Source organism: Hevea brasiliensis, chromosome 8, assembly GCF_030052815.1.
Source record: "Hevea brasiliensis isolate MT/VB/25A 57/8 chromosome 8, ASM3005281v1, whole genome shotgun sequence".
NCBI classification, from domain to species: domain Eukaryota; kingdom Viridiplantae; phylum Streptophyta; class Magnoliopsida; order Malpighiales; family Euphorbiaceae; genus Hevea; species Hevea brasiliensis.
Window position 1 is genome coordinate 94,496,720 of NC_079500.1, and position 60,948 is coordinate 94,557,667.

At 32.7% G+C, this 60,948-nt stretch overlaps 4 protein-coding genes and 1 pseudogene across 6 annotated transcripts; all 5 read right to left on the reverse strand.

Annotated features, from left to right (window-relative positions):
* Window positions 1-8,184: 8,184 nt before the first annotated feature.
* On the reverse strand, window positions 8,185-11,055 carry LOC110651440 (protein RDM16-like; annotated as a pseudogene).
* Window positions 11,056-33,306: 22,251 nt separating this feature from the next.
* Window positions 33,307-37,273, reverse strand: LOC110651421 (putative protein FAR1-RELATED SEQUENCE 10). Of its 3 annotated transcripts, none has more exons than XR_009150692.1 (4): window positions 35,629-36,937; window positions 35,094-35,537; window positions 34,263-35,006; window positions 33,307-33,802 (listed from the first exon to the last, which is right to left on the reverse strand). XR_009150692.1 is itself a non-coding variant. In XM_058151666.1 (3 exons), exons 1-3 carry the CDS (start codon window positions 36,646-36,648, stop codon window positions 34,395-34,397), a joined length of 2,076 nt encoding a protein of 691 aa, XP_058007649.1. In that variant the 5' UTR covers window positions 36,649-37,273; the 3' UTR covers window positions 34,081-34,394. The 3 variants fall into 3 exon arrangements, 1 of the variants encoding a protein (XP_058007649.1); XR_009150693.1 differs by lacking the exon at window positions 33,307-33,802 and adding an exon at window positions 33,804-33,991; XM_058151666.1 differs by lacking the exon at window positions 33,307-33,802 and having other exon boundaries at window positions 34,081-35,006; window positions 35,629-37,273.
* An 820-nt stretch (window positions 37,274-38,093) lies between these two features.
* On the reverse strand, window positions 38,094-41,681 carry LOC110651393 (probable receptor-like protein kinase At5g59700). Its single transcript, XM_058151667.1, has one exon. The coding sequence runs from the start codon at window positions 40,908-40,910 to the stop codon at window positions 38,439-38,441; it is 2,472 nt and encodes an 823-aa protein (XP_058007650.1). The 5' UTR covers window positions 40,911-41,681; the 3' UTR covers window positions 38,094-38,438.
* Window positions 41,682-47,324: 5,643 nt separating this feature from the next.
* LOC110651414 (probable LRR receptor-like serine/threonine-protein kinase MEE39) lies at window positions 47,325-50,485 on the reverse strand. Its single transcript, XM_021806759.2, has 3 exons — window positions 50,005-50,485; window positions 49,294-49,831; window positions 47,325-47,932 (listed from the first exon to the last, which is right to left on the reverse strand). Exons 1-3 carry the CDS (start codon window positions 50,072-50,074, stop codon window positions 47,347-47,349), a joined length of 1,194 nt encoding a protein of 397 aa, XP_021662451.2. The 5' UTR covers window positions 50,075-50,485; the 3' UTR covers window positions 47,325-47,346.
* Window positions 50,486-50,625: 140 nt separating this feature from the next.
* Window positions 50,626-53,879, reverse strand: LOC110651405 (chalcone--flavanone isomerase 2). Its single transcript, XM_021806745.2, has 8 exons — window positions 53,612-53,879; window positions 53,366-53,524; window positions 52,933-53,156; window positions 52,606-52,797; window positions 52,342-52,459; window positions 52,079-52,237; window positions 51,271-51,494; window positions 50,626-51,028 (listed from the first exon to the last, which is right to left on the reverse strand). The coding sequence occupies exons 1-8, from the start codon at window positions 53,718-53,720 to the stop codon at window positions 50,867-50,869; spliced, it is 1,347 nt and encodes a 448-aa protein (XP_021662437.2). The 5' UTR covers window positions 53,721-53,879; the 3' UTR covers window positions 50,626-50,866.
* Between the last annotated feature and the right edge of the window lie 7,069 nt (window positions 53,880-60,948).

A 60,948-nucleotide genomic window follows, 5' to 3' on the forward strand; every position in this document is an offset into this window, starting at 1 on the left:
GAACCAACTTCAACTACCGAAGTCTTGGACTTCGGCTGCAAAAATCTTGAATATCGACTGCCCTTTTCAGGCAATAGCTACTGTGATTGCCGAAGTCTTAAGCCTTAAAAATCCTTTTAGTCCAATAGTGACTATGGCTGCCAAAATCTTGGACTTCGACTACCAAACCTATAAATTTTTTAGATTTTTTGGAGAAATTGCATGACTTCGGCTGTCAAAATAATAGCTTTCGACAGTTGAACCTAAGAATTTCTAGAATTCTCAAATCAAAAACCTGTCTAATCTAACTCCCAAACACACCAACACTTAAGCCAGTGTTATCAAGGAGAAAGGCAACACTAAGGCGATAAGGGACCTTACGACCTTAGGCGAGAGGCGAGAGGCGAGACGAGGCCTTTTTGAAGCAAGGCGCCATAGTCTAAATTGTCTAAATTATAATAAAAATGTGTAGTTGTAACATAAAAATTTATACTTTTAACTAGTTTGATATGTAAAAAAATGCATATTAAAAAGGGAAAAAAAAAACTTATTATTTACATTATGTCTATATGTAAGATAAGAGAAATTGAAAATTATGTGTACCTGTATTTCCAGCTTGAATAAAAGATAAAAGTGAGGCTATAAAATTAAAACTCATAGCATAAATAATAATACAAATAATAATAAGAGATGTTAATATGAAAGAAAAAGAAATTGTACACACCTACATTTTCAATTTAAGTGCAAGATAAAAGTTGAGACTATAAAATTGAAATTCATAGCCTAAGTAACAATACTAATAATAATAATAAAAGTTGTTAAATCATTAAATAGAACATGCAAATGCTAGAAGTTCAAACTTTAATAAATAGAAATAAGTCATAAGTTATAACAATTCAAATACAACAAGTATATTAAAAAAAAATTTATAGCTAAAACTACTCATCATCAAGATTTCCAAAATCATCTTCATTTTCAACAGCCTCCATCACAAATTCTTCCTCCTCTTCATCATCATCAACTTGCAAAGAGGATGCACCTCTCATTGAACGAGACCCTCAAAATGGTGGAGTTTCAACTGGTGTTGATCTTGCAACCAATCTCGATTCATGATGAGATTTAGAAACTCCAATCGCCCTACCAACATCACCCCAGGTTAACACATCATCCATAAAAACAAGGGTATCATCATCATCATCATATCCATCTCCCTTTTCTAATTCACCAAGCAACCACTCATTATTTTCATCAATATTTGCCAAATCAATTGGCATGGTGATATCCCCAAAGGTGTATCTGCAGAGCAACGCTCTATTATACTTCACATAAAATCAATTTGTCCAAGCATTCTTGAAACAGCTTATTTCTTTTCTTACTATGAAGCTGTCATTAATTTTATAGTAATAAATAAGTTAAACTTCAAATTGAAAAGATTCAAGATAAAATAACAAAGAATATTATATTTAATAATTTTTTTTACTTACATGCTCAAATGCACTCTAATTTCTCTCACAACCACTTACACTACAGGTGAGACTCAAAACCTTTATAGCAAAGTTTTGTAGGTTTGGAGTTGAAGAACCATATGCTTTCCACCAAGTAGCTATTAAAATATAGAATCAATGATTGTCAAACTCAAATTCATAATATAATTTAATAAATGAGTAAGATAAAAATTAATAAGAATATAAATTAATAACCTGGAGTTTTGGTTGTTCTTCCTCTAATAGCAGAAGAATAATTGAAAGTCCCTGTAGTTGCCTTGTACTTCTCAATTTCATCAATAATCATGTCAACTTTTGCTAAATCTTGTTCCATTTTATGAATGCACGAAAGCAAGCCTGAATTCACTTCTTCATCACACTCAATTCTCATCTTGTTTGGATAAAAAAATTCAGGATTCAAGAAGTATCTAGTAGTATGCAAAGGACGATGCAATTAAACTAACAATCTTGCATCAATAATCTCAAAAATATTCTTATATTTCTCTTCATTGCCATTGAATGAGTTGGCAATGATTTCTTTAGTCCTATCCATAGCTTCATAAATATATCCCATGGCTTGTTTTTTTCATTATCAACCAATCCAAGCACATGAACAAGAGGACCAGAAACCTTAAGAGCATATGCAACATGATTCCAGAAGGCAAGACTCAAAACAGTTCTTTTACATCTTTTGCCTTTCACTTCTTTAGCTCATTTACTAGTTGTCCAGTTCTCTGAAGTAAACATTTTTCTAATATTGGCCTTCTGCAGATGAATCCTTCCCAATGTAATGAAAGCAATAGCAAATCTAGTTTGCCCTAGCCTTAGCAATTCTACTCCTTTAGTGAAACTCCGCAACATATTCCAAACTCCTGAAGAGCTGTATATGAAACTAGCAAGCTCAATAGCTTTGCGGAATGTTTCTTTGAAAACCCTTATCTTAAAAATATCTTCCAACATCAAATATATACAATGGGCTGCACGTGGAGTCCCGTATAGGTGAGGAAAATTTGCTTTCAATATTCTTCCTGCCATAAACAAATAGATAATTCGTTTCATTAATAATAAAAATAAATAAACAAATAGATTTTTCTTTTAATAGATAATATTAAATAAAAACTTTACCTGTATCATGACCCGATCCCACGAGCCTGATCGGCACTAAGACTTAGGTCAGTATAAGGCCCCCAAAACTTGTAGTAAGCCTAAACTATTTCTTAGCCCAAACTAAAAGCCCATATTTGAGCCCATTTCAAGAAACTAGCCGGATAAAATCTGGCCACAACCTGGACCATCCAATGGGGAGCCATTAACTCACCCAACCTGTAATATCAAAACCAATCCATTTGGGAAGCTCAGCTCACCCACACAATCATCCACATAATTATACATACATATAATTTATTAATTACCCCCAAACTCATAAATCTTACAATCCAGCTAAATATTATAGTCCTACACATGCGGAGGTCTAGAATTTCAAATTTAACATTACAAAATATGAAAATAATAACAAGTAGACATGCGAAGAAGAAGGCAAGTTAAACATAAGAAAAGCTATCCTGTAACTTAAAAAAATAAGGTAAATAGGAGTAAGATATTGATTTTATATACAATTTCTATAACTATCTAATTCTAATGCATCCTTAGAAATGAGATGCATCATATTCATACAAGCCATACAAATCAGGTCAAATCACATCAAAGAATCTGAAGCACTCACGCATCAGTATCAAATCCATACTCACACATATATATATGGGGAGTTGATCCCCCTACATAGCTCTCTTGGTTCCAACCTCTGCCAGCGAGATCAACTCAAAGCCGAACTTTCTCTTATTATCCAAATGCGGGAGCCAGCGAGATCAACTCCAAGCCGTGCCTACCTTGACTTATCCATAATAAGAATCGGGTCCTAACGAGTCAAGCTCCAATCGCGTCAACCTGTCCCACCCATATCCATGAACACCACATACACAGCAACTCACACACACAGCTCTAGATTGTCATAACACAACAACCAAGGCAATATCAACAAATATAAATGCAAAACAAGGCATGCTTAATATTTAACTACATACATATATGTATAAGTGATGCATGAGCATGCTTAAAATATATTAATATTGAAATTGTAAATAAGATCAATATCTACTCACAAATTTATAAGAGGTCATTGCGGCGGCTGGGCAGAGGAGGAAGATTGACCTGGCTCACCTAAACATTATATTAAATATTTTATCAATATTTATTCAAACAAAAACTTTAAAAAGTCAAAGGACAAATCCTAAGTTTTATCGAAAATCTGACAAAGTTTTCCCTATACCTAGGACCTACCCAACCTGCAAAATGATCCAAATAACACTTCTAATATACAAATCTCACAACCACATCTCATCAACATCATATGGCCCCTCCTAAGCCCTCCAACTAGTTAAAACTCACATACTACACATAAAATAATTATTTAAAAAATTCAGGGTGTTACAACCTGTTGCAACGTTACTTGATGCATTATCTGTAACAACTTGAACCACTTTTTCATGACCAAGTTTCACCAATTCTTTCTCAATCAAACTAGTTAGCAGCACTATTGTCTGTGATTCATCACTAGCATCAACTGATTTAATAAACATGCTTCCTTTTGAGCTATTAACTAAGAAATTAATCAAGATTCTCTCTTTTCTATCCATCAATCTATCACACAATAATAAACATCCATAATTTGCCCGTTCTTCTTTATGAGACTGAAGAAGTTTATTTATGGTTTGTACTTCCTTGTTAAGTAACCTAACTCTAATCTCATGATAACTTAGAGGTTTCATTTCCCTTTCATAATTTCCTATGGCTCAAATCATTTCCCCAAAACTATCATAATTCACAGCATTAAAAGCTATTCCTACATCATACATCCATTGTTCTATGGCAACACAAGCACGCTCCCTTAACTCCTTTTTAGCTAGACTATTTTTATCAATAGTAGTTTACCTCATATTTTTTCCCATACAGCTAGTTTTGGGGAAAAATAAGCATTAATAAGCCCTCTATTACTTTGTAGTTGTAGAATTTTTACTCTTTTTAAAGCACTAGTACCACTATCATGAATTATTCCCCTTTGTTTTCCACTACCAATTTCTTGCACCACATCATCCTCTTCCTCATTTTCATCAATTCCTAGTGTTTCAATATCTTCAAATTTAGGTGGTCTTTCCATATTCATGATTGATTTTTGCTCTCTTTTTTTTACTAATAAAGTCTTGCATTTGACTCCTTACATCTTCTAGACATTTTGGACATGGAACCACATTTTTATAACCTCCAGCAAGGTGTTTCTTGATTTTATTAACTCCCACTTTATAAACTTTGATATAGTAAATGCACTGAAGATCATTTGTATTATTTTCATTAACTTGAATCACATGTGTCCATCTTGGATCCATTCTTTTACTGCTAGTAGAAGATTCAGTTATATTACACTTATCACTCATCTATAATCTAACAAAAAATAAAAAATAAAAAGTAACATAATTAAAAAGCACCAAAAAAAGCACTATATGTGTTATCTCAATTCAATAATAGCAACAAAAGCAACAAATATAAGAACATAAGAAATTAAAGCAACAACTATCAATTCAAGCAAACAAAAAATTAAAATATTAAACATTTGATTTTTTGGAATAATTTGCATAATTATACATCATGCTATATTGGTATATTTAAAAAGTATTTATAATACTAACAATAATGCAACATAGAGAAGAAAATTGCAAATTAATTAATTAAAGCAATAATTCTCAATAATTCCCTAAACTATCAATTCAAGTAAATAAGAAATTAAAATATTAAACATTTGATTTTTTTTCTATAATTTGCATAATAAGAAATTGCAATTTACACATAAGAGCATTAATACCTATTTAATAAAAATATATCACATAATCACAATCACAAATTCACAATACCCATTTAATTAGCATATCACATAATACCCATTTAATAATAAAATGACATCACATTAAATTTTTAATAAATTTTAAAAAAAAATTGTTGGAACCTGAAATAAATCCAGCAGCATGCCTACATGAGATGGGAACAGTGCAGAAAAAAGAAGAAAAAAAATAAAAAGAAAAAAGAAATTGATCACAGTAGTGAGAGGAGAAGAGCAGATGAGAGGGAGAGGAGCAGAGAAGAGCAGATGAGAGTGAGGGGAAAGCATGTGAAGATGAGAGAGAGAGAGAGAGAGAGAGAGAGAGAGAGAGGAATACGATGACATACCTAGTTGGTTGCTGGTTCTGCTCTGGCTCAGTCTTGATGGCACGCTTTATTCTTGGCTTCCTCAAAAGGTGAAGGATTGAAGGTAAGTCATGATAGATTTTTAGGGTTTCTTTTTTTTTTTGGCTATTAAGAAAAAAAAAAAATCAAAACTTCCCATTACTTTCACAAGGCGATGCCTCGTCACCTTGTCACCTGTTGCCTCTCAGGTCCAGGGCAGCCGCCTTGCTTCATTTGCCTCGCCTTGGCCTGGGGAGTTGCAGGAGCATCGCCTCACTTCGCCTCGCCTCTCAACTCGCCTGGTGCCTCTTCTTGCCTTTTACAATACTGACTCAAGCCCAAGCTTTACAACACAATCCAACTAACCAAAAACATAAATAGGACCTTTATTAACATATAAACTCTAGAAAACATACATGCATCCAAATTGGTGAAGGAAAATTAAGGTTTTCTCAACTTCCTTTAAAACATCAAAGCACCATTTATCCAAAAGAACTTAAAAAGCAAAATCTTCTTCTAAAACTAACTAAAACATGCTTATAGGCTTCTCAGACCTATCAAGAATAAGCTTAAGACATATCCTTGCGATCCACATTACAAACCTTCTACATGCAACCATTTTCCCCAAAAACAAAAACTTAAATACTAAATAAAAAAATACATGCAATTCGAGCTTTATTCTCCTAATCATGAGCACACACTAAAAACATGTAGAAAATTCAATTTAAGAGAGGAAAATATCACCTTTGTCCTTTGGAAACAAGGTAGAGAGAGATGGGGGAAAATTCTCAAGATCATTTGATTTTTTGAGCTCTCCACCCAATCCAAGACTTCTAGTTTTCAAAAGATCAAATCAAAAGAATTCCAAGGAGGAAAAATTCCTTTGCATGCAATAGAGGTTGAGAGAGAGAAAAAATCACTTTTCTTTTAAATTTAAATTGAAATGGACTATTTATACCCCTGCTGTCGAGAGGACTTTGAACTTCCAAAAGCTGCCGGAGCCTGTTCTGTCCAAATGGGCATTTAGTAAAAAGGACTTCGGCTACCAAAAGTTTATCCTTCGACTACTGAAGTTCCTTCTGCACAAAACACACTTAAAAACTTTTCTTGGTCAAAACTATTAAAATATTTTCATTCTTAAATACGCTTTTAACACATAATTCACCAGAATATTTCATCAACGATAGAAATTTCAACATCGAAAAATGATGATACAAGCACTCAAATGGCCATGCATATATCTGAGCAAATCAACAAAGCCTTTCCCTTAAAGCCCACTAAACCTATAACAGAGACTTCCTCCTACCCATTCCATAGTAGTGCTCGAATGGACATGCAGAAGGCCAAATTAAAGCATATCTTCACCACATCCCCCTTAAGAATCATTGGATCTGCAACACAACACTAAACCCAACAAAATGAACATAGGAAAACAGAAGAAAAAAAAATGGAAAACCTGACACCATGGAAGCCTGAAATATCCCTTACCCATTTCATGAACTGCTACCCAATCACAAAACTTATCTACAGCCCTACTTACCGGTAAGGAGGGAGACCTACTTACTAGAAAGGGGAGGGCAACCTCCCTCTGTCAGCAAGGACAAAAAAAAATGGCCACACATAGCAAACGCAAAGGCTGAACCATAGGAGGGGAAATAAAAAATGAGAAAAAATGGGCTACTCACCCAAACACTTATTTTGCCATGGGCAATGTGTAGTTTACAGTGAAAAATTAGAAATAGCTTACAAATAAATTGAATATAACATAAACATTTTTGTATTTTATCTAATTTATATATTTAAAAACACATAAATATCTTACATTAATTTTGCGGTTTCCATCCCATTGAGTTTGTACCGGTTGTCGTCTTCGTCCTCGATTTTTTTTCTTTCTTTAATTATCTCATAATTTGAGTAGAGGTTTTTATATTTGTTTCTGTTTAATTGTAGTTTTGTTCATGCCTTGCTCCATTTTGCTACCCCAGAAAAAAACAAATGAAATTTTTATCCTACAAAATTTATCTTTATCTTGTTAAAGACATTTTTCATTGTAATATCAAGTGGCTTTACTGGGAGAGAAACTTCTCGTTGGAAAGTTAATTCCTCAACGCATGATGAAGCATCTATCTCTACTCTTCCTTGTGTGCCTTGCTAAGTCGAGATGGGAGAGGGCAGCAGAGGAAAGCCAAGATCGGCTTCTGTTTTCTGGGTCAACGGCCTATCTAGCTCGATTTAGGGTCTTTTGTTTGGGCCTCTGGGCTCTTTTATTTTTGGGTTGGGTAGATGGGTCCGTGGTCTGTTCTTTTCTTAGACCTCAAAAGCCTTGGCCTTGTAATGGTTAGAACACCAACGAAGTTAACATCTTTGACCCCAAAAAAATAACTCTTTTTTGGATCTGCAAAGATGGAACTCTTGCAATACAATGCCTAGAGCAACAGCGCACAAGATAGATCAAAATAGGTGAGAACTGAACTTCAAAATAGGTGTGAACCTTTATGATCCTAGCCTGCTCAACAGATTCCAACAAGGCTAGGCCTTAATGAGCCATGCAATTGCAAAATAGGGCATTAGCTTTTGAACTTGCATGGTTCTTTGATGCTTTTTCTGCCTAAGCCCATCCATACCATGACTCAGATATATATTACAGAAATCCTAAATCAATAAATCACTAATGGAAATCAATTGAAAAGTTGCATCAACGTAATTTCATGACTCTTACTGCCAAAACACTTAAGAGAGGCTCAACCTTAACGAAAAATCACTAATTACAAGGAAATTTTCAGTTAAGGAAGCCAATAACACTAGATCATCAGAAAAGTTGACAGCAAGATCCCAATAGTGGCCAACACCAGCATCAGCAAACACTTTCCGAGCAGCAGCTTCTATTACACACTCGTATACAGAAAACTTATTGAAGCTTGATTTGGCAACACTGCTTTGCCACACCAACATGCATTTGTTCACAGGTTTCTCCTCATTGTCATCTCCATCATCTTCTTCATCTTCTATATAGCCTCAGCCCAGTTTATGCTCCTAAGCATTAGCTTCCTATACCTCTTAATGAATTTGTTTTCTCCTTCAACAACCACGACATTAACTCCTTCAGAAATCACAGCACAACCAGTCAAACGGTTCTCTTGAGCATTGACATCAACTTTAAAGCAGGTTTTCTCATGTGACAGTTCATTTATTTTATAGACAGAAACAATAGTTTCAATATTATTCAGGTCATCAAAGAGCTTCTTCTCCTTCTTCTCACGGCGCTCAGCAGAAGTGAGCTTACGTGCGATATACCTGTCAATATAAGCTTGCTCCTGCTCAGCAGCTGCACTACATATTTCCTTCTCAAGTTTTGTGGGATCTTATGTAGCTTCAGAGCCAAGAACTTTCATTAAATTACTCATTTTCACTTTAGGCCTTGGGGGTTCAATCAAACCTTGCCTATTCATCTCCTGTCTATCTATTCCCCAAGCCAAATGGTGTTGAGTATGGAGCTTCTTCTACTCTTTCTTTGTTAGTTTCAAAGGCTGAGGTGGTGGAAGAGCTTACCCAGTAGGGGGCTTAATGGGACGTGGGTGTTCTACATAGATTGTGATCTTCTCCATCTTCAACTTATCACTTATGATACCATCATCAATTTCACTATAGGTACCACTAGATAGAAGAGGCACATCCCTGAAATTTAGCAACCATAACCAGATTAAAATCTTACCAAAAATAAACATGTGAGGTAAGGGGCTAAAAAGAGACAAAGAAAAAAGCAAGTAAAATAAAACATTGAAAAGCAACACTGTTCAATAATTGATTGAGTTTCAATAAGAAATGGGTCAAATGACCACAAAATGACAAACACAATGGACTCTAAAATTAGTCCTTATCCTCTAAGAATATCAACTCAGGAGGAATAATGTAAGGAATAGTATTATCCTAAACCAAAAAGGACTCAACACTAGGCTTACAAGTAAAAATAAGGACTCCCAAAGACACACAGCCAACCTATTCCAGCAATGCTGGATATGAGAATACCAGTACATTAAAATACTAATTATAATTCTAAGGTTCTTGAGTGCTTCAACTTGTCTCAAGTTTGTACCTTGTCTGCATTTTAAGGCCATCATAAAGTACAAGAGCCCAATTATAAGCGAGTTGAAGTAATTCATATAGTTGAACAATTATAGTCAACACAACTACAATGAAAAGCATGAATCAATTAAAGATTAAGTGGCGAGTTATCATGTCAATTGCATTCCTAAGAAACTAAAAATCTCAACTTACCACCACTCAATTTCAGGAATTGGCTCCTTAGTCTTTTCTTTAATTATAACTCTCTCTGATACCTTTTTCAAATTGGGATTTATATCAGGAGCTGTTTTTGCCTTTGCATGTAGTGCTTGCCTTGCCTTCATATCTTTTGCCCTTTCTTCTCCAAATTGACACTGTAAGTAGCACATGATAAAACAACAAAAACAGGTAAGCAATGGACGAAGAGATAATGAAAGTGTAAAGGCATAATAAGCAGCACCTTCAATTTAATCATTTTAGCTTCCTTTGACCATTTTCCTTCCTTTACAAACTGGAAACTCATCCGCTTGGGCCTCAAAAGCTTATTCTTATTTATGCCCATTCTTTGATCAAAGTGAGGATTTGATTCAAGATCCACTTCCAATTCAGGCTTAAGAATCTGAAATGCATCCTTTTTCTGCTTGTTCATATTAACCTGTAAAGTTTATGGCAATAATGGCATGTGAAATGGATACCAAATAATACAGCATTGACCAATATAAACCTAATCACCATTAATTAATATCAAAAATTTAAAAATAAAACAAACTTTTAGGGTGCTAGGGTTGCTTGGCTTAGTCACATTCACTACATTTCCATGTTCATCTATTTCCTGACCAAGTGCATCTATACGGAGAATAAGGGCCTTGGTAGGCTTTTAAGGTATAGAAACTTCTGGTGGCATCTGGCCAGGGAACAAGTTTATAAGAAGAGCAAACTCAAGATCCTGCCGGAATCCCATTTTAACAGCAAGCTCTTGAGCACATTTAACAGCTTCAATATTAGGTGTAGTGGCAAGCCCAGTAAGACCTTCCATGCCACTTGCCCGTGGATTCCCAGCAGCCAATGCACTTGACTTTGTCCCCGCTTAAACAATAGTAGTGAATGTGGCTGGAGTTACCCCCTGTACTCCAATACCATAAGACTATACTTTTAGTTCCTCCTTTAATATGGGTGGTGTATTATTATTTGAAGGGTGGTGTATTATTATTTGAACTTGCGCTAGCACCCTTGCTCAACTACATAAACAGATTTAACAAAGGTTATAGAGGAACTGGGGAATAAAGAAATGAAAATGTTATGGAAAGTCAATCACTATATTATTTCTCTGTATATTCTGTATTTCTATTTATGATTTATTATTTAGGATTTCTTCCTAATTAGTAGAACACAATTATAGGAATCAATTGTATATATATACCCATGTACAGATTAATTGATATTAAGGAGAATCATCTCTTCCTACATGGTATCAGAGCAGGTCATCTATCTAGGGTGACTATTTGTTCTCACCACCCAACTCAGGAGAGACCTTAGCCGCCGACCGGCCGTTTCGACTCAGATCAACATCGCCAGCGTCACCTCAACCCTCCTCATTCCACCACTGTGTGTTGTTGCCTGATCCAGTACACCATTAAAGGACTTCTGAGGTTTGGCTCTCAGATCCTATTTTGGTATTTGCTTGATTTGTGATTTTGGGTTATTTTGCTGCTGTAAGCACTTTGGATTAGCGTTTTGGTTAGTTTTCTTTGTCTCAACAAATGGCAGACAATAAGAATGTTATTTCTGATGTAATTCCGGTGATGACTAAGATCACGGAACACAAACTTAATGGTTCGAATTGCCTGGAGTGGAGTAAGACTATGAGGGTCTATTTGCGTAACATTGATAAGGATGATCACCTTACTAAAGATCCACCTACGGATGATACACGACAAACTTGGCTAAGGGAGGATGCTCGGTTGTTTTTGCAGCTTCGGAACTCGATTCACAGTGAGGTAATTAGTTTAATTAATCACTGTGAATTTGTTAAGGAATTGATGGATTACTTAGATTTTTTGTATTCTGGTAAAGGGAATATCTCCCATATTTATGATTTTTGTAAGGCATTCTACCGTGCTGAGAAAGAGGATAAGTCTCTCACGGCTTATTTTATGGATTTTAAACGGGTATATGAGGAACTTAATGTATTGTTGCCTTTTAATCTTGATGTGAAAGTTCAGCAGGCCCAACGGGAGCAACTGGCTGTTATGAGTTTTCTTGCAGGCCTTTCTTCAGAGTATGAGACTGCTAAATCTCAGATTCTCTCCAGTTCTGAGATTTCCTCTTTGCATGAAACGTTTACACGGGTCCTTCGTACAAAGAGTACCCAATCTTCACAGCCTGCCAGTAGTGCTCTTATTAGCCGTAATCCAAATGGACAACAGGGTAATAGAAGAGGAAGTAGAGGAGGAATTACAGGCAACAGAAGTAATCAGCGTAATGGAGAGGCTAGTTCTAATTAGGACTCAAGAGGAGTCATTTGTTATTATTGCCATGAGCCTGGCCATACAAAATATAATTGTCCGCAACTTCAAAGGAAAAATTAGCGATTACAGATGGCAAATATGGCAGCAGAGGATTCTACAATATCTTCCTCTGAGAAAACTATTTTGGTATCTGCAGAGGATTTTACACAGTTTTCTCAGTATCAGACATCTCTAAAGCCTACCAGTTCCCCTGTCACTGCAATCGCTGAGTCAGGTAAATCCACTACATGTCTTGTGTCTTCCTCATCCAAATGGGTTATTGATTCTGGTGCGACAGATCACATGACAGGTAATTCTAGTCTTCTATCTGCTTTTCAGTCTAATCTCAATTCCTCGACTGTTACTTTAGCTGATGGTTCTACTTCTTGTGTCATGGGTTCTGGAACTGCGAACCCGACTTCGTCAATTTCTTTGTCATCTGTTTTGTGTCTATCAAAATTCTGTTTTAATCTACTTTCTGTTAGTAAACTTACTCGTACCTTAAATTGTTCTGTTTCCTTTTTTCCTTACCAGTGTTTGTTTCAGGATCTTACGACGAAGTAGATTATTGGTAGAGGACGTGAGTCAGGTGGTCTCTACATTCTTGAAAATCATGTACCGCGGTCGCTTGTTTGCTCCAGTACCTTAACACCTCTTGAAGCTCATTGTAGATTGGGTCATCCTTCTTTGTCTACCATGAAGAAGCTATGTCCTCAGTTTCAGTCTTTATCAGTACTAAAATGTGAGTCGTGTCAGTTTGCAAAACATCATCATTTGCCTTCTGTGTCTAGAGTCAATAAACGGGCTTCATCCCCTCTTGAGTTAGTTCATTCTGATGTTTGGGGTCCTTGTTCTGTTACATCTAAAACTGGATTTCGTTATTTTGTTACTTTTGTTGATGATTACTCTCGTGTTACCTGGTTATATTTAATGAAGAATCGTTCTGAGTTGTTTTCTATCTTTTGTGCCTTTTGTAATGAAATCAAAACTCAATTTAATATTTCTGTGCGCATATTAAGAAGTGACAATGCCAAAGAATACTTTTCAGCACAATTTCAGCCTTATATGACACAAAATGGCATTCTTCATCAGTCTTCCTGTGTGGATACCCCATCCCAAAATGGCGTGGCCGAAAGAAAAAATCGTCATCTTCTTGAGGTAACTCGTGCTCTTCTTTTTCAGATGAAAGTACCTAAACACTTTTGGGCGGATGCAGTTTCTACGGCATGTTTTTTGATCAATCGTATGCCGTCTTCTGTCCTTAATGGGGATATTCCTTATACTACTTTGTTTCCTACAAAATCTTTGTTCCCTATTGAACCCCGTATTTTTGGTTGTACCTGTTTTGTGCGTGATGTTCGTCCATAGGTTACTAAATTGGATCCAAAATCTCTCAAATGTGTCTTTCTTGGGTACTCCCGGCTTCAAAAAGGGTATGGTTGTTTCTCTCCTACTCTTAATCGTTATCTTGTTTTTGCAGATGTCACATTTTTTGAGTCCACTCCATTTTTTTCTCCATCATCTGTGTATGAGAGTCAGGGAAAAGAAGATGATCTCTTAATATATACTGTCCAACCAATGTCTAGTCCTCTCCCACAGCCTGTTCCTTCTGTCTCTAGACCTACTCGACCTCCCATTGTTCATGTTTATTCCAGGAGATTGGAGATTCCTGACTCAGATCCTCCACCAGCTACTTCGTTGGGAGATCCTGTACCTCATACTAATCATGATTCTGATCTAGACTTACCCATTGCTCTTCGTAAAGATAAATGTTCATGTACTTACCCTATCTCTTCTTTTGTTTCTTATAATCAATTGTCTTCTTGTACTCGGTGTTTTGTTACTTCTTTAGACTCTGTTCCTATCCCTAATACTGTTGGTGAGGCACTGTCTCATCCTGACTGGTGTGATGCTATGAAAGAGGAAATGGAGGCTTTAGATGCTAATAGTACCTGGGAATTATTGCCTTTGCCCACTGGTAAGAAAGCTATTGGTTGCAAATGGGTATATACAGTAAAGGTAAATCCTGATGGTTCTGTGGCTAGGTTAAAAGCACGCCTTGTAGCAAAAGGATATGCTCAGAAATATGGGGTTGATTACTCTGATACTTTTTCTCCTGTAGCTAAACTTACTTCTATTCGCTTGTTTATCTCTTTAGCAGCTACATATGATTGGCCCCTGCATCAATTGGATATCAAGAATGCTTTCCTTCATGGTGATCTTCAGGAGGAGGTGTATATGGAGCAACCACCTGGGTTTGTTGCTCAGAGGGAGTTGGGTAAAGTTTGTAGGCTTCGGAAGTCTCTTTATGGCTTGAAACAAAGTCCTAGGGCATGGTTTGAGAGATTCAGTGAAGCAGTACAGGAATTTGATATGCAAAAGAGTAAGTGTGATCACTCAGTATTTTATAGGCAATTTGAGGCTGGTCTAATTCTCTTGGTAGTCTATGTGGATGACATTGTCATTACTGGGAGTGACTCTGCAGGTATTTCATCTCTTAAAACCTTCCTCCAAACTCAGTTTGCACTAAAGACTTGGGATTGTTAAAGTATTTCTTGGGTATCGAAGTTATGAGAAGTAAGAAGGGTATTTTCTTGTCTCAAAGAAAATATGTCCTCGATCTATTGACAGAGACAGGAAAATTAGGTGCTAAGCCTTGTAGCGCACCAATGACTCAAACTTTACAATTGTTAGCAGGGGATAGTGAATTGTTTGAAGATCCAGAGAGATACAGGAGATTGGTAGGAAAATTGAACTACCTTACAGTCACTCGTCCTGACATTGCTTATGCCGTTAGTGTGGTAAGTCAGTTTATGTCTTCCCCAACTGTTGCTCATTGGGAAGCCTTGGAACAAATGTTGTGTTATCTGAAGGGCGCTCCAGGAAGAGGTTTGCTATATGGTAATCATGGGCATTTGAATGTTGAATGTTTTTCAGATGCCGACTGGGCTGGATCTAAGGTTGACAGGAGGTCAACTACTGGATATTGCATTTTTATTGGAGGAAATTTGGTGTCTTGGAGAAGCAAGAAGCAGAGTGTAGTTTCTCGATCTAGTGCTGAATCCGAATACAGAGCCATGGCACAATCAGTATGTGAGATAATGTGGATACTTCAATTACTAGATGAGATAGGTTTTAAGACCTCCCTGCCTGTGAAATTGTGGTGTGATAATCAAGCTGCTCTTCATATTGCTTCTAATCCGGTGTTTCATGAGCGGACCAAACATATTGAGATTGATTGTCACTTTATTTGTGAAAAGATTCAACAACAGATCATCTCAACAGGACACATCAAAACTGGAGAGCAGTTAGGAGATATTTTCACAAAAGCTCTGAATGGAGCTAGGATTGACTACATTTGTAACAAGTTGGGCATGATTAACATCTATGCTCCAACTTGAGGGGGAGTGTTATGGAAAGTCAATCACTATGTTATGGAAAGTCAATCACTATATTATTTCTCTGTATATTTTGTATTCTGTATTCCTATTTAGGATTTCTTATTTAGGATTTCTTCCTAATTAGTAGAACACAATTATAGGAATCAATTGTATATATATATACCCATGTACAGATTAATTGATATAAATGAGAATCATCTCTTTCTACAGTAATAAAGGCATTGCAGTGGTTATTGTGTAGTTTCTAATTGTATAATAGTTAAATTTTGGTTTATTATCACAATAAGATATTAAACTTGTTTAAAACATGTTTTCTAGGTCTGTATGATGCTACAATTTGTTTAGTCATTTTAAAGATAGGTTCTTATGTCATTGGCTATAGTTATGATGGAGTTTTTCATGTTATTTGTTCCTTTGGTTAATGGAACTCCAATGGACATGGGAGTCCTGCATTTTGCATCATGTAGAATGTCACTTTCAATTGTTTTTGATCCTGTTTTCTTATTCACTCATATAGTTTATAATATTTGTGATGCAGTCAGGGAAGATTAAATTTTGGTTTATTTTGATTTAGTTCTTAATCTTTAAAATTTCTATTTAGGTTTTCTCATTGTATTTTTGTATTTAGAAAGTTTGCTTCCTTTTAAGTATTGGTTTATAATCTTTCTGTACGGTATTTAGTTCCTGTTTTACTTGTTATTTCTTTGTTTTATATAATGGATTTTGAGTTTGATGTGTTGAATTTTTTTTTTATGATTATGAGTTTTTTCTTATAAGCTTAATAGCTTATTGATTTCTATTTCAGTTTTCTTTTGTGATGTATTCTTCCCTTTCCTGCTTATTTGTAATGATCTTCATTCACTTACTCTCATTTTGACACTCTGGTGGGCTTATGTGTTCACACTCTAGTTTAATTTTCCGTCCTTTTAGGGTGCAACCTAGGAATCTTTTACTAAGACATCAACCATTGTGCCTAAGAACTCTATGGGGCATTTTCATCGTCTTCCTGCCAAGGTATCTTCAATTTCAAACACAAATGAAAATAAGGGAGTCAGTATTAGCAGATCTCATGAGGTTCTAGGAAAATCTAGTACAGATGGGACATCTTCAGTTGCTAGGAAAAGCGGAAGTCTATCCCTTGATGCCTTAGCAAGAGCTAAAAAAGCTTTACTAATGCAAAAGGAAACTAATGCAAAAGGAACTGGCAGAGAAGTTGAAAAAGATAGCACTAGTAAGTTCCCATCTATTGTATATTTGTGCAACATTCAAGTGTTGTTATTTGTGGAATGATCTCTCTTACTCCCTCTGAAATTGCACGAATTGTTTTCTGTAGAAAGAGATGATTCTCCTTAATATTAATTAATCTGTACATGGGTATATATATACAATTGATTCTTATAATTGTGTTCTACTAATTAGGAAGAAATCCTAAATAATAAATCCTAAATAGGAATACAGAATACAGAATATACAGAGAAATAATATAGTGATTGACTTTCCATAACACTCCCCCTCAAGTTGGAGCATAGATGTTAATCATGCCCAACTTGTTACAAATGTAGTCAATCCTAGCTCTATTCAGAGCTTTTGTGAAAATATCTCCTAACTGCTCTCCAGTTTTGATGTGTCCTGTTGAGATGATCTGTTGTTGAATCTTTTCACGAATAAAGTGACAATTAATCTCAATATGTTTGGTCCGCTCATGAAACACCGGATTAGAAGCAATATGGAGAGCAGCTTGATTATCACACCACAATTTCGCAGGCAGGGAGGTCTTAAAACCTGTCTCATCTAGTAATTGAAGTATCCACATTACCTCACATATTGATTGTGCCATGGCTCTGTATTCGGATTCAGCACTAGATCGAGAAACTACACTCTGCTTCTAGCTTCTCCAAGACATCAAATTTCCTCCAACAAAAACGCAATATCCAATAGTTGACCTCCTGTCAACCTTAGATCCAGCCCAGTCAGCATCTGAAAAACATTCAATATTCAAATGCCCATGATTACCATATAGCAAACATCTTCCTGGAGCGCCCTTCAGATAACATAAGATTTGTTCCAAGGCTTCCCAATGAGCAACAGCTGGGGAAGACATAAACTGACTTACCACACTAACGGCATAAGCAATGTCAGGACGAGTGACTGTAAGGTAGTTCAATTTTCCTACCAATCTCCTGTATCTCTCTGGATCTTCAAACAACTCACTATCCCCTGCTAACAGTTGTAAAGTTGGAGTCATTGGTGCACTACAAGGCTTAGCACCTAATTTTCCTGTCTCTGTCAATATATCGAGGACATATTTTCTTTGAGACAAGAAAATACCATTCTTACTTCTCTTAACTTCGATACCCAAGAAATACTTTAACAATCCCAAGTCTTTGGTCTGAAACTGGGTTTGGATGAAGGTTTTAAGAGATGAAATACCTGCAGAGTCACTCCCAGTGATGACAATGTCATCCACATAGACTACCAGGAGAATTAGACCAGCCTCAGATTGCCTATAAAATACTGAGTGATCACACTTACTCTTTCGCATACCAAATTCCTGTACTACTTCACTGAATCTCCCAAACCATGCCCTAGGACTTTGTTTCAAGCCATAAAGAGACTTCCGAAGCCTACAAACTTTACCCAACTCCCCCTGAGCAACAAACCCAAGAGGTTGCTCCATATACACCTCCTCTTGAAGATCACCATGAAGGAAAGCATTCTTGATATCCAATTGATGCAGGGGCCAATTATATGTAGCTGCTAAAGAGATAAACAAGCGAATAGAAGTAAGTTTAGCTACAGGAGAAAAAGTGTCAGAGTAATCAATCCCATATGTTTGAGCATATCCTTTTGCTACAAGGCGTGCTTTTAACCTAGCCACAGAACCATCAGGATTTACCTTTACTGTAAATACCCATTTGCAACCAATAGCTTTCTTACCAGTGGGCAAAGGCAATAGTTCCCATGTATCATTAGCATCTAAAGCCTCCATTTCCTCTTTCATGGCATTACACCAGCCAGGATGAGACAGTGCCTCACCAACAGTATTAGGGATAGGAACAGAGTCTAAAGAAGTAACAAAACACCGAGAACAAGAAGACAATTGATTATAAGAAATAAAAGAAGAGATAGGGTAAGTACATGAATGTTTACCTTTACGAAGAGCAATAGGTAAGTCTATATCAGAATCATGATCAATATAAGGTACAGGATCTCCCAACGAAGTAGCTGGTGGAGGATCTGAGTCAGGAATCTCCAATCTCCTGGAATAAACATGAACAACGGGAGGTCGAGTAGGTCTAGAGACAGAAGAAAAAGGCTGTGAAAGAGGACTAGACATTGGTTGGACAGTATATATTAAGAGATCATCCTCCTCCCCCTGACTCTCATACACAGATGATAGAGGAAAAAATGGAGTGGACTCAAAAAATGTGACATCTGCAGAAACAAGATAACGATTAAGAGTAGGAGAGAAACAACGGTACCCTTTTTGCAGCCGAGAGTACCCAAGGAAGACACATTTGAGAGACTTTGGATCCAATTTAGTAACCTGTGGATGAACATCATGCACAAAGCAGGTACAACAAAAAATGCGGGGTTCAACAGGAACAAAGATTTTGTAGGAAACAAAGCAGTATAAGGAATATCCCCATTAAGGACAGAAGACGGCATACGATTGATCAAAAAACATGCCGTAGAAACTGCATCCGCCCAAAAGTGTTTAGGAACTTTCATCTGAAAAAGAAGAGCACGAGTTACCTCAAGAAGATGCCGATTTTTTCTTTCGGCCACGCCATTTTGGGATGGGGTATCCACACAGGAAGACTGATGAAGAATGCCATTTTGTGTCATATAAGACTGAAATTGTGCTGAAAAGTATTCTTTGGCATTGTCACTTCTTAATATGCGCACAGAAATATTAAATTGAGTTTTGATTTCATTACAAAAGGCACAAAAGATAGAAAACAACTCAGAACGATTCTTCATTAAATATAACCAGGTAACACGAGAGTAATCATCAACAAAAGTAACAAAATAACGAAATCCAGTTTTAGATGTAACAGAACAAGGACCCCAAACATCAGAATGAACTAACTCAAAAGGAGATGAAGCCCGTTTATTGACTCTAGACACAGAAGGCAAACGATGATGTTTTGCAAACTGACACGACTCACATTCTAGTACTGATAAATACTGAAATTGAGGACACAGCTTCTTCATGGTAGACAAAGAAGGATGACCCAATCTACAATGAGCTTCAAGAGGTGTTAAGGTACTGGAGCAAACAAGTGACCGTGGTACATGATTTTCCAGAATGTAGAAACCACCTGACTCGCGTCCTCTACCAATAATCTGCTTCGTCGTAAGATCCTGAAATAAACACTGGTCAAGAAAAAAGGAAACAGAATAATTTAAGGTACGAGTAAGTTTACTAACAGAAAGTAGATTAAAAGAGAATTTTGGTAGACACAAAACAGAAGACAAAGAAATTGACGAAGTTGGGTTCGCAGTTCCAGAACCCATGACACAAGAAGTAGAACCATCACTAAAGTAATGTGAGAGGAAGTGAGATTAGACTAAAGCGGATAGAAGACTAGAATTACTGTCATGTGATCTGTCGCACTAATCAATAACCCATTTGGATGAAGAAGACACAAGGCATGTAGTGGATTTACGACTCGATGATCGCGATGTGGGAACTGGTAGGCTTTAGAGATGCCTGATACTGGGAAAATTGTGCAAAATCCTCTGCATATACCAAAATAGTTTTCTCAGAGGAAGATACTATAGAATTTTCTGCTGCCATATTTGCCATCTGTGATCGCTGATTTTTTCTCTGAAGTTGCGGACAATTATATTTTGTATGGCCAGGCTCATGGCAATAATAACAAATGACTCCTCTTGAGTCCTGATTAGAACTAGCCTCTCCATTACGCTGATTACTTCTGTTGCCTGTAATTCCTCCTCTACTTCCTCTTCTATTACCCTGTTGTCCATTTGGATTACGACTAATAAAAGCACTACTAGCAGGCTGTGAAGATTGAGTACTCTCTGTACGAAGGACCCGTGTGAACATTTCATGCAAAGAGGAAATCTCAGAACTGGAGAGAATCTGAGATTTAGCAGTCTCATACTCTGAAGGAAGGCCTGCAAGAAAACTCATAATGACCAGATTGCTCCGTTGGGCTCTGAACTTTCACATCAGGACTAAAAGGTAACAATACATTAAGTTCCTCATATACCCGTTTAAAATCCATAAAATAAGCCGTGAGAGACTTATCCTCTTTCTCAGCACGGTAGAATGCCTTACAAACATCATAAATACGGGAGATATTCCCTTTACCAGAATACAGAAAATCTAAGTAATCCATCAATTCCTTAACAAATTCACAGTGATTAATTAAACTAATTACCTCACTATGAATCGAGTTCCGAAGCTGCAAAAACAACCGAGCATCCTCCCTTAGCCAAGTTTGTCGTGTATCATCAGTGGGTAGATCTTTAGTAAGGTGATCATCCTTATCAATGCTACGCAAATAGACCCTAACAGTTTTACTCCACTCCAGGTAATTCGAACCATTAAGTTTGTGTTCCGTGATCTTAGTCATCACCGGAATCACATCAGAAATAACATTCTTATTGTCTGCCATTTGTTGAGACAAAGAAAACTAACCGAAACGCTAATCCAAAGTGCTTATAGCAGCAAAATAACCCAAAATCACAAATCAAGCAAATACCGAAATAGGATCTGAGAGCCAAACCTCAGAAGTCCTTTAATGGTTATACTGGATCAGGCAACAGCACACAGTGGTGGAATGAGAGGGTTGAGATGATGCCGGCGATGTTGATCGGGGTTGAAACGGCTGGTCGGCGGCCAAGGTCTCTCCTGAGCTGGGTAGTGAGAACAAATAGTCACCCTAGATTGATGACCTGCTCTGATACCATGTAGAAAGAGATGATTCTCATTTATATCAATTAATCTGTACATGGGTATATATATATACAATTGATTCCTATAATTGTGTTCTACTAATTAGGAAGAAATTCTAAATAAGAAATCCTAAATAGGAATACAGAATACAAAATATACAGAGAAATAATATAGTGATTGACTTTCCATAACATAGTGATTGACTTTCCATAACAATTACCATATTACCTACAGTCACATACATGAATAATAAGAAATGTAAACACAAGATATATAATTAACTTCAAGCTGTAACATACACAGATAATCCCTTTCAAACAGATACAAGCCCTTTGTAAAATAAATGAAGCATCCGCCCACATAACCCATTATCCACAACATCAAATAAATCAATAGAAAAACTACAAAACACGATAAATTTTCTGCCTGTGTAATAATCAAAAGCCCAAAGGAAATGAAATGAAGTCACCAACCTGACATGCCCAACATATAGTCCTTGTTATTCTACCACATCTAGTCCAAGCACACTACCATAAACTAGTTCAAAAATACACAAAAAGAAAGAAGGAAGAGAGAGAGATGGGCGTTAAAAATGTAACTCAATCTCGGTCTACTAAACCAAAACAAAAACATTAAATAGAAATAATCTAAAAAGTTAAAACTTAAAGCGCAACCAAATCAATCATGAACTAGTAGCAAACTCGGAGAGTGAACATTCGCATTCTCAGTTACAAGGCCTCCATTGGCGGTACTACCACCAGCTGGCTCATCATTCACTTGTTCTTTCACCAACTTACTTGATTCCACTCTCTTTGCATTTTCAATACTATTATTGTCATTCTTATCAATACCATCCTCTTCTTTTACTTTATCCTCAAATCTCCTCCTCTCTCTCCTCTCTTTTGAAACCCTAGCCCTCTTTTCCTTCTCAACAACTCTATCCTCGCTATCGCCTCTTTCTTTCCTCTTCCTTCTAGCTTCATACTCCAAGTCCACAATTTCATAAGACAACTCTCACTTCGTTTCCCTTTGGCGTCCATCACTGCTCCCTTCTCTCACCTCTCTCAGATTGTAGGACCCCCCGCGAGACCACGCACGGCCCTCGGGCGTTCGCTCACGCCGATCCCCAGCGAACCTAATCATCAAAATTAAATCAGTCAGATTACTTTATTTTAGAAATTAAAGCGTGCTAAAATAAATAAAAAATTGAATTGAATTAAATGATTTTATTTTAATTTAATTCAATTCAAATCAATCGATATTTAAATTTTAATAAATTTTTTAATTCAAATTTAATTTTAAAATTATTTAGTCTTATTTTGATTTTACTTTAAACCTAATAATAATTAATAAATGAAGTTAAACAATTTATATATATATAATTACATATAATTCATAAATTTCTTATAAAAAATAAATTAATTTAAAAATTAATAAAGTAATTTAATTTAATTTAATCGATTTTTTTTCTCTTCAAAACCTAATCAAATCGAAATAATCAAAATTCTTAAATTATAAAATCGAATCGCACAAAATTATCATAAAAATAGAACCAAATGATTGAATTAAGGAAGTTCATTTCTGTTTATTCAATTCAAACTGAATAGTGCTCACCCCTAATCCTTGCTCTCCTCCCTATCCTTTCTCAGGTCATATGATTGTTCGGACTTAGATTCAGAGTCTTGAGAGCTCTCTCAATCCTCAAGCCTTGATAACTTATGATGGTCACGATGGCTTTCCCGGTTCAATCGATGGTGGCAGTGGTGAGAATCCGACTCTCAATACTTATTATCTCGTTTCTTGTCTCGGGATTAGTGTTTGTGGTCCCATTCATGATGGTCTTTAGCACAGTGGCGGTCGGGGTATTCTAGAGAGCACTTAGAGGATTTATCCTTATCCAATGACCGATCCATAGTTGGGGTTTCTTTCAGTGAAATCTTTCACACACACACACACACACACTCTCTCTCTCTCTCTCTCTCTCTCTTTCTCTCTCTCTCTCTCTCTTATCTAAGGCTATGTACAGTTTTTGGAGAATTCAAACCAAACTAAAATGAACCAAATTAAAACCAAAAAAGAATAATTACTATAGAAATTGAACCGAGCCGAAGTTACTTTATTGTTTTGGTTCGGTTCTAATTCTTCATCAAGAATCGAACTAGAATCAAACAAGAACTGGATCGAAATCGAACCGAACCGAAGAACCGATTTTATACTTATGTATTATTTATATATTTTAGATATATTACATGGTTTCAATAAAATTATATATATTATATACAATTAAGATGGTTATATATGTAATTTAATTTGTTATTAATTATAAGTATATATAAGTAATCCAATATTAACTTTTATTATATTTAATTATAAATACATTAAATCACTTTATAATCATTAATTATCTTATTAAATTACCTTTTCATCATGTAGTATTCTTTCTTATTAAAAATCATATAATTGAAAAATATGTATAAGATAGTATAATATATTTATTAAGGTATATGTTATGAAATGGCTTAATTTATATATGTGTTATTTCATGGAATTAAATTATGACCCCTTCAAATGTCAATGGTGCGATCCAAATAAAATATTTTGTGAGATATATGGATATAGTTAAAAAGTATGAGCCAAAACAATATTTAAGAGTTAGCGTTAATAATTGAATTCACTAAATTTAATATTATATTAGTTACCTTATTTTTAATTTGAAAAAGTTTTAATAATAATTTACAAAATTTTGATAAACAACATTTACTATATTAAAATTAAATTTATTTTAATACTTATTATTCTGGATTAAAATTTAAAATAGTAAAATTATATATTATCTAACAAAATTTTAACTTTAAATAGTTAAATGAAAATATAATAAAAAATTCCTTTAAAGCAAAAAATTACGTAGTTTTGTGCTCTTGGTTTAGGTTATATTAATTTTAACTCATATTATATTCATTGATTTGCTGTTATTTTATAATTTGGATGGAAATATTATATGACTTATTATGTGTAGGATCGAGCGCTTACCACCATACCAAAAGTTTAAACTTTTAGCAGAAGTGTAACTCTAACCTCTTATAATCTAGCAGCACAAGCGCCATGAGCCGAAGGAATCTGAGCAGAATGCTAGCCCACTAAACTATCCCCACTCAATACCAACAATTCACCCTCAGCACTTACTAGGGATTCAAACCCATTACCTTGGTTGTGATACTAATTGTAGAATCGAGCACCTATCACGGTGCCAAAAGCTTAAATTTTTAGCAAAGGAAGAACTCTAACATCTTATAGTGTAACAGCATAAGCGCCATGGATCAAAAAGACCAGAGCAGGATGCTAGCCTACTGAGCTATCCCCATTCATTGCCAATAATATAGATATTTAGTGTTATTTTATATTTTTATATGAGAATTGTTAGTTTAATTTTAATATTTCTCTTGAACAAGTTATTATATTTATGTTACTTTATTGATATTTTATTTTGACATTAATTTTATTGTTTTAATATTGCTGTTATTATTTTTATTGATATTTTGATGTTAGAAATATATAATTATTTTTGTTCTTTTAAAAAGATTATAATAATACTATAATTTTTAGCATAGTGTTATAACAAGCACGCAAATCTAAGACACACACACAAATCGCACAATCACACAGTATTGAAAAGAGAAGCAGAATAATAAGGATTTAACGTGGTTCAATCGTAAGGTCTACATCAACTGGCAAGACAAGAGAAAAAGTTTCACAATGATGAAAAGAGCAAGATACAATCAATTAGAACTCTCAAATCCTAACCTCAGTGTGTTTTCCAAATATCTCGCAACTCTATCGCAAAGGGTAGAATATTACAATATTTATACCAGTCCATACCGCCCCGAGCCTATCGGCCCGTGCCCTCCGCTACCACCACAGATCTCATTTTTTATCCCAATCGGGTCGCAACGCAAAACTTTCAGATTGGGCCACAATTCGGGCCCATGAAAAACATATCCAAAATTTCAAGCCACAAAAAATAACAATTCTTCTCCTTGGCTTGAATTCTCTCAATCATCAATAAAATAACTACAAACATTTTGTCTTGCCATATGCCCTTGCAAGGGCACTACTGAGCACTATAAATACCAACCAAGTCTAGGCAATGCCTAAACTTGCTGACTGGGACTCCTTTGGTCATCATATCTGCTGGATTATCATGTGTAGAGACTTTCTGCATAACTACAGTCCCCTGAGATACATGTTAGTAGTATGCCCTAGAGCATATCATTTAGTATGTATCTTGTACATATTTTATTAATTAAAAGGCATTTTCACTTTTCCGTTTACATAATATATTTATGTGTAATAGAAAAGGTCCATTAATATTTTGTTAGAAATTCTATTCTTAAGTTGTTAAGAATATGAGTGACAGTATTTCTAGCACAAAGTATCATAAATTGGTTCACAATCGAGGATACTTCACACAAGACATGACTTATCCAGAAAGATTATATTCATATTTATTTCCAATGTATTTATATGAGATATAAATAAGATAGAATGGTGAGTCTCATGCCATATAACAAACATGATAGGTACTTATGCATGATAAGTAGGCCGAACCAGTGACATTTATGACAAGCACATGGAGTTTACTCTTGTCAATGCATTGTCATAAATCATATCAGTGCATATAATCTTTAGACCTGAGATAGCATAGTTATCTTGTATATAGGTGGTTTGAGTTTGATACTGCTTTCATACTTGTACTGTATATGGGTATATGGGCATGTGTTGGCTCCTACTAGTTATATATGGAGGTAGATGTTGATCAAGATGGAATCTATTACCCTAAGTAAATAGGGATAAAATCCTATGTTCATTTAATTATTCTTGATGTTTCAAGTTTCTGGCCAAGACAGATAGATTTAATCAGAAAAGAGTTTCTGATGAGAAAATCTTTTTAATCAAGAACTGAAATTAAAAGAGAACATAATATTCATAGCAAATAGGGTTTGATATAAACCATGACTCCAGCTCGAATTGGGATTTTGTAACAGAGAGATTTTAGTGCATGGTAATATATGATTATAGGTTCATTTAAGGTAAACCTTATTACTGATTGAGTGGCTATGGCATGCTATGCTAGATGTTAACCATAGTCTATGAGCTGCCTAAAATGATTTAGAGAAATCATTTATGGTAAGAAAGAGTTCTGATGATATTAAGAGTTGATATCATATCTCATTGCCAATTAGTGATGAGCCTAGTGAGTCACACATATACACAAGTAATCACCAAGTTAAATGTGATTTAATTAATTAGTTAAAGAGTTTAATTGATTAATTAAATAGGTTTGGTTTGCAATTAGATTGCAAAGTTCCTAGCATGGCTTGAAACCAAATCTAGGTTATTGGATATATAGTATAAGTTAAATTTATATTTAAAGTGTTTAAATATGAATTTAATTATGAGAAATTAATTAATAGAGATTAATTAATTAATTTATATTTGATATAAATTGATTAGAAGAAGAGAAATAATTATTTTGGGTTGAGAACTCAAAATTAAGACACAAGGGTATTTTGGTCATTTCACAGGGTGACGTGTGGCACCATGAGATGGTGATACATGGCACTACACATAAGCTTGTCATTAATCTTTTAATAATGTAAGATGATCAAAGTCAATATTAAATCTAAGTTTGACACTTGGCACAATGTGATTGGGTCAATTAAACTAAGAGCCAATCAGAAGGTGACATGTGGCAAGAGTTTTAAGTGATGACCTAGCTATATAAGGGAAAGGATGAAAGAACAAAAATATAATCTGCCATTCTTTCATATGTGCCGCCACCCTTGGAGACCTCTCCCTCTCTTCTTCTTCATCTTTCATCAATTCAAAGAGAATTGCCAATATTCTCTTGAATTAAAATTGCTAGAAATCATTTCTAGTGTCCTGTATGCATCTATAACATCTCTAAAGGCAAAACCTTAATTTTTAATTAATTGGAAAGGCTTGAGAAGCTGTTCAAGGGGCTGCCAATGGTGATCTTGGTGTGGACAAGCTAGAGGGACAACATCTGGTGTCCTAAGTGCTTCACAAAGGTACCAAACACAACTACAGTGTATCAAAAGGTTAGTGCACTTGTTCTTGATTTAATCTAGGGTTCTAATAAATTAATCTGTTAATTCTAAAATCTTAAACGGCAAATGTAGATCCAAAACATATTAAAAGTGTTTTAATATGCTGATTATCATTGAAATCAAATAGATAAATAATGAATCTTGCATGATGCATGAGACCCTAGAAGAAAAATTTTTGAATTTAATGATCTAAACTTATGATTTTCATGCTTCCGCTCCTTCAATACAATGTCCCCAATGAAGTGATATCTGACATCAATGTGTTTAGTTCGCTCATGGTACATCTGATTTTTTGTGAGATGTATTGCACTCTGGTTGTCACAAAACACTGTTGCCTTGTTCTGTATCAACCCAAGATCACCCACCAAATCTTGTAACCATAAAGCTTCCTTTACTGTCTCTGTTAAGGCCATTTATTCAGCCTCTGTTGTAGACAAAGCAACTATAGCTTTCAATGTTTCCTTCCAACTGATAGCACTTCTAGAAAGAGTAAAGAAATAACCTGTCAAAGATCTCCTCTTATCTAAGTCCCCTGCAAAATCTGAATCTACATAGCCAACAACTGAATCACTCATCTTGGCCCTGTCAAATGTCAGACTATCATCTATAGTACCCTTCAAATACCTCAAAGTTCATTTCACTGCCTGCCAATGCTCTTTCCCAAGACACGCCATGTATCTACTCACAACACTAACTGCATGTGAAATGTCAGGTCAGGTGCATACCATAGCATACATGATGCTACCAACAGCACTCGAATAGGGAACACTAGACATGTGCTCCATCTCCTCATCTATTTTTAGTGACATGTCTGTAGATTACTTGAAATGGGCAGCAAATGGAACAGTCACAGGCTTAGCATTATTCATGTTGAAACGCTTAAGCACTTTCTGAATATAAGCCTATTGAGACAAGAAAAGCTTCCCAACACTTCTATCCCTGGAAATTTCCATTCAAATATCTTCTTTGCAGCATCCAAATCCTTCATCTCAAACTCATCACTCAACTGCTTTTTCAGAATGTTAATTTATGACATGCTTTTAGCAGCAATAAGCATGTCATCCACATACAACAGCAAATAAACAAAGGAATCATCTGAAAGCTTCTTATGATACACACAACTGTCATATGAACTACGATTAAAGCCATTACGAACCATAAATGTATCAAATCTTTTGTACCACTGCCTAGGAGACTGTTTCAGACCATATAAAGATTTCTTAAGCAAGTAAACATGATTTTCCATACCTAGAATGACAAATCCCTCAGGCTGACTCATATAAATTTGCTCCTCCAACTCACCATGCAAAAATGTTGTCTTCACATCTAGTTGCTCAAGCTCTAAATCATGAAGAGCAACCATAGCAAGTAAGACTCTGATAGAACTGTGCTTCACAACTGGAGAAAACACTTCATTAAAGTCAATCTCCTCCCTTTGAGTAAAACCTTTTACTACCAACCGTGCCTTATATCAAGGTACTTCAACCCCTGGAGTGCCTTTTTTTTTCTTGAATACCCATTTGCAACCTACCACTTTTTATTCGTTAGGCAATGTTACAAGCTTCCAAGTCTGATTCTTGTGAAGAGATTCAATTTCTTCACTCATAGCACCAACCCACTGATCTGCATCTGAATAAGAAATAGCTTCTCTATAATTGCTGGGTTCATGCACATTAACTGTTTCAACAACTGACAAGGCAAACACAACTAGATATGCATATGCATATCTCTGCAGTTGTCTAATCTGTCTTCTCTCTCTATCAGTTGCAATGCTATATGGTTCCTGTTGCTGTTGCTCAGGTGCATCCTCTTGTTGATCAAGATCTTGCACCTCATCCTCTGAATCACTGGACTGAACTACTGAAGTATCAATATCAAGCTCCACCTGTTCTCTGACACCATAATCTAATTCTGCTATTAACTTCTCCCTCTGACTATCCAATGAAGCATACTCATTAAATGTTACATCCCTGCTGATAATTAATCCTGGAGACTTTGGATCATTGCACCACAACCTGTAGCTTTTCACTCCAGATGCATACCCTAAAAATATGCATTTTCTTGCCCTCGGCCCTAGCTTACCATCTCTCACATGAGCATAAGCAGGGCAACTAAATACTCTCAGCTGAGAGTAATCAGCAGGTGAACCGAACTAGATCTCAAAAGGAGTTTTGCACTCAATAGTTATAGATGGAGATCTATTAACCAAGAAATAGGCTGTATTAATTGCTTCAGCCCAGAAATCCTTTCCCAATCCTGAATGTGAGAGCATGCTTTGTGCTTTGTCACAAAGCGCTCTGTTCATGTGTTTTGTAATACCATTCTGTTGTGGTGTTCTTATAAAAGTATGATGTCTCGCTATACCTTCATTGCTACGGAATGCATCGAACTCACGATTGCAAAATTCCAACCCGTTATCTGTTCTAAAATGCTTGACTTTCTTTTCTGTCTGCTTCTCAATCATCGTCTTCCACTTTACAAAGGTTGAAAATGCCTCATCTTTTGTTTTCAAAAAATACACTCACACCATCTGAGAGTAATCATCAATCAAGGTCATGAAGTACCTGGCACCGCTCTTGGAAGGAATTCTGTTAGGACCCCATAGATCTGAGTAGATATAATCCACTGTTCCTCTGGTCTTGCGCACTACCTTTTTATCGAACTTCACCCTGGTCTGTTTGCAAAACACACAGTGTTCACAAAAGTCCATAGATTCTGTTTTCTGCCTGTCTAACAAATCTCGCTTGCTTAACACGGATAATCCTCTTTCACTCATATGACCAAGACGCATATGCCACAATTGAGTCTGATTCTGATTATTGCTTTCGGATGCTACTGCAGCTTCCCCTGAAACTGTACTGCCCTGAAGAAAATACAATCCTGAAATCAAACTGCTCTTCATGAGTACCATAGAGCCCTTGCATACTTTGAGAACTCCATTCTCTGCATGGTATCTGAATCCATGAGAGTCAAGTATCCCAAGAGAAATCAGGTTTCTCTTTAGTCCTGGAACATGCCAACACTCTATAGTTCTAACAACGCCATCAAACATTCTCAATCTAATGTTACTAATTCCTTCAACAGATAATGCACGATCATTGCCCAGAAACACCTTGCCACTCATCTATTTATAAGTGACAAACCAGTTTCTGTGTGGATACATGTTATAAGTAGCACTAGTATCAAGAATCTAGGAATTTTATCCATGATCTGAAGTCATAAATAAAATTTCTCTAGCACTGTCATCACCATCAGAATTAATAAAACTATCAACCACATTCGTAGAACTTTCTGGTTGCTTTCCCTTTTTATTTTTCAACTTCGGACAATCTCTCCTGTAGTGACCTTACTCTCCGCACTCAAAACAGTTGGCCTTTTTCATTCTTGACTTAGATCTGGCCTTAGATGTCTTCCTGCTGAAAGAACCCTCCCTTGAATTTGTTCTTCCCCTGCTCACCAAACCTTCCCCCTCAAATCTTTCTCTATGATCTGGAAATTTCTTTTTCAACTCCTTCGATTTTAGAGAATTACTAACATCGTCTAGTGAAATACTGTCTTTCCCATACAACAGAGTATCAACAAGAGTTTCATAGGAGGGTGGCAAAGAACATAACACAATAAGGGCCTAATCCTCACTATCAATCTCAATATCAATATTCTTCAGGTCCATAATGATTGAATTGGATTCATCCAGATGTTCTTTAATGGGCGTACCTTTGCTCATTCTCATATTGTAGCCTTTTCTTCAGATACAGGCGGTTGGTCAGCGATTTGGCAGAATATAACTCCTTTAATTTCTTCCATGCCGCAGATACTGAGCTTTCACTAGCAATCTCGCGTAGGACATTATCAGATATGCTCATGAAAATTGCACTCAAGGCTCTCTCCTTTATATCAGCCTTTTCCACCTCTTTTATACCTTCTGGAAAGTTATCATCGATTGCCTTCCATAAACCTTGTAGGATTAAGGAAGATTTAATTTTAATCTTCCACAAATTGAAACTCGATCCACCATCAAACTTCTCCATCTCATACTGCATTAAAGATGATGCTATCTGTAAACCGTAGGTTTTGCGCACAAAGCTCTGATACCAATTTGTTATTTGGAATTCCCACATCGGAAAAAGATGGGATGAGTGAGAGACATATAAGTGGGAAGGACCCATAGACTCATTGCCTTAAGGTTTTGGGTTGGATGTGGTGTCAAGCCCATGAGTGTGCTCTATCACAAGGCCCATCAAAGAAGAATTCTCCCTAGGCGCTTTGGGCTCTCCAGATCTCCAACAAGTGGTATCAGAGCCTGTCTTTAGCAAGGGACGAGTATGAAAACAGTGGTCAGTGATTCTTGTGATGCTCTGACATGTGGATGAAAGAGTCAGGTGACTCCTGCCAAACCTAATGGAGCAACAAGGCACTCTTCTAGAGAAGAGCAGATCAATTGAGTGAAAACTCTCGGTACACGTGATGGCAGAATACATGATGGCTCTGGCATGGCTCTTAGAGATGCATGCTCGAGTGGGTTTGGTGGAGTAATTGGGGCTCTTGGTGACACCATAATACTTGAGTTAAGATAAAAAGCTTTTGTTTAAGGGAGAGCAGGCCCAGTAAGTTCGTTTAAGGGAGAGCAGGCCCAGTAAGCCCAATGTAGAAGAAATTCACACTTGAGGGGGAGATTGTTGGGAATATACAAGTGTGAAATTCCTACATCGAAAAAATATGGGATGAGTGAGAGACATATAAGTGGGAATGACCCATAGACTCATTGCCTTAAGGTTTTGGGTTGGATGTGGTGTCAAGCCCATGAGTGTGCTCTTTCACAAGGCCCATCAAAGAAAGATTCTCCCTAGGCGCTTTGGGCTCCCCAGATCTCTAACATATAGGAATCAATAACTGAATCGAATCAGAACCAATAATAGAACAGAAAATAGAATCAAAAGTAAAATCGAACCGGAACCGAAAGTAATTAAAACCGAACCAAAACTGGAATTGGAACCAAAATTTGGTTCCTCTTTTGGTTTCAAAAAATAAAAGAACCAAAGTTCGATTCTAGTTTTGATTCTTAAAAAGAACCGAACTGGAACGGAATCGCACAACCCCACTCTTATCCTCTTTGTTAGAAGGAAGTTGGTAGCTAAAGAGAGCAACGGCATAGATAGAAGGATTTTAATGTCTTATGGTTTTCCGATTGAACCAAGCAGTTCGAAGGTTTCCGGTTTCTATTTAAGTTTCAAAAACCCCATTTAAAAAGGAGAGATTTGTCTCTTGCTGTAATTGCTTTGGTAGGGAAGTCCTTGCATTATTGTATCCATTTTGCAAAAAATATCTTTGTGACATTCTCTAGTAATAAAACTCAATTCTTTTTAAGAAACAGCATCCCATCTCAAAATATTTTTAACTTTTGTTGTTTATTGTAGAAACTACAGCCTCTAATTAATGCTCTTTAAGAGCATTCATGGCAGTGATAATCTAATAGAAAAATGAAATTAGTTCAGAAATTTTTAAATTTAATTAAGGGTATGTTTGGTTAAAAAATAATAGCTCAAATTAAAAAAAAAAAGAATTTCTTATTTATTTAACAATATATTTAGTTCATTTGCTGCAATCAGAAATCAGCTTCACATTCATGTGTTTTCTTCTTCCTCTCTATTTACAATTCTCAATTTGGTTTATCAGGGAAAAAAAATGTGCATATTGAGACACCATTTACCATGCTTCATAATTATGCTGCCTTGTGCAGCAGATAAAATTAAAATTTGTTGTCTGCTAGCCGTTATCAGTTGATCACTCTTCATTATTCTCCTGGGGTTGTAGTGCACACTCCATATTCCACAGTATGTCTCGATTAAAGGCCTATGAATACCATATTCTGCTGAGAATTTATCAGCACTCTATCCAAATTTTCTTTAATCAGCCAGAATTTATCTGCCCTTCAAGAAGAGGATCTACCGAATCATCTAATTGACCTCTCCTCTGACATTTCCAAGGCCATTTTCAACTAGATATGCCTTCTCCCTTGGCAAGAGATGGATGAATAACAGATCTGCAAGGGAATTCATAAATGACCATTCCAAAAGAGTAAACACTAAACATCAGATTTCTCTGTCAGTTGTTGTCTAAGTACTCTGGACTGATATCCAAAGCTTCCTTCTACCACCTTGCTGAGACATGAATATACTCAAGAATCTTTTCTTAAGACATTTTCTTTGACACTTGCATTTTTCCCCTTCATCTGAATAAGCTACATCATTATTAGTTTTTTTTTTTTTTAAGGAAAAAGAGAGAGAGAGAGAGAGAGAGAGAGAGAGAGAGCTTACACAATTTTAAAAGATAGAAATGGCTAAAGCCAGAGAAAGCAGGGATTATGCATTACAAAACATTCTTTTTCTTTGGATATTAAATATCAGCCACACAATTTGTAAAAGAAACAAGATTTTAACAGAGAAAAGAAAACGAAAAAGAAAACAGAATGACTAGCACCATCCAAACGATAATTTGTATACCTTCATTAGAATAGCTCTTCATTTAAAATCTGTTCTCCTTACGTATGGAAGTGAAATATGAGAATGCATATGTATTTTGGATCTTTCCACCTCTGATCATGTACTTATAGAGGAGCTTCCACCAATCTTTAACTAACCAGTGGGTGAAAGTGCCAAATCCATAGCGACTCCTTCACTCTCGGGCATATCTCTAACCTCACTAAGAAGCCTTGTCAATTCTTTTGGAAGTTCCCTACGGATAAAGTCGGATCGTTCCTTTGTGATTGATGACTCTGTGAACAGGGTCTCAGTCAGGGACTGATATTCTTGAAACCATTCACCATTGTTACTTTGAGCATAGTGATCATCATAGAAAACTAGTGAACTTTCCTGTCGCCATCTTCTTAGGTAATATTTGTCAGGAAGATGAAAGTAGTTTTTCTGTATGAATACACGAAGAGCATGTCTGCACAATATTCCTGACGATTCAAATTCCTTACACGAACAGTGGATCTGCTCATCTTCTGCTATCCATATGACAAAATGCTCTCCATCCATCTTCTTGAAGTGATGTACAAGATACGATCCATCAGCCATTTCAGATAAAGCATATTGCATTGCCAACATTAATTCATGTTGTAAAGCGTTGAAGGCGAATGGAGTAAAAATACTACGTGCATGCTCTTCAATAGGTATGCATGTCTTCATGAGCATGTATTGCATCTCTTGGCGTGCTTGGTTCAGAAAATTAGCAGAAATACCAACCTAAAATGACACAAAGGAAAGCAAAACAGAATTAACAAAATAAATGTCCATTTGAAGGCTACTAGATGATATTTGCAATTGAAATACCTGCTCAAAGAAACTACGCAAACATGTTTGCGCATTGCACACTCCTTTCAAAAATGCATCAACAGACTTTGAATATGATGATGTTGCCATTCTAGCAAGAAAGTAGCCCCTCACATAGGATAAAGCCCAGGATGTACGGAAAGAATTGAGCAAAGCAATGTGTTTATCTGAACCAAGTCCAAAGATGGAAACCATTTGACTCCATTGAAGTTCAAAACCTTCTGTGCTCTCAATGCGATACAACTCATCAAACTTGGATTTAAATTCTGCAAATCGAGTGCCAAAAGCAAGAGAAAACCAACTGTATACCTTGGGTAAAATATTCCACATGGATATAACATGCTTAGTGCTGGGTAACTCACTACTTATGGCATCCTTAAGCCCCATATCTAGGCTAGTAAGAATTGTCTGTGGGCATTTTCCCTTCATAAGACGGATAAAAGCCTGTATCAAATGCAAAACAAAATGACAATCATAAGGAACGCATATACACATGGAGACATCTAAAACAACCAAGAGGATTCATGTACCCAACCTGCAAAGCCCAAGCAAAGGAACGAGGTGTTTCTTCCTGCAATAGAACACAACCAAAAAATATGGTTTTTCCATTATTTTCTATTCCAAGCCATGCTCCAAAAAGCATACCATATGTGATTGAGCGATAACTAGTGTCAAAATAAACCACATCACCAAACAATGTATATGCACGAACAGAATCACCATATGACCATGCAATGTTCTCAATCTTATCATTCTCATCAACCGTATAATCATAAATAAAATCTTCATCCACCTCTTTCATTGCCTTGCATGCCTCAAGAAGTTCCATTGTATCATTTTCTCTTTTTTCAGTTAGTAAAGCATCATTCTCTTGAACAATTTTCTTCCGGTTTTGAACAAAATTCCTTACGTCCCTCTCCAGAAAAGGCAGTTGTCCACCCTGAATCCCTTTTTCCAACTCCAGCACCTTCACTATGCGATGTATTGGAAACCCAGCTTTTGAAAGCAACAGAATTCTCTCCTGATCTGCCTCATGAATTTTCCGGTATGCAGGAAGAAGCCGCACTTGGTCATCTTCCAAAAGTTCATGATTATGTACATTGCTAAATTGCACAACAAACCATTGAGAAACCCCTTCAACAACTTCCTTTGATAAATACATTTTCGCATCACATCCACATCGCACTGATTTCCTATCTCTATGGTGTTCCCCAGTAGGCTTTTTCCTAGCTGGTGCAAATCCAGAACGATAACAAACAAAATCACGTTTATAAATACCCAATTGAGGGCTCAATCTAGACCTTTCTTTCCTAATGGAGAATCCATTTCTCCTAGCAAAATTTCCATAATAGTCAAATGCATCATCATCACTCTTAAACACCATTCCTACGTATGGTGCAACCATAGCTTCAGATTGAACGGTGTCGTTCTTGACCAACTGGGACGCAATTGACGACTCTTCAGAATCTCCTTCATATGTAATATAACATTTCCAATCTCCACAAGGGCATTGCTGCCTCCTCATCCATATGTTTTTGGATGGTATTGATGACATTAAAAATCTATATATACCCTCAACTACTGTAACCAAATCTTAAGAGTGAGACAATAGCCAGTAGTATAAACCCTTCAATTAAAAAAAAAGTAAAGCAAGCATACAGATTATGAAAAAGAAAACCACTTATGAAGCACACAGATTCAGAAAAATAACCAGTGTGGATTTGTTGCTTTGTTTACACCCAATGCCAAAGGTGATCAAGAATTAGACCAAAAACCTTGGAATGGCTTCTTAGCATTCTCTATAATTCCCTACTTCTTGAACCGCTTGATACCGTGACTAAGAAATAAGAATTGAGAGCAAGGGAACAGTTTACCTCAAATCAGGAACATGGAAAGTGACAGAGAAAGCACGAAGAGTATGCTTGAACTCAAGAATACACTTCACTTATTATCTTTATACAACCAGATGGGGTTTTAGGGTTTTAAGCAAGATTATACAGCCACCAAAAGGCCATACCCACATGAAAATTAAAAAAGAGAAAAGAACCCAAGATGTAGTTATGGCTTCTAAGGCTCAGAGGCTGTCAGTTGACAGAGTCACACAGACGGTGAAACAGACAGGAAGAGAGTACTGAACAGAAGACTCTGCGAGACCCAACAGAAGAGGAAGAAGAAATGGTCAGTTATTGGGCTGTACAGTGTTGTTAAGTTAGTCCAATGCTTCCACAACTGTCAGTAGTGTGTGGCTTCTTGCCAGGCCTGTTGGGCCTGACTCTTGCCTGCTCTGCTTGGAGTGAGGCTGCAAATAAATTGCTAAGCCGCACGTAAGCAGTAAGCTAAATAAAACTCGACTCAGTTTTTCACCAAGTAAAATAAGGGTTTAATCGTTTTTGTTTAAACAACTGAATTCCATAAACTAACCCACATCTGCATGCAAAAAAGGTCCTGCAGCACAGCAGAAGGATTGCAAACCGAGAAGTAGAGAGTAGAGACACCTATTAACAGCAGCTTTAGCCACCCTATGCAGCCCTATAATACATGAAGTTAGCCTTAGTAGAGTAACAATCTGATGAAAAATAGCTTCTATCTCCCACTGCCACTGATGACCATGAGTTAAAGGATGGTTTCTTGCAGATTAAGGGTTCATCAAGCAAACTTATATTTGAGTCAAGTGTGTAACTCCAATTAAAACCCCCTCACTTGAAAGGTCCTTTCTGCAGTGATTTGTGTAGGGTATGACAACATTATAGAGAGTGTCTATGTCCATTCTAATAGAAGTAATTTCAACAAAATCAAATGATTACACTCTGCAGACTCAACAGCCTCAAAGTGAGCATTTTATTATATAGTGCAGACTTGCCCTGCCCCTATGACTCAGCTGAAGGCTCAAATGCCCTGAATATCCTTTCACATGATGTCCCTCTTGGTTTAGTTTTTAAATTTTGTCCATTCTTCTTTCTTTCTTTCTTTTTATATTGCTCCATTATTATACAACAAATGGAATGAAAAATCATAATCAAATTATGTAGGAAGCATTTGATTATACATAAAAAGAGAGAGCCCCCGGTCAAATAAATAATAGGTGATATAATATCACACAAAGAGCATAGATCTGAAATGAAAAACAACTACTGAAAAATACAAGCAGGCAAGCTAATGGATTTGTCCTATGTGTACTTTCAACAACACATCAAGGTAACTTATTCTGAAAAATCACAGCCATACTAGCAACAAATTTGAATTCACCCCTTCTGTACAGTATACACTTCTAACCTCTCTTCGCTTAGCATTTATGAATAGGGAAGTCCAGCTATTTTGTGGAAGGATCTATGGCTTTCCAGCAGTCTACCTCATTTCCTCTCTCACCATTTGGGCAAAAACCTTGCTCATTGAAACACCAGAAAGTTCCCCCATGCTTCCCATGCTGACTTGTGCATTAGATACACTGGCTTCAAAGCTATTGGCACGATCATTAACTTTTTCAGTCATCTTACCATTATGACTGGATCTCCCTTCGTTCCCCTGGAGTTGAAGTGCAGATTCCAAATTCCACAAGACATCTCCCATTGAAGGCCTATCAACACCGTACTCTGCCAAGCATTTCTCAGCTATATCGCCGAACTTCTTCAAAGAATCTGTCTTTATTTGACCTTCAAGACGAGGATCTACGATTTCCTCCAATTGCCCTCTCCTTTGACACTTCAATGCCCATTCAACTAAATTCACCTTTTCTCTTGGCAGCGATGGATCAATGGCAGGTCTCCCACAAAGAACTTCAAACATGACCACTCCAAAGGAATAAACATCAGATTTCTCTGTCAGTTGTTGCCTGATCAAGTACTCTGGATCAAGATATCCAAAGCTTCCTTTTACTGCTGTGCTAACATGTGACTGATCAATCTCAGGACCAGTCTTTGAAAGACCAAAATCAGCAACCTTGGCCATGAAATTCTCATCTAGTAGTATGTTAGCAGATTTGACATCACGGTGAATGATTGCCTTTGCAGAGCCCGTATGAAGGTAGTGAAGTCCTTTTGCAGCTCCAATGCATATCTCAAGACGTTGTCTCCAACTTAAGCTGGGATACTTTGAGCCATATAGATGATCCTTGAGGGTCCCATTCTCCATAAACTCATATATTATGATCATCTCATTCCTTTCATCACAAAATCCAATCAAAGAGACCAAATGTCTGTGTCTGAATTGAGATAACATTTCAATCTCTGTTTGGAATTCTGAGATTCCTTGTGACTGAGAAGTCCCTCTTTTCACTGCCACCCTTGTCTCGTCTCTCAAAACTCCCTTGTAAACCTTCCCAAAGCCACCAACCCCAAGAACCAAACTTTCACTGAAGTTATCGGTAGCCTCTTGAATTGCCACAAAAGGGAAGCGATACCCGAATTTTGAAGTGGAAAATATCGGTGTCCCATTTGAGAACTTACTGCCTGCAGTATAAATAGTATCTCCTTCATTCATGGCAAAGTCATCTTCTGCCTTGCGATGGCTTAAATCTGCTAGTCTCCTTCTACAAAGCAGAAATAAAACTAAAGCAAGAACAAAAATGATGAACAACCCAACAGCCAAGCCCACTATTAGAATGACTTTTGTCTTGGAACTTTCTGGGGAAAAAGAGTCTAAGACATCAAGGCTTTCCTTAGAATTGCTTATTTTCATGACCTCTAAGCCATTAAGAAGGGCATTTGGATATTGAACATTATTAGAAGGGCCAACGCTAACATTTAGCATACGGCTACCAGTGACTCTTGTGATCACATCCATAAAATACGGAACACCCACATCTGATGTGCGATTAAGAAGATCAAGATATTGAACAACTGCAGATGAACCAATATAAACATTGAAGTAGAACCTTGCAGAAGGTCTAGGCAATATATCACAAAAATGGAACCGAACCAGATAGTCAAAACCAGGATCAACATTAAAAAGCCACGTCACGTTGGCATTGGTCATAGGATCAGACTCTGTATTCAATATGGTAGCAGTGCCATAGACAGAGGATGGAGCAATATTCTCTGTTACCACCCCTTTTGAGAAATTGACAGCTTTGATATCTGACAAAAACTTTTCTACATTGCTTTGTTTAAGATACTTACCATCAGCATCCCAAAATCTCCACAAAGTATCATTTAGGGGAGAAACAGCTTTATTACCCATATTCAACCTCTCAACTGTTTCCAATGCATGTTCCCACAGATTCTGGTAGCTGCCCTGGGGACCAATTGTTGTGGCACCCGGAGGAATGAGCTCATCAGGAAGTGAAAAAACTTCCAATGCATTTACAAAAGCAAATGAATTGGAAAAGGGAGAAAAGGTGAGAACTAGTCTATCAGAAGTTACATTAAAAGAGAATTCCCTGACCTCAGGATTAACCTTTGATTGATATTCCTTGATAAGGGTGAAATTTTGGGCATACACAGAGAATTTGGCATTGCTCAGATTATAGTTTCTAAACACAAAAGGATAGAAATAAATGCGAATCCAATGTCTTCCAGATTTCTTGACTGCAAAGGTGTAATGGGAAGTTTCGTTGAATATTCTTGCAGTCTGGAAAAGGGAAGGGTTATAGGCAGATGAGTTGGGACTTGAACTCGCATTGGCAAAAATGATGTGCGGGTTTGAAAGGAGATTGGAATAAAATTGATCATCTACAAAAACACGGTCCCCCACTGATTTATTGGTGGAGGATCCACAATCTATCAAGTAGTTGTCTACAGGATTATATCCTAATGAAAGACACATCAAACATAATATTGAAGAAACCCAGATGAGTAATCCAGAACTCCCACTATTCGCCATGACAAGAAGTACAGACTCCAGAGAGAGTATGATGGGAACTTCAAGAAGCAAAACCCAGATCACAAAATAAAATTCAACAGAAGCTGTGAAATTTAGATTATTAAAGGAGAGAACAAAAGAAAGTTCAAAGCTGAGATGACAAATTTGATACAGCTGAGATTTTTAAAGGAAACAGAGACATAAATGGCAAGCTATAACTACACAAGAGCCATAACGAAGCTAGCTAGCAAAGAATATAACGCCCAATAGGAAAAATAACTGAGAGCTGAGAACCTGAGATTGTACGTAGAATCTGCAAATTTGTGCAAACCAGAGATGGAATATCACAATCAGAGAAGACACTGTAACAGGAGTTCAGTGTATCCTCACAACCACTTCAAATATCAACAACCCAGCAGAAAAAAATAGAGGAAAGCAAGGAATAAACAGAAGGGTAAGCTTCAAAATCACATGAAAGATCAAATGACAAGAAGCCAAGAAAAGAAGATTAAAGACAGACCCCTCAATCAGTGATTACGAGCTAGGTTTCAGAAAACAACAATCATGCAGAAACACGTTGCTACACCAGCATTTGATTAACAAATTGGACAGCAACCCAACAGAAAAATAATTCTTTTCTTCTACACAAGCGTATTATTTTGACAAATTCATAGAACCAAATGGAAAAGTACAAAACAGAACTCTAAGAAGAAAAACATATAAAGGGTAAACAAGGAAAAGTAACTGGTAAAAAAAAAACAAGGGAAAGTTAGAGAGAGAGGGAGAGTCAAAGTGGGATTGAAGTAGAACGCCTGTACAATTAAATGAAGATAGAGGAGGACAGCTATGTTTGTGGATGGATTGGTTTGGTCCACCTTCTCCAAATAAAGTGTGAACAGATACTTGAATAGTTGTTTTGTGTACAGTACTTTCTTTTCTTCTAAAGAAAAGAGATCGTGGCACTGCATGTGTGTCCGTGTTACCCAAAAAACTATTTTTTTATTTTTTATTTATTTAATTCTGCCTTAAATTTTACTATTTTAAAAATAAATAAAAAAATTATTTAATTTAACCTTTATATTTATTAAAAATTTTAATTTATTTTATTTTAATTTTTATTTAAATTAATTAAAATTTTTTATTTAAACTCAATTTACTTCAAAAAATTAAAATTTATGAATTAAATTTTTTAATTTAAATTAAAAATTAAAAATTTAATTTTTAATTTAGAGATTAAATTTTTTTATTTTTTAATTTAAATTTAAAAATTAAAAATTTTAATTTTTTATTTTTAAATTAAATTTAATTTAAATTAAAATTTTTAAATTAAATTAAATAAAAAATTAAAAATAAATTAAATTAAATCTCTCAAACAATTACAGAGTATAATTGCTTTAAGCCAAAAACAAATATATAATTACTAGAATTTATAATTTTATTATAAATTAAATTAGAATATAAATATAATTTTATTATATTTTAAATTAGAAAATTCATAGCCTTAATCCGCACGCTGTCTCGTGATAACGATTATTATAATAAATTAATTAATGCATGAAAGGAACGTACACTAAGAAAACTGCATGGAATAAATGTGAGTTTGACATTCTATCAGGACTTGGAAGCTAGTCTTTGGCTTAGCCTCACACCATGACCTTGTTTATTTAATTTATTTTTTTTAAATATTAATGATTTAGACTTTAACATTTTAATTATATATTATTTAATTTTTTACCTCTCAATCTCAACATTCTGTTTCGAATGAAATATGATAAAATAAATTTTTTATAAATTTAAAATTTTATATTTTTTATTATTTAAAAAAAATAAATAATTTTTAAAGTTTTTAAACATTTTGAAAAGATAACCTCTTTAATTCAAAGTTTGATAGATTGAAAATTTGAGATTTACAAAAAAATCTTTGAAGATTATGTTTCCTCTATCCTATTTCAAGTCATATTTTAGAAAAAGAAAATTCCACTTTATTTGTTATTTTAAAATTTAAGAAAATATTAATTATTTTTTATCAATTTTATTTTTATTTATTATTATTATCCCATGTATTATTTATTTCTTATCATCTTTCTAAACCCAATTATCTAAACTTATTTATATAAATAATTAATTAAACATAAAATATATATTTTATAATAATATTTATAAATTTTTATATATTTTTTAATATAAATTATTAATAACAACTATTTTTAAGTAAATTATTAATTAAAATGTGTAAAATTAAATGACATCAAGTATTTTTTGATAATAATAATTGAGTTTGAGACATGTGTAAATAATTAAAAATAAATTTTAATTAAAATAAATTTAATTATTGAAAATATTGTGATTGTTATAGGTAGGGCCTGTTGCCATCCCTTGCCCAATCAAATAGCATCTAAATAAAGTGTAAGCTGTTTGTGATTAATATTTGATGGTTAACCACTAACAATAGGTCATAATTAATAAAACAAACAAGCACAATAATAATAAAATTAATAAATTCTAATATTGTGAGTTAATTATTTTATTTTTATAATTAATTAATGGTGTTTAAAATAATTTTATATGCACATCAATTATTCACTTCTTTTCATAGTCTAAAAACATATGCCTAGATCCTTAAAATGTAATAATGAAAGTAAATATATTAGTTGATTTGTTTATATGGAAATCAGCTATCAACTGTATTGAATAGTTAAATAAATTTTTTTTTTAAATGATCGGATTGGCACTAAAAATTTTAAATTGAGATTAAAAATTAATATTAATAAGAAATTAAATAATATTTTAATAAAATATTAAAATTAATATAAATATATAAAATATTAAAAATAAGATATATAAAAAGTTGTATAGACTTTTAAAAGTAACAAATATTGAAGAGGTAAATAGTAATTTAAAAAAATACTAAATTTTGTAGATAAGGATAATGATGAATTTAAATACAATTAATTAACATTTACATACATGTCCCTTTAAAATAAAATTAAATGCAAACAAGTCCTAATTAATTATAATTATTATATAATTATAATTACCAAATATTACCATATAATAATAGAAAATGACTTTGGTATTATTAAATTTATAATTAATTTAAATATCAGAGAGGTTGCTCAACTTAACTAAGGTATTTTCTCTTATTTTATAAATTTAAATCAATAATTAAAAAAAAAAATACAATAGCAATTGCTACCTTAGTGGGTTTATATCTGGAGAAGCCAAGATGAAAGTGAGAAGCTTCATAGCTCCATCAAAGTGGAGTGCATCATTCCCTTTCTTTTTAGTTGTCACTACTAATTATTACCCATTACTTTGTTTTTATTTTAGCGTAAACGCGTTTTCTTCAACCACCACCACCACTTTCTATGTTTAGTACTCGTTTGGTATCAAATTAATTTCAAGAAAAATATTATTTTAAAATTTATTAAAAAATAAATTAAAAATATTATTTTATTATTTTAATATTCTTAAAAAAAATTAATTTTTTTTAATGAGAGAAAAAAGTATACATTCACAATAGTATCATCACAAATATAGATTATAATAAATAAAGTATCAATAAAATTATTCTATTTAAGTTTACTAATGATTTCAATTCTTAAATTCAAATAAAATTTATTATTAATTTTTTACTAATAAATAATTTAATTATCATTATTTAAATATGACCTCAATTATTTAACTGTATATAATTTATTTTAAATTTTATGTAAAGATATATTTTTCTTAATTATTTAAAAAATATATTTCATATATAAAATTTAATGTTGTCATATATTATTTTATAAATAAAAATTAATAGTTAATTATATTATATAAATCCATCCCAATAAAAATTACAATTTGATTTCTGAATAACAAATATTGAGTCGTTTTTATTCTTAATAAAAAAAAATTTATTATTAATAAAAAAGAAAATTTTTTTAAAATGTACTTTTTTCAAAAAAAAAAAAAAAAAAAAAAGGTGATCCGAGATTACCGAATAAAGCCCCATTAAGGAGGTGTTTATGTTCCTGTTTACATATTTGAAGGTGGGCGGCAGGTGGATTGGCTATGTCCCTTATCCATTCCTTCTATATATTTATTTGGAGTTTTATTTCTAATATTGCAAACTCAAATTCCAATTTTCTTTTTATTGTACTTAAAATTAATTATTTTACTCGTGTATTCTGCTCAAAAAAATTATTTTAATTGTGCATTACATAAATTATTTATTATTTTACTTTAATAATATAATAAAATATTTATTTTTATATTTTACTATAAATATTTTTAAATATAAAATTATTAATTAATTATGTTAATACAATTTATTAAATTTTGATTAATTATATATATATATATTAAAATCAAAATAAAATTTTATTTCTTATATGGTTATTAATCATGCTCTTTTAAATATTCAATATAATAGTATAATACCTTATATTTTTAATAAAGATGATATAAATTTATAATTAATAAAAGATTTATGTCATTTAATTTTAAATTTTAAAATAAATTCATTAATATATTATTTTTTATTTTTAAAATTATATTAATTTCAATATTTTGTGTGGATATATATATATATATATGCTATTTAAATTGTTTATGATCAATTAGTAAAAAATATTTTATTGATTAAACTTCATTTAACTTTGAATTTATAATCATAGAAATAACTCTAATGTCATTAAATTAAATTTTATTCATTAAATTCAAATGAAAATTATTGATTTAGAATCTTGTTGATATTCATTTTTATTTTCAAATGTTTGATTATAAAAAATTCTCATATAATTAATATATATATATATGAGATTTATTTATTATTAAATTTAAGATGTGACCACAATTAATATATATATTTATGGGATTTATTTATTTTAAAATTTTTGCGACAAAAATAAAAAGAATATTTTGAATTTGAGTTTTTTCATTTTAAATAAATGTTGAATATGGTAGTGAGGTCTATTTTGCTTCTAAATGAATAACTTAAATTTGAAATTTAGAGAAAATATTATTAAAAAGAATTAATTTTTTATAAATCGTAAAATAAATATAAAAGATTTCATAATGTATACAAAAGAAAAAGCACAATCTAAGTTTCTCAATTTACTCATTTTGAAGTTTATAAATTTTAATAATGAAGAAAATTAAAAGGACTAATTGGTTATGTGTGGCTCATAATCATTATCTTAATTCATTAGACTTATATATATCAAATTAAAAAGAAAAAAGAAAAACCCATATAATTAAGTTATTGGTTGAATAATTTATTTTTTAAAATTAAAAAAAAAGGTATTCGCAATAAATGTCTAAAGCATCCTTTCCATTCAAATTCTGTCAAAGTGATTGATTTATCAATTGATTTAGTCTAAATTTGACTATCATTCCTTTAATATATTGATAATATAATTATTATATAACTAATAAATTTTAATATAATAAAATAAAAATTAATTTTAAAAATTATAAAATTTTAAATTCAAATAAAAAACAAGAAATGACATGATTGGCGCTTAAATCCAGCTGGTTAAGCTTCTCCAAGACAGTCAATGGCCAAACAGGATCCAAATATGAAGCATATAAGGCTAAAATAGCATAAGGGAACAAAAAATACAGATAGCTTACACTTCCAATGATTAAAATAAATTCCAAAGGCATGAGTTGTTAAATCTGTTCAATTTTCTTAGGTAGTTTTGGCCTTTAGGGTTGATTTGTCAACTTTCATCATATAAAATACAAAACTTATCTTAACCCAACACCAGCTGTACACTGACCTTCTTCTTCTGTTTAAGCTAACCTCACACACTCCCAAATTGAAAAGCAAAAGCTGTCACCAAATCATCAACCTTAAGAACAAGATATATTCCATTTTGGCTCCACCACTACCACCAAATTTTTAAAAGGCAATATGTTCAATTTAATTTTTATATTTTCTAGAAGTTTAATTTAATTATTTTTAATTTTATATTTAATTTAGTTTAAAATTTTTAATTTAAAATTAATTTAGTTCAAAGCTTAAATTTTATGAACTAAATTTCTTAATTTTTTTATTTAAATAAAAAATTAAGAAATTTAATTTGTCAATTTTAGAACTAAATTTTTTAACTTTTTGATTTAAGTCTAAAAATTAAGTAACTCAATTTCTTAATTTTCTTATTTTTGAGTTGAATTTAAAGTAAAATCTATAAACTAAATTAGATAAAAAATTAAAAATAAACTAAATTAAACTTAAACTTTGATCTAATTTTAAAATCAAAATTATTCAAAATATAAATTTTATATATAAATTTAAACTTATATAAGAATAAGTTTAATAATTATTTAAAAAATATTTTAATAAAAATAAAAAATTATTTTAATAATTAAAATTTATTAAATTTAATTTTAAATTATTTATTAATATTTTTTAATTAATATATTAAAAAAAATATTTTTCTCGGCATCGATTACAACAACAATACAATTAGAAAAACGCAATTGCACATGAAATATAAAAGAAAACAGTGCAAGGTACAAAAAAATTTTTCCATGCACCACTGGTGGGCTTTGTTCCCGGAGCCGCCGCGGAGCTGGGAGGAGGATTGTAATTAGCCCTTGTAAAAACTTCCATTGCGCTGATCATCGGCGGTAAGGTTGATAACCTAGATGAGGCTAACTTTATATTGATTGTAGGACCCACAAGAGGCACAGGATACAGTGTCACCACTTTACACTGATTGATCTCAGCTCCCACCGTGTACATCTTCTGACGGTTGATTTCAATGTCCATGATTCTGGTATCGTTTAGAGTGGGCCTGGTTGCCATCTCTGTGAAGTAGAGTACAAGATAAGCGGTTCGTGAGGTCCAATTTGGTGGATTATCAACGGTCAAGATTATTGGATCAGATGTGTTGGATACGATGGAGTCTTGTAATACTAATTTTGGGGGGTCGTTTTCTAGTGTGGCGGTGGTGGAATCTGGTAGGGTAGGGACTGGTTTACAGTTTTGTGGGATGGCTCCACTTGTCCATATTCTGTTGTATTTTTCATCCGAGAAAAGTCCGGTGTACCTATGATCCATGAAACGACGTATTAAAGGTGAAAAGTGATTCTCCAACCAAAAAGCAAAAAAATGATACTAAAACGCTTTTTTAAAATAATTATATTTTAAATTTTTAAAAAATAAATATTAATTTAATAATAATTCAATTAGTGTAATATTTATAAAGAAATATATTATTTAATGCTTTTAAATCACATATTTTATTTTCTTACATGAATATTAATTGATTTGATTTTGATTTTAAAATTAGAAAATTGAATAAATTAAAAGTAACTTAAAATTCAATTATGCCTCTGAAATTATTAAAAAGGTTTAATTTATTTTATTTTTAAATTTTTTTATCTAATTTAGTTCAAAATTTTCAATTTAAACTCATTTAGATCTAAAAATAAGAAAATTAAAAAATTAAGCTTATTAATTTTTAAATTTAAATTAAGAAATCAAAAATTTTAATTTCAAAATTAAATTAAACTTTTTTATTTAAATTAAGAAATTTAGTCCATAAATTTTATTTTTTTTATTAAATTGAGCTTAAATTAAATTTTATATAGCTAATTTGGATAAAAAAAAATTAAAAATAAGTTATATTACACTTTTTTAATAAGTACATAGGCTAAATTTAACATTTTACCAATTAAAATTTGTAGGAAATTAAAATAAGTTAAAAAGACAATTGAAATCGAATCAAACAAAACTGATTTGATTCAATTCAATTTATTGTTTGAGCTTTATTTTGTATTTTTTGACTTATTTTTAAACTCATTTCAAACTTAATTTTAATTTTAATTAATTTGAAACTAATTTTAAGTTTAAAGTTTAATTACACTTTTATACTTGTTGGGAAATTTTAATTTAGTCTATTTTTAACTTTTTATCCAATTTAACACAAAAGTTTCAATTTAAACTCAATTTAACTAAAAAAAAAAAAGAAATAAAACTTCTTGATTTATAGGTTTAAATCGATAAAACAAGAAATTTAGTATCAAAATTAAAAAAAAAATTAAAATTTTTTATTTTTTATTTAAATTAAGAAACAAAAAATTTAATCCGTCAATTTTAATTTTTTAACTAAATTAAGTTTAAATTAAACTTTTTAAGATAATTTGAATAAAAAATTAAAAATAAGTTAAATTGAACTTTCTCAATAAGTATAAAAGCTAAATTGAATACTTTACCAATTAAAATTTATAGTAGATTAAATTAAATTAAATTAAATTAAATTAAAGTAAATTAAAATCGAATCGAATCGAATCAAATCAAGTAATCGATTCGATTGATTTTTCTATGTGAATCAAATTTAATTACCCCATTTATTAGCATGAAATACACTATTCTTTATGCAATGAAGAAATATGAAATTCAACATACCTAATTTCATTACCACCAAGGTTGGTTCTATTGACAAGAGTGAAAGTGGAATTGTTCTCCATTTGTGAGTACAAATGAGTCCACAAAGGCATAGCTTCAAGTGAAGAAATAAAAGGGATTTCTCCATCCCTTGTTTGAATCAAGCACACTCCAATACTACCCGACCCATGAGTCACATATATGGCTTCAACATATATCGGCCCTCCGATCGTCGACGTCTTGACTGTTGACCATAATTGGCCGTCTAAATACAGATCAAACGATGGTGGTTTTGAGAGGCCATCATAATTGCCGTAGTAGAACCCAGCTCGAATTATGTACTGCAGGGTCCGCTTGTATGCGGGTATTGTGTAACAATTTTGGTCCATCCGATTAGGAAAGAATCGGAGAGTGGTCATCTCATCGAGCGGCTGCTTTTCGGGGAGGCGCTTGTTGATGCCCGATTGAGTGAACTGATGGTCCATATTCCACGAGAGTAAGTTGGGTCCCACACGGGGTGCTTCTATCCCACAGTCTATATTAAGCCACGTGTTGGGATCTAGATATATAATTGAAAAACAAATTTTAGTAGAAAAAAAGTTCAATAAATTGATGTTCAATAAATTGATGTACCGATGAAATTATTTAAGGATAGGATTGAGATTTAAATTTTATTAAATATAATTTCTTTAACAATAGTTAGAAAAAAAGGAGAGAGTGTAGCAATAGTACCATGAGAAGAAGTATTTTGCAATTGAATGAAAACACAGAAAACCAGCTGAATCCATGAAATTTTCTTCATGGAGATAGGGAGAGAGATGGAGGGAGATAGGTGATTGAGCTTGCAAATGGAGCTTTTCTTGCATCAATATGGGTGAGGCTTACGAGATGTGGTCCTAATATAATGGTTAATCTTTGTAATCTCCACAAATTCAAAGGCTTTCTTTTGAGGCCGCTCTTGATAATTCAGATCTACACTACACTTCAAAACCCATATTAAAGAAAAAAAATTGTCAATATCAATATAGATAGAAATGTCTAAGTTGAAGAGGTGCTCCTTCAATTTAATTTTGAGATTTTTTTTTTAGGCTTGGGCCTTATTGACTGAGAGTTAAGGAGAATTTGATGCGCTAACTGGACAGAATATCCTTTTCAGCTCTAGTGTTATACCATAACAAATTATTGCAATGAAAATTAAATGACAAATTATTTAAAATCTTTCCCTATCATTTTTATTTATCTTATATATAAATTTCGCCATAAATTTTGTATTCCCATAAATCGAGTATACATAAAAATTTCTCTAACAAAACGTAATCTGGATCACCATACCTTAAAAACATACCATGCAAGTAATTTGAATTTACTCTGTTTTTCGTTTTATTTTTTTCCCCTTCTGAAACCAAGCAAACTTTTTACACATAAAAACGCATAAAACTTTCATTATTATAACAGATGAGCTTTGAAACACATCTTTTGATCTGTTTATCTCTCATTTTTCACTCCACTTCAGCTGCCCCACACAGCTTTCTCTCCATTCTGCTGGAGATAATGAAATACTATGTTATCATCTCCATTAATTTAAGCATGGTTTTTAAATAAATAATTCTGCCAGCCTTGTAGCCATCGTCTCTCTTGTTGCAGGAGAAACACCATGCTTCCCTATAATCGACTCCAACACTGCCTCTGAGAGTAGTTTATTCTCTATCATGGTACTCTCAACTTCTGGTATTGATCCATCTTTCGAGAAAGTAATCTGTAATTAACAAGAATAACAAATATATTAATTGCCATCTAAGTTTACGAAGAAGAAGTTCTTGAATCTTTATTAGAAGGTTTTAAGTTCCAATTCTTGAATCTTTATGGTGAAAATTCAGTATCATATTCTATTATCTTTAAAGAATAACCAAAGTTACAGTTCTTGCATAACATCAGATGACGCATTGCGGACTATAACTCTTCAAAAAAAAAAACAAAACAAAAATTCTTTTTACTCACCGCTAATGCTCCATGAGGCAATAGTGTAAAAAGAATAGAAGAGCCAGGAGGAAAAGTTTCAGCTTTGAAGATCTCCAAGAATTTATCAATGGCCTTCGCTTCTGCATCAGTGTAAATTCCCAAAGATTTCCAAATGGCAACACAATTCTCTGAAACTTTCTCTGAATATTGTTGACCCGTTAATGGCAAGATCATTGTCACTCGTATGAACTTCTCAAAGGGACCTTTAGAAACATCACATCATGTTGAAGCTATAATATTAGTAAGCTCTTCTCCCCAATTAAAAGTAAAAACTTTTGCGCAAAGTTGCGTGTGCTAAATCAGTCTTACAAGATGATTTGACCCCAAATACCCAATTAAGTAACCATGATCCAAAATACTTTTAATGAAGTAATAAACTGCCGCAAATAACTTAACTCAATAGCATTGGAGTCATCCTTCAAGCTGCAAAATCTCGAACTCAAATTTCATTCAGATTTAATTCTACCAAACAAAATAAACCCAATAAATTTATTGCTTTAATTGACATTTGGTAATTGCTACATCAGGATGTAACTAGCCCGGGATGAGTCATTGGGTCTCGATGGGGCACAATTATACGATATTTAGTCATCGCGTTAGTGTAGAGATGAAACCGAAATTGGGACTATACTATCCCACCACACCACACCAGGTTACCATCAGATCACCATGCTCAGTGGTTTTCACGGTAGGTATGTATTTCCAGGAAGTTGGAACTTATTTTTAAATTTTCACTTAGGCCTAAGACAAGTTCCAAAGACAAAACGCAAACGTAAAAAATGTTTACCTGTAACGATGTCTCTAAAGAACTCGACGGAATCCGTCAGCTCCTTCCCACTCTTGCCCTTCCACCTAACGGCGAGTACCGGCACTGCTTCATCCTCCAAGTAAACCCCTATTGCTGTGAACTTCACGAACTTGCCTTGGATCTCCAGTCCTCTAGCCCCTAAACCCAAAACAAATAATAATTATAATTGAAGGTGTGGATTAACGAAAGATAATGAGAGTTAATGTGCGCTAATTTTATTATTTGTATCCAAATTTGTTAACCTGCGCCACCGAGGAATAGAGTTTTGTTTGAAGCCGGAGGCTTGACCGCTGGCGGGAATGCTACAGTTTCGACTTCAATCTGAGAAACGGAAGTTACTGCCGGAGATATTGTTGAGAGCTGAAACGGTTCGTTTTATGGCGAAACAAGGGGACTTGCTTAGCGATTGAGTAAATAATAAATACACGTAAAAGTTCATTTGTTATGAAAAGACGAGGTTGGTTTCTTCAACACCCATCGTCTCCATTACTGGCGGAGAAAAGTACCTTATGATTAGTTCCATTTATTTCAGCATTTTTCTCAAATAACTCTGTTAGCCTTGTAGCCATAGTCTCTCTTGTTGCAGGAGAAACACCATTCTTCCCTATAATCGACTCTAACACTGCTTCTGAAAGTAGTTTATTTTGTATCACAGCATTCTCAGCTTCTGGGATCGATCCATCTTTCGAGAAACGAATCTGCAATTTGCAAAGATAAACAATATGAAAAAACATTAAAAAAAATTCAATTTTGCTTAGAGGGTTATTACCAAATGCAATTCATTTCTTTAAAATCTCTGTTTTCTGGTTCAAAGAATCGTTTAATTCACTCACCGCTAATGATCCATTTGGCAATTGAGTGAAAAGAATTGATGAACCAGGTGGAAAGGTTTGAGCTTTGAAGACCTCTAAGAATTTATCAATGGCCTTAGCTTCTGCATCAGTGTAAATTCCCAATGATTTCCAAATAGCAGCACAATTCTCAGAAACCTTCTCTGAATATTGTTCACCAGTTAATGGCAAGATCGTTGTTACTCGTATGAACTTCTCAAAGGGACCTACACAAACATCAGATATATGACGATGAAGCTAATATCAGTAGCTCAAAATCAGCAAATTCATTCTTGTCGGAGCCAGTTGAACAAGAAAAACAATCCCCTTCACTGAGGGGTCAACTAAGTAAAACGTCAACATAAAAGTTGACGGCCCAAAATTAACGGAGTGCACAGTCAGCAGCTTGACTACGTAAGCATAAAATCTGTTTTACCTGTAACAATATCTCTAAAGAACTCGACGGAATCCGTCAACTCCTGCGCACTCTTGCCCTTCCACTTAACGGCGAGCAATGGCACAGCTTCATCTTCCAAGTACACTCCTATCGCCGTGAATTTCACGAACTTGCCTTGGATCTCCAATCCTCTAACCCCTAAACCCAAAATTAAATAAAAAAGACGTGATTAACAAACGATGAGGAAAGTCAACGCGTGAAAATAATGCGTAGATTAAGAAGAACCTGCGCCTCCAAGGAAGAGAGTTTTGTTTGAGGCCGGAGGTTTGACGGCCGGCGAGAAAGCTATGTTTTCGACATTGATATGAGTAAGGGAAGTTGCTGCCGGAGACATCGTTGTTATGTTTTCACTGGGAGTGTTTCCGTTTCGAAGAGGTGAAACGCCTCGTTTTATAGCGAGAACAGGGGAGTTGGTTAGCTAGTAAAATCGGGAAGCCAACGGGCGTTTACAAGGCGACAGGAAAGGGAAGCAGAGAAGAGTAAATAGATCGTTTAGATAGTGTGGAGTAGATGGTAGCACGTGGGTTTGATGGTGAGGTAAAACGGGACCGCTTTACCAACCACCTATTTATGGAAGGGCAGGTTTTGTATTTATTTATTTTTTAAGCTTTCCTCTAAGTAATAATTCAATTTTGTATCATTGTATGTTCTTTTTTGGATATTTTATAAAATAATCAGTTTGTTGAAATAATACTAAATTTTATAAATTTATAAAACTGTTGGATATTTTATAAAACTTCATTGTTATCATTCAAAAAATACTAAATTTATTTAATTTTATATATTTTAATTAATAATAAATAAATAATTTAATTTAAAAAATATAATATATATTTTTTTATTAATAATTTACTTTTGTAAATTATAAAAATATTATCCACCTTTAACTGATTTCTTCAATTTTATCAATTTAAATTTTATAAAAAAGTTGCAGAAAAGACAAGATAAGTATTACGTAATTTAAATATTTAGATTTAAATTGAAATTTCCTTTAAAATTAAATAAATTAACAAATAGTTCAAAGGGGAAAATATATATAATTGAAATATATTTTAGTCATATAAGTAATGAGTAATTTAATATATTTAAAAATAAAATTATTAAAAAATTTGTAAAAATAATAATATTAGCATTATTATATATTAGCATCTATAATAATACTAAAATATATATATATATATATATATATATATATATATATATATATATATATATTAATTATATCATTTTATTTTAAAATATATATATAATTAAAAGTTAAAAATTGATGAACTCAATTTCAAATCAAAGTAAAATTGATTAATCAAAAATCAAATTAAATCAATTTAATTTATTTTTTTTAATTAAAATCAATAAATGTTCACTTTTATGTATATATATATATACACCCATAGAGTATGGATAATGGCCAATGACTTTTTTAGAATTGATGACTCGGATGATTCAGATTCAGACTCTCAACCTGTCAATAATTTCATAATTAAAGTTAAAATTTATTGATCATGATATCATATAATAAGTGTATCAGTGCGTATTTTAATCAGTGTGAGTTTTACTTTAAGAATATTAATTTTAATTATATATAATATAGATTATTTTATTAAAATCATATAATAACATAAAAAATTAAATTTGATGTAATTTAATTCTTATAAGAATGATTTTTTATTTTCGATTATATTCAATTCAATTCTTCAAATCTGTTGACTCTTGAGAATGGAAAAGTTCAGCATTTCTCCTTTGGTCATTGAAAATTAAATGAATAGCTTTTTTTTTTTAAATGAATAAGGGGGTAGGTGGCTTGAGTGGCCATTGTTGTTTGAAGTTAAGCGTCAAATAATTAAAATAAATTAAAATTAAATTTAAAAAAAAAAAAAAAAAAAAAAAAACCCTTACTTTCAGGGTAGGAGATAAGGGACTAGGAATGACATTGGGCTAAACATTTTTAAAAATATTTTATCATAAATTAAAAAAATTATTAATAAAGTTCTCAAAAGTATTAAATGAGTATAGTAATTTTTTATTTTTTATTTTTTTATTAATTGACCCTCAAATTTTATATTTGTATTTAATAATTTATAATTTATATATTATGATTTAAAACAAAATATTAAAATTATTTTATTGTCATTAAATAAATATAAAAGTTTAATGAAAATTTAATTATTCAAACTTTTATATTTACAAATTAAAAGTTGATTGATAATTGTTATTTGATAAAAACTAAATATAAGTTAATTTAATAATTTTCTATTACACAATTTAAATTCATATGTAATTTTTATTTTTTATTTTTGCTTTTCTTCACTTTTACGGACAAAAATATATTACTATTGAAGTTTCTCTGTAATGCCAACACTATAATGAACATGCATCATTCTTTGCCTGTTTATTTTTTCTTTTTTATTGTCAGCAGGCAAACCAACACTAAAATTGTCTACTTTTCCATTAAATTATTTTTTAAAATCAATTTCTTTCTCATTTGAGAACAAGCACACTGTTTTTAGCAATATCTTTTTCTCTTAATTTGGCAAAAAGCTTGAATATATATATATATATATATATGTGTGTGAAACACAAGAAAACAAAAGAGTCCAATAGAAAATACACAGGGAGAGATACACAAAATCACCTCTTTATACATAAACATCAAAATTAAGAAAAAAAAAAATCAACCAATGAGTATTTGGTACAAGCAGGGGAGAGCAATTTTCGGTTTAAATCTAAAAATTAAACCGAATCGAGTCAATTCAGTTCAATCAGTTCGGTTTTAAAATTTAATAAGTTCGGTTCGATTAATAATTTTTGATAATTTTGGTTAATCAGTTCGGTTCGGTTATTTTCATAAAAAATAAAAAAAAATCGAACCGAACTGAAATTATATATATATCAAGGAAATCAAAGAAAACCGAACCAAACCCTAAGATTTATGTTTGATCGGTTTAAAACCGAACCGAACCCAGTTGAAAATCAAATGCTCAATTTATGAATTTCGGTTTGATCGGTTTAAAACCGAACCGAATCAATATTTATCGGTTTTGATTTGGTTTGATTTTCTCTTATTAATAGGTTTGGTTCGGTTTTTAAAATTTTTAATTTTTGGTTTTCGGTTTTATCGGTTCGGTTCAGTTCGAAACCGAACCGACCGTTTGCACACCCCTAGGTATGAGTAATTTAGCACTCTTATCCTTTAGGCGAAGTTGAACATTCGATTTTCAGAAACGAGGCTTTGTCCCTTAATGACCGGAGGTGATGCCCATTAAAAACACTTTATCCCTTAATGGATTGATATTAATCTGATCTATTGGATTGAGAATACTTATACAATATAAAAAAAAAAAATTCTAATAACTCTACATGATCAAGAAAAGCACAAGTAAATATCAAATTAGTTATAATCAAATATTCAGGAGTAAAAGTAACCCAACCAATCAATTTCATAGAAATCTTGGAATCCAATACAGCAAATTTCACATTCAAACATTCAATTTTAATGATTAATATATAATTTTTTGCTTTTTAAATAGTTTAAAATAATTTTTTTATGAAAGGTGATTAGATCAAACTTTAATTAATGCATTGTTGAAGCTTGAAAAATAATTTGAAAGAGAGGCGTTCCTAAAGCTTTCAAGGTTGAAAAATAAGAAGAGGGTAGGTTAAGAAGTTAAGGCTTTCTATTTTCTTGATATGGATGTTTATATGGATGTTTATGTAGTGTAAATTATATCAATCGTGCCTTAATTTATATAATTATTTCATTTTAATTTTTGATTTTAATTTATTAAAATAAAATTTGTCAATTTTAATTTTATTTCAAAAAAAGTCTGTTAACCTGCATTAATAGATTTCCATGTTAGAAAAAAAATTACTCTTTTGTTTTATTTTCCTTATTTTTTCTTCCTTACATTTATGATTAAATTAAAATTTATTTTTTTTAATTTAATTGAAGCACAATAATTCAAATATAAGTATAATCAATGGGTTACATAGCGAGAGATAACTCTCTTCATTTTTTAGCATAAAAGTAAATAATTTTAAAATAAATACATGCAAAGACTTGAATAAAAAGCTCGATTGCTTATGAGAAAGGCATTCCTCAACTAATTTTCAAAAAATTATATAGTATAGTAGTGATTTCATATAGGATGATTTATATAGAATGGCAAGCCAACTAGAATCATACAAATAAATATGAGTGAATCCCATAATATTCAATTTTTCTCATGTGTTTAAAATAATTTTATTTTTTCTTTTAAATAGTAACAACCTATTATAATTGTGTGTTAATTTTTAATTAATTTATTATTTTATATATTAATCCTATATGAAATAGCATGATTACTATATAATCTCTCCTAATCTTCCTCATCAAATTTGCCAACTAATCTTCTTCGTTGACTTTGCCACAAAAAAGAGGACCATTGATTTCAATTTGCTTGAAATGCGACAAAAAAAATTCAATTAAAATACCTAGAATTTGCTAAAAATCTAAATTAAGTAGATAATTTTGAAATAAGTAATCACAATGGTTTCATTAATTAAATTAAATTATATATATTCATCTCGTTTAAGAAATAAAAATATCGAGAAATTTATATTAATCACTCATTAGTATATATAAATTTTTTTATTATTTTGTTTTAATTATATTTTTATAATTATATTATAAATTTTTATAATGATTAAATTTTTAATTAGTTATAATTTTATTTTAAGCATTAATTTCTTAAACTGTGAGCAGTTTTGTCTAAAAACTGAAATTAATTGGTATGGAATGAATTATTAATATATTTTACATTAATAATTTCAATGATAACAAATAAAATATTTCTCGCAACATGTCATGTCAATGATAACACACATTTTCTATGTCAATTGTACCCTTATCAAATTATACTCAATTTAAGAAATTAAACCTAAATTATTAAAAATTTAAAAATATTAAATTAAAAAACATTTACAAACAAATATTTTTTTTAATTAGATTAAAAAATATTTTTAAAGTTCAAATTTTAAGAGAATGTTTTGCACCAATTTCCTTTGAATTTGACACATTTGCAAATAAAATAGATATGATCTAACTCTACCAAAAAAGTTAGTGTATATATAGTTATGCCCTGACATAAATATCTGAAGTATAAAGTTTATAGGCAAACATACTTGCGAATGGCTCAACATTGAAGTAGAGTAAGTTTTGATACTATGTAGAGAAAATTGATCGATTATAACTCTACTCAAAACCTAGCTTAAAAGGAGGAGATTTTTATATTCATATACATAGCTTAAATACCTTATCATAAATTAATGTGTAACAATAATTTTTCCATAATTTTTTTTTGTGAGTAATGTCTTTCATCCAATATATTAAAATTTGACTCAAACCTTGAGTGTATCATATCGAAATTAAATCAAAATTATTTAGTTATATTTCGGTCAAATTAAAAAATTTTCATTTTAAAAATTAAAAAAAAATTAGGCCGTTAAATTTAAACTGAATTAGGTAGAATCAAAACTAGGATTGGGACCAAAACTGAAATCAAAAGCAGTTCACAATTGTGGTTCACCCAAAATTAATGATTCCAAGCTGGTTTGAACCGAAACCGACTCAAATAATTACTCTATTTTCATTAAACCCAAAAAAAATCATAATCCCTTTACCTTCTATTTGGATCATGATAAGCCATGGTTTATTAATATAGAGTATGGTTCTCAATTGTACTTGAGAATAATGGCAAGTCATGGTCATGCTATTCCATGGTTTAAAAATAATGAGATTTACCAAATTTTTAAAACTACCAATTCGGTGAGTAGACATAATTTCATTCATTTTTATTCTAAAATTGTCCATACTTTATCCCTTGAAACCAAATCAACCGAATTAAGTCCATTTAAACATATAAATACAAGTTATCAAGTTTAATAATTTATGTTTTTAATTACTATTTTATTTAAAAATATTTATTCTAAATCATTTATATATTTAAAAAAAATAAATGAAATTTTAGTAATTTTTTTATTTTATTTTGCTATATCATACTAAACCAAGAAAAGCTATTAAATTATACTGTATCGTTTCATCTTCACAAGTATATCACTGTATCATATCATGTAGCACTATATAATATTATATATTATTAAACCATCTTACACTCAATTCAAATGGAGTGGTCCGCATAAGGACTGGCAGGTCGGTATTGCGTCCGCAGTTTCTTTGTCCAAAATTTTCAAAAACGACGTCTCTTACTGCGTTTTAAGCGTCCAAAAACCACATTTCGTGCCTTCCGCTCGCACCCCTGCTTCTCTCTTTCGTTTGCATCACGCAAAGAAACTATCCAAAAGAATTTATCATCCCTCACGTGCAAGAATATCATATGTACGTTATTGTACTATATTTATCGTACACTTACCCGCTCACAAGATGACACCTCAGCATCTCGTACAGAAAATGTATCTTGTCCAATATAAATTTATTTAGGTATTTTTTATAATTATTTTATTTTTAATTTAATTTATTTATATTTTATTATTTAGAAAATTAAATTAAAATATATTAATATATCTAATAATAATTCAGAAAATAATTTTTATTTTGTAATAAATAAAATTACAATAAAAAATTTTATTCATTTAATTATTTAAGTTCTGTTTATTTCATAAAAAATAATTTATATATTAAAAATATTTTTTATAAAGGTATTTTTCATTATTTGGTTATAATTTTAAATTAATGGTATTTTTAATAAAAAAATAAAAAATATATTTTTTAAATAAATTATTTTTTTTAAAAATGATTTAATTTTTTTTAATTAGAAAAATATTTTTTATTAATTTATTTTCTTGGATAATCCAAATATTAAAAATATAAAAAAATTTTAAAAAAATATTTTTCATGAAATATAAGAAGCCTTAATTAAATTTTATTCAATCAATTCATTTTGTTAATTATTTCTTTCATATTTCATTAATGAATTTTGATTATTAATTCCATAATAAGACTTAAAAGTGACATTATTTAAATTGCAATTTATTTTATAAAATATAATTAATTAATTTTAATTTTCACAAAAACTATTAATTATATCTCTATAAGATTATTAAGCTATATTTTCCATTGATAATAGTTTAAATCTTAAAATCTATTGATCATATTTGTGCTTTTCATTTTTTAGTAGTCATATAATATTAAGATTAGTTTGATAATATTGACATATAATAGTTATTTTGTTTTAATTGTATCATTTAATATTGATATATAATAATATATTTTTATTTATTTTTAATTATTATTTGTCAATAAAATTTTAAAAAAATCTATAATAAGACATATGAAAAATAAATTTAAATTCCATGTGACTTTAACAAAATTTATGTTAAAAGAAATTATTAAATCACATGGAATTAATTACTAAATAAATTTCTTTTAATAATATTGATTGAATGTAGTTAAAGGGAAATAGTGGTAAAAAGTATTAAATACCTAATGTAAAATAGAATAATATATTGTAGATTAATATATATTGTTTACAAGATAATAAGAATAATAATAATAATAATAATAATAA

What these genes read in the sequence shown, in the direction of transcription:
- LOC110651421 (XM_058151666.1), bottom strand. Translation starts at nt 36,648, where the DNA reads ATGTCATCAATACCATCCAAAAACATATGGATGAGGAGGCAGCAATGC. An exon ending in CCTTTGCTTGGGCTTTGCAG is followed by an intron (nt 35,538 to 35,628) that starts GTTGGGTACATG and finishes CATTTGATACAG; the next exon opens with GCTTTTATCCGTCTTATGAA. An exon ending in TGCGTAGTTTCTTTGAGCAG is followed by an intron (nt 35,007 to 35,093) that starts GTATTTCAATTG and finishes GTGTCATTTTAG; the next exon opens with GTTGGTATTTCTGCTAATTT.
- LOC110651393 (XM_058151667.1), bottom strand. Translation starts at nt 40,910, where the DNA reads ATGGCGAATAGTGGGAGTTCTGGATTACTCATCTGGGTTTCTTCAATA.
- LOC110651414 (XM_021806759.2), bottom strand. Translation starts at nt 50,074, where the DNA reads ATGAAGAAAATTTCATGGATTCAGCTGGTTTTCTGTGTTTTCATTCAA. An exon ending in GCAAAATACTTCTTCTCATG is followed by an intron (nt 49,832 to 50,004) that starts GTACTATTGCTA and finishes TTATATATCTAG; the next exon opens with ATCCCAACACGTGGCTTAAT. An exon ending in CTTGGTGGTAATGAAATTAG is followed by an intron (nt 47,933 to 49,293) that starts GTATGTTGAATT and finishes CATGGATCATAG; the next exon opens with GTACACCGGACTTTTCTCGG.
- LOC110651405 (XM_021806745.2), bottom strand. Translation starts at nt 53,720, where the DNA reads ATGTCTCCGGCAGCAACTTCCCTTACTCATATCAATGTCGAAAACATA. An exon ending in TCTATTCCTCGGTGGCGCAG is followed by an intron (nt 52,238 to 52,341) that starts GTTAACAAATTT and finishes TTTTGGGTTTAG; the next exon opens with GGGCTAGAGGACTGGAGATC. An exon ending in CTTTAGAGACATCGTTACAG is followed by an intron (nt 51,495 to 52,078) that starts GTAAACATTTTT and finishes ATGTTTCTAAAG; the next exon opens with GTCCCTTTGAGAAGTTCATA.